The following is a 72,089-nucleotide window of genomic DNA, read 5'->3' on the forward strand; positions in this document are numbered from 1 at the left end:
GTGTTCCAACCCAACCTACCTTGTGCTGCCTTGTCAGACTCTTCACGCTTAGCAGCTAATGTGCTAAACAAACCTGTTTTTATTGATCCTCTGGAAATCTAATAGTGACTATAAAGATACGCCCGTTTTGTGGTTTAAATAAGGACTTAAACATTCTGTTTTTAGAATGCTTAATTGGATGTAGCTACGCCCTAGTACATTCTGTAAGACTGAGAGCCGGTGGAAAAAGGTGGGAACTTTAAACAATCAGTCAATTCACACGCGATGTTAGTTCAAAGTCCCATATAGTCCCTCTGTGCATCTACATCATTCATATCACTCAGTATGTGCATGCTTGTCAATAGATCTACTTATCCGCAGTGGCACATCCCATACAACTCCTCACTGCCCCTAACTGCTCAATCTGTGCTCTCTTCTTCACTTCGGTTGTTTCTCTGAACCCCTCTGTTTCCCTGTGTGTCCATCTCCCCCTCCTCCCACTTTTCCCCTCTCTCCCTCTTTTTATAATTGATCTCATCTTTTCCCCACTCAGAAAACCAGCTGGGTCTCATTCTGCTGTGTTGTTTTTAATGCCATGATATTTCTTTGTAAGCAAACTGTACTTCTGTTGTTATTGTTAGATGAACTGACCACTCTGTAAGTCTAAGGGTACATTCTACAGTACGGTGCAAAAGTCCACCATTTCATTTATTCATTTTGTCATCAAATCAGAAATTCTGTGCAATTTTATTTGTCCAACAAATATTGCAAGAAGCGTATTGTTAACTGAAAATGACAGAAGAGCCTCCACCACTACCTATAAAAACAAATCCTTCCAACCATCAAACATGTTATAGCTGTGTCCTCCCAACAAAAGTTGTTACCAAAAGTGGTGGAATCTTGGAACCTCCAAAAATGACTCTAACATTCAAGCTGCCTGGCAAATTTGTCATGCGCATTTAAGAGGGCAAAATTAAATATTTCTAATGAGGTTCCAAAACTGGAGTTCAAAAGGTGATTGCAAGATGCAGTGAAAATTGGATTCCTAACCATTCAAGAACTGCTAGACCACTGAAACTCTCACCATCACGAAGGCAGTAATTAAAGATTTCATCTTTGAGCTCAATTCTTGCTTCAGATCTGAATAAATTTGCTGATGTTTCTGTCCACCCCACTGTAAGAAGTCAGTGCATTGGGTCTGAAAAGATGTTCAGCTGTCAAAAAGACACTTCTGGGGAAACTAAATGAATAAAAGAGAATAAACGTTGTGCCTAGTGCACCAAAACGTTATACCTGAGATGTGGAGTATGGTTTATGGACCGATGAGTCTAGATTTGAGATTCTCGGCAAGTAAGAGAAGGCGGAAAGTACGCTGATGAAGCAATACAAAGCGAAATAACCATGTCAACAGCCATCAGTCAAACATGGTGGAGGATCAGCGCATGTTTGGGGTTGTATAACAACATCTGGAGTTGGTGTTTTTGTTTTGATTGAAGGCAACATGAATGTGGATAAATACAAACAAATCGTAACATATCATGCAATACCCTCTGGGCGATAATTTGAATGGGAGCAAATTCATTCTACAGCAAGATAATGACCCCAAGCACAATGCTAAGAAGATCAAGCTGGTGGCATTCTCAAAACAATGGACTGGCCACCTCAGAGTCCAAACCTCAACATCACTGAATGTGTTTGGGATTACTTGGATCATGAGAAGCAGAAAATGCAACCAGCTTCTAAAACTGAACTTTGGAGGTGTTTACAAGAAGAATGGAAAAATATGCTTGTAGATTTCTTTGAAAAAATCAAAGCAAGTCTCCCGAAAAGAATGGAAGCTGTAATAAAGGCAAAGGGTGGACACAGAATACTGTAAGATTTGACTTTTACACAGTGCTATATATTAGCTTGTAGGAGTACTAGTTACAAAACTATTTTTATTATTTGCCTTGTCATTCATTATCTGGCTTATGGTCCTTATTTACACAGTTCTGACTGTATTACATGACTTCATTTCCGGGATATGACCTGTTAATGAGTATGATCTTTTCATCACACCAAACGACATCTGCAGACTATTGTTAACAGTTCCCATGCCCAGCAGAATCTGATTGGTTGATTGAGTCATTAACTGAAGGAGAGTCTCCTCCCCCTCTGAGTACAGAGGAGACAGGACAGCAAAGCGATGGCCCCACGCTTCCCCAAGCTGAAGGACGAGGGCTGGTTCCTGGTGCTGGGAGAGGTGGAGAAGAGGGAGATGCTAGCCGTCAAGAGGTTGGGGTACGTGCGGAACCACAGCACCACCTCCATCGCCTTCTTCACCCCGGAGAAAACTGGCAGGTGAGGCCGGGGTTGGAGGCTTTAGGGATTGGGTTGGGTGTGGTTTATACCAGGTCTAAATGAGCCTGGAAGTCACAGTGCAATGAGTGAGTGTGGGTGTATGGTCTAGTAGGAAGTTTGCCTCCATGCTGCAACTGAAATTGATGACCCATCTCTGTGGTATTTGTGTTTTAGTGTCACTTAAACAATAAGCACTCATCAATTAATCTACTAAAAGATTTATTCCTCTGCAATATAGCTTATGAACTGGATTTCTGTCTTCCTTAATAGACCAATTTACTTGTCTGCATTTAGTTTTTGTAACATCTTGTATTTTAAATTTTCTTTGTTGTATAGCTAGGGTACAGTTGAAATTGTTGAATTGTTGAAATTGTACTTCCCTCTAGGGTCTTTCAGCGAACTTATCCCTGGTTATGGGTATGCACTTTGTTGTACGTCGCTCTGGATAAGAGCGTCTGCCAAATGCCAATAATGTAATGTAATGTAATGTACAGTGCATCGCATGCTAGCGCTGAATGTTTTTCACTGCACACTGTCCTCAATATGTAAGTAACTGCGAATGGAACCTCCCATCCAGGTGTATCTACACACTGTACCTGATGAGTGACAGCTACCTGGGCCTGGACCAGCAGTACGACATTCACCTGAACGTCACGCCACCCAGCGTCTCGGCCCAGGTGAACAGCGAGGTGTCGGAGAGTGTCAAAGGGAGCTGTTAGCTGGTGGTCGCGCTCAATTGGGTCCAACCAAGATGTGATGATGGGGATGATGTCACGTTGATGATGTCATAATGGGAGATCAGGCCTGCATTGCAATGACTTGATGTTTTGCCTTAGTACAGCTCCTGCCTGACCTCATGACCTTTAAGACACACACAAAGGTTTGGTGTGTGGAGGGTAGGGTTTGGAGCTTTCAACCACTTAGACAGGCAGTGGAGGTTTGTAGCACCCCAACCGTACGTTATTCACCTTCCAAAAAAAGTACACGACTTTTACTCTCAATGCCAGCTGAAGACACAGTTCCAGAAGCACTCCTCCAGCGCAATGGGGTCTTGCATGCCCACAATAGCGGCCAAAACTTAACAAAAGTTTGACTTTACTTGAATCGATCTCGTTCAGTCTTGACTGTGGAATGTAGGAATTTCAGTTGTGCAATGCTGATTGACTGATATGAAGATTCACTGTGAGGTTTGCATTGTTTTTGCTGGTCCTTATATTAAACCAGCATGTTTTTTGTTTTTTTGAACAGTTCCATAGTTCCATCTGTACACACTTTTAGCTTTGCATGCCTAATTCCATTCAATCATTAAATATTCGCATAAAAACATTTCATCCTGAAAATTTAAGTGCTGTGCAACTTTTCTTATTTATGTATTTTTTTCTGGTTTTCTCTCTGAATATAGGTGCATTTGAAGTATAAAGTGTCTTTTTGACAGGCCATAAAAAACGAACTATAAAACAGTGCTTGATTTGTTTCTGATAAATCTAATCTGTCATTCGGAGAGGAGCATGATTGTAAAATATTTTGGTTGGATTTGAAATATCTTTAAGCTGTGGTTTAAAGATCGTAATTCTGGTGCACATAGGATTGGAGTCACAGCCCCCGAGTCTGCGGGTTGTGGGGGAAATTTATAGAGTTGCCTCACTGAACATGAGAAACCTGGATGCAGTTATTTAACACAGGGTTAAGGAATGTGCTGCAGGTGTGGGTCATGCGTTCCCTCCATGTGCCAAACTATCACATCTGCTCTGAAAATTATTCACTGGTTCTGCAGAGTCCATATTGTTATTGACCCATAGTGCCTCAGAGTGGTGGCTTCCTTTAGAATAATTCTTAAAATGGCTCTCGGTGTTGTTGCACAAACAGCCGTAATTATGCGACACCCAAATGCAGAAAATGTTAGATTACATTGTGTGCCATCTGGTTCAAAATAATATTTTGCCCCCCCTCAACACCCACCCACCCACCCCATATATACTGCATATCTTTGAATGAAAATCTCAAAATGTAAAATGGAAAGTTAAGAGCATGTTTGTTTTGTACTGTAATTGCATTACAGTAATATTGCAATATTAAATATCATTATTGAAATAAAATTTACTTTGAAAGCACTACTTGTTTGTGGTTACTCCGATCTAACTGCGCCTGGGAATGCATAGTGTGAAAATTGTATGTTTGTATCTACCTTTACATTTTTATTAGGACCCCTGCACTCAATATCCCAATATCATTATTTACATGTGAGAAGAGATCAGGTTTAAGGGTGCTGAACCAAGTGCACTCATTACCACCGTGACTGACTGAAATCATATAAAGTTCTCCTGTTTCTGAACCAGCGTTCTCCGAATCAGTCTCTGATGTAGACAGGCATTTGAGGTCAAGTCGAGTTAAGCTGACTTTAGTTACCATGCAACGGGAGGAAGTTTCAGTCCTGAGATGGTCTTTTTCATTTTTATTTCTGCTGAGCTCAGAACATTTTTACAGCCACGCAGGGCTGTAATCTCTTCTCTCTCATCATGCTGCTTAAAGTCATTCAGTAATATTATTTTAGCAAAACTACTAAAACATTTATATGGTTTAGTATCCTGGAGTGTGGAAAGTCTTTTAGGTTTTCCACTTCAGTAAAGTGGCCCAGTCAGTGTTAATACACAGAAGAAAAGTGAACCATCCTTTTTATGTTCATTTGGAGATATTCTTACAACATTTAGCAAACAATATCTTTCTCATTAAACTGATGTATTTTGCCCTTTTAATATTCATATGCTTTTTTTAAGTTCTCATTGTGACAGTAAATTATTTTTCGATAAAGTGTCTATTCTTAATCATTGTAACATATATTGCTGTGCTCTAGTAATAAGGAATTTACTTGTTTAGTAAAAAGAAACATTTAATGCTTTTGTGCTTAAATTTATATATATATATATATAAATTTATATATATATATATATTATTCTCTATAATAATAATAATAATAATGTGTTTTAATTATTTGTTTAATATGTAGTAAAGATCCATTTGCACCACTATGCTGTATTAAAGGCCAATTTAATTTCAATGGGCTGTAAATAAAAAACCCTTTCCGGACATACTCAAAAAGTCAAGGTGGAAAGTCATGGGAACGCCACTAGATGTTGATGTTCTGGCATGCCGTTATTTTTGGATGGTGAGATATCGACGTGTTATGTGTTGATCCCCGGCATTTATGTTTTTATATATATATATACCTTGAGATAATTGTGTAGCTACTCCTCATTTCGAGGGAGGAAAAAAATCGTTAGTTCTGGGCCGTGTTTGCACAACAGTTTTGTACATTCACCATTTGTCTTGTTAATTGTCATTTTATGAAAGGAGAGTGCACATTTTATGTAATCTGCACACTCATTTATCCAGAAGCTGCCAGCAACATGTGGAGCGTTAGCACACTTGTGCAAATGTTTTTCACGTCGCCCACCTCCTGTACATTAATTAATTTCACATGCAATCTCCCGCTGGCTGGGGTGTTTTCTTATTGTTTACAAACGTGAATACGAGATGTTGTGGGTCTTCGGTTTTTTGTGACAGTAATAACGTATGTTTTATTACGGGTGTGACATTGCGCTCTTACTGTAATATAGGTGGGATGGCTGGAACTCCACGCTGGCCTTAATCTGTAAAATAGCATAACAATGGTCCTCATTAGAGAGCTGCACATCTGGCACAGCCTCGCTGCACCACACTGCCTTAGGCTGCGTAAACACAACTAAACAGCAGTGGTCTGAAGCATTTCCAAATGCACCACCTTTAATGGGAGAATTTGGGCCTTGCTTCGCCGAACAGGACATGTTCACTGGCCGTCCTGAGTTGTTCTTGGAGGTGGGGTGGTAGGTATGCCAGCACAAACTGAGATTACATGAATGCGTCGTAACAGCTGATTTTTCTTTCGCTCCGTTTCGCTCTGTTGTACATGCCTGTAGAGGTCGTCTCACCTGAACAGGGAGCCTTGAGCCTCAATTGCAATCATTGCTGCTTCATCATCAGAGTTGTGCTTGTAGCCTTAGTCTGTAACACAGAAATCAACATTTCGTTATAGCCTATACAAAGGTCAGAAGAGTCCTCTATTAATCTTTTTTTCTTTTTTTTATATGGCATTTTATTTTGAGTGTCAGTCATATTGGTTAAATAATAATGACATTGTTAAATACTTTGTCACACATAGCCAAATCTTTTCATAATTTATTCGCGCAATAAATGCTAAATAGTTAGATACGCTACATCAAAAAATCACTAGGCTACGGTAATGTTAGATTGTGCCAGGATTGAAGCTTGTACAACTGGCTTTGCCACTGGTGTTCACGCGCGTTTGAGGGGAACCCATTAACACAATTCTTTTCTCTTGTTAAATTAAAATAAATATATAGTTTTCAAAAGGCTTTGGTAGCCTACTGTAACGACGTATTCCACAGGACACGTCAAAAGTTGCGTTTTCTCACAATAACTAAGATACAACAAGAGCCGATTAATTATAAGATTACTTTGATTTATAACAATATAGTAGGCTTATTTGTTGCTTGTCCTTATAACGTCGGACTAAAGTGATAAATATGTGTAGCTTCTTTCTTATTTTCACGTTGTCATCAATCTTAATATTGCGCAATTAAAAGAAATGAAAACAGTGAAGTATCGCCAATTAGTCATTTAGACCATCAATAGCAACTATGGTTTCAGGTAGTTAATTGCGTGTCTTCTGTAATGGAAATAGCATTTTATTGCAGCGATATCTTAAGTCCTTCCTAGCGACTTCATGATCTGGAGTATTTTCAATTGTCGCTTTTCAGCAGACGCTGTTTAATTAGCAGCAAATTCGGGGTTTACTAAAAGGTTAAACCAGCGTCAACCGTTCCGTGCACGTTCTGCAGACGGGCTTATTTTGCGCTTTAAGGCTCTCTGCAGGTGGACTTTGTATTAAAGGGGCGGGGGGTGGAGGTGGCATCCGCGTCTCAAGCTTGACAGAGACTGGTACGGTGAGGGGGAAAAATAAAAATAGCGGTGTATCTTTTAACATACAACCGCGAGAATTAGGCCGTGTGTGTATGCATGTGTGTGTTATTACCCAAAGATGAAATTATTCATAGGCGCGTAAAAACACCAAAATATAGCTACATTTAGAAATACTGCCAGAATCGTATTTATCCTACCGGTTTCCGGTGGCCATGGAAATTTATTAATAACTCATAATTATCACGATTGTACCACCATCATATTGCAATGTAGCAACTCATCTTCATTACACATTACACAATTTAATTGGAGCCAATTTATTGACATTTTTTGGGCTGTAGTAGCAACACAGTTCTATTCTATAAAAATGAATTCAGTCAACCAGGTGATTAATTCAGTAAACAAAAGTACAATTTGTATTTTATTGTGTTTTAACGTGGTCTTTTGGTGTATTCGCTTCCATTGCTGGCTCTATATTCATTAAAATGTATTATATTAAATTGTTAATTATAGGAATTAAATAAGAACACGACGTAATTTAGGCTAGATGTAGACTTGTCTTTGTTTCTGTTATCGTTAAATCATTGCACCACGTGTATGTGTGTCTGTATGTGTGTGTATACTGTACAGTGTATATGCTATAGGCAATTAGGTCACTGTTTTATCTAAATTGTCTCTGTTCATGTTGTGGGAGATTTGCTCATTTATTTTACTTATTTACTTCAGAATGTAGCCTATATTTGTGCATTAAACTAGTCGCTCCAGTTTCAAAGTATTATTTATTATTTTTTTCATATATATATTTCGTCGCTTTGAATGAATACTATTTCTGAATCGAGCCATAACCTATAGGCTACATGGCCGTTTATTGAGAAGCGAACACACAGCTAAAATATAAATAGGCATAGCAACATAGTGGCTTGAAATGAGATTAAAGAAACTATTTCATCGTTGCACAAGCTACTAAAAATAGTAGCCGACAATTGCAATTGTAACCACACAAATCTTATTAGTACGATGTCGCCAGTGAATAACAAACAAGCAACCAATTTTCGCTATTGTGGCTTTGTTAAAATGCACGATTTAACAGTGAGTAGTGTATATGCTAACCAGAAGTGGGTTTTCGATCCATAATTTCCTACAAGTTGGGTTCTATCAAGGTCAGAGGTTAGCATTTCTAACAAATCCTGGTTTCACTTCAAGCGCCGATACGTTTATATTAAGAATGCCCAATAGGGATATCGACCTCAACCCTCATGGGCCAATAAGAGCAGGAGCGACGGGAAAAATAATGGAGGTGGGCTGTACTTGGAGAGAACGAGAGATTGAGAGTTTGTCGGAGAGGAGGGGTGAAAAGTAGTTTAGAATCTCGCATCCCTAAATTAGAGATGTGCTTTCAATAACGGTTCTTCTTGCCTTTTCTCTTAGAATCACGAAGAGTTTGAGAGATAAATAACCAGTAAGAGGTACGAATTCGGTCAAAAAAGGTTACATCTCCGCGGTACGCGTGAAAATGAAAGTTGGATTCTCTCTGCGTTCTGGGGTGAGTTTATTGAAGAACGTGCTTTCACGTCTATCTGGAAACATAGCCTATAACTGGGGCTGCTATTTTGTGTTAATTGTATTTAAAGGACGATTTTTTTTTTGAACAAAATGCATTGGCAATTCTGAATAATAGCCACGTATTTAGCCAGCGTATTTAGGCAATCATTTTTATTTTGCCATTCACGTTTTACAATATATTACGCATTCTTAACTCTTATAGCCTACTGTATGCATACTGTAAACTATTATCAAACCCCGTCGTCTGTTTCTCATAATATTGCCATTAGGCTAATGCATGCAGTGCTGATGATTCAGCCTAGCAGCGTTCTTGTGCCATGCGTTGGTTGGAATGTCATGTTATAGCTGTGTTATTCTTTAAATGGCCTATCTACGAGACAAATACACATGTATGCGCCACCGTTTTTTTTGTCTTTTCCCCAGTTGGACCTGTTATTTGTGGCTTCCAATACCGCGACGGAGGATTGCAGCGCTGGCCAGTGAACTTTAAAGATGTCGGGCCTAACTCGTGATATAAAATAAAAGCAGGAATATGGCAACACCATACAATTTCTTTGAGAATGAACGCAGGATATGAAGTTTCATCATTGTCAACCTCGGTCTGGAAGTCACATCGGACCTATTTTGAACCGTGCTGGATTTAGTTTTAAAAGTTAAACTGCGACTGTGCCTCGACGTGAACCGCAGGTACAGCTGGGAGACGCACATACATTTTGTGGGAGCTTCTTTCCACGCATGAGACATAATAGGACGCACGGCATCGTCAAAATGAGCTAATGCAGAAATTACGTTCAACTTTTTATGCTGGACCTCTGATTGCGTTTTAACAGAGGAAGGAACACATAATTGCCTAAAACAAAAATAAACCAACAATGAAAGAAAAATCTAAGAATGCCGCCCGGACTAGACGGGAAAAAGAAAATAGTGAATTCTACGAACTGGCAAAATTGTTGCCCTTGCCCTCGGCCATCACATCCCAGCTTGACAAAGCTTCCATCATACGATTGACAACTAGCTACTTGAAAATGAGAATTGTCTTTCCTGAAGGTAAGCTTGCATCTATGCTATCAAGTTACAGATATTGCACATAATGTCAGCTTCTAGCAACAGTCAAAACTAAATATTGGTATTTAAATACCACTACCGCTATATTTAAAATAATACAAAGCATCAATATACTCATTTATAATAATACAAATTTAGGCAATTATTATTATTTAAGAAGTATTTTAGCAATTATTTACCATTAAAAGTAAATAAATTAGCAATTGATGTGGTTATTGTTGTTATTATTATTGTTTATTGCTAATAATTATTATTATTATTAAGATTATTATTATAATATTATTTTTATTGTTATTATTATGAGCTATTGTTGTTGTTGTTGTTGTTGTTGTTAGTAGTAGGCTAGTAGTAGCCTAGTGGAAGCAGCAGCGGTACGTTTATGTTTCGGTATTCTGTATATGTTGATGGCATTTCTCTGTGAGAATGGTGTATTCACTGGCATATTGTGATAGGCCCAAACCACTTGGTCAATTGTTCATTAGGGAACAATTTAACTGCGCCATTTGAGCTGTGTGAGAAAACAAAATATATTCGGAAATTGCTACATCCCTCTGATATGCACAATTGATTTGGTTGACATTTTTCAGTTTTTCATCAACAAAAAATGTCCCTACGGCATTTTCCTGGTTAGATATATGGATGATATATGAAATTGCATTTCATATTTTCATTTTCAGCTTTCCAAGCAGGAAAGCAGGAAATTAATAAAGGATCATTTGCGTTGCCTATTTACGTTTATCTATCTTTTAAAAAGTAGCTGACATATTAGGCTTTATCTTCTTCGCACTTTGCTGCCATTTCACCATTGTTTTGATTAAGTAGGCGATTGCTGTTAGTACGTTGTTTTTCTCAGATAAAATTGTTTTAGTAAATGAGCCCCTCAAATCCTTTGTGAAGCATGTACGTACATACGGGAAAGGATTTGCACAGACACACGCTTTTATATCTGTGAATACACCGAAAGGAATGTAGCTATGTATGCAAGTAGTGCCTTTTCCGAGCCCGTCCAACCGTGATGCTCCGGGAAGACTATTAGCCGTCATTTGCCACCTTCTCTCCAGTCTCAATGGGCTACTTTTCTGCGTGACTGCAAGGGAGCCTCGCCAATTAGCGCGGCCCGTGTGCCACACTGTCCGATCAGTCGGAGCATATGGAGCTTCCTTGTAAACCATAGAGGAGGCTTGATGGAGGAAGAATAGATGCTCGGAGTAGGCGGTGAACGAAGAAAGACGGAGAGAGAGCGAGAAAAATCTAATACACAGGGGGTAACATGATAATTACAGGGAATGATTATTTGCCCAGTCAGCCAGGCATTCTTGTCGCTTTACACACACGCGCGCGCACACACAGACAGACTTATGTGTTTTTGTTTGTGCGCGTATAGGCCTATACTATATATACGCATATACATGAAAGGCATATATATTTAACATTTTTGGATTACATATGGCTTGGGGACCTACCTGCTCTAAAACAAGTTAATTATATATTTTTTACTTGTTTTATAATTTGTTTTAAGTGCAAGTGTGGGGGGGGGGGGGGGGATAAGTGCATCAGAACAAAGTAGTGGATTGAAAATAAATGATTGCATAATATAATTTCAGTTGGCTAAATACCCATGCACATAGGCCTATACTCGTATCTACTGCTTGTGTGAGGCAGTTTATGCGTTTTCCCACGTTTGCCTGTGCTGTGTTGTTTTCTTTGCAGATACCCCAGTGTGATCGAGTATTAAGTTCCATTGTTTATTTTCTCCTGCAGTAGTTGGTCTTCGTTTTGGGCCGCATCTCACCTCATTCCACGCCTTGGAGAGTTTTGACATACACTGACAATATGCCAGAATGGCAAACAAAACTTCGCATACATAGATAATTAGATATTAGCACACATTTTATCGTACGTATTTTATATTGTGTTATATTGCTATAGCCTACTGTTTTATCTAGAGAATAAATAGCCTTAGATTTGTCGGAACAGTGCCGAATACACGATAGGGTACTTCATTTTAGCTACAGAAACAAAAGATTGGGAAATGAAAAAAATCAGTTGACTTTAAAGAGGGTTATAGCAATTCTTTATAAATTGGTGTGTATGCCGTAAATCATGTCAGCTGGTAGAGGCGCCTATAGCTAAGCCCGGACAGTAGGCCTACTTTTTCGAACGCTGTCATTGGCCTACACGTAAGCTTCGTCTCTACACAGGTAAATCGGTACTCAGTAATTCAACATACCCTCAGTCACTGCAGAAAACATTGATGTGGTGAAATAAATAAATCATTGAAGATACCATCTTGTTCTGTGTGGAGATGGTCTCCGAATTCATGCTTTAAGAGTCCCATTAGAACGCTGTTTTCAGAGGCTTGCTATTGAGTACCGTGCGGTCTCTTCATTAAATCATTCCTGTTGTTTTAGCCTCCGTCCATTTAGCATGTCAGACACGCTGGGCGATTAAGGCCGAATGTCCAATGTTTTACAATGCGTATGGCAAATAAAATCTTATTTATATTTTTACTAAGAAATTTTGATTTGGGTAATTGTACCGTTTTTTTTTTTTTGATTGTCACGTTTTAAATGTATGATGCCCTGTATGGATCGCCTATTAAAATTTGAAGTCCCCCCTACTACTACCCCCTCCCCCCTCCCCCCCTCCCATCAGCTGTGTAATTCTAAATTACAATGCATAATTATATGCATGCATGAATTACAGGTAACTTTGTTTAAACAAAGATACCAACGACCACGCTTGAAAATATTGTACTTAGCCTACAATCAACATGTATATAGGACTATGTATATATAAATAAATAAATAAATAAACATGTAGACTGGATAATTTTTGGAATCGTTACTGTTCTGGTGTTATTGTGTTAGAACGACAAGATAATAGCAATAGTCTATTTACTGTACAGTTTATGGCAACCCATTGTTTATATTTCATGTATTTCATTTAGGCCTATACATTTACTCAAGTATGCATAGACCTATACATTTGCGAAGAAAAAACCCCCCCCCCCCCCCCCCCACATCTGTTTTAAACCTGTACTAACTATGGATCTTGTGAACGTGCTAACAATTTTGGGTAATTGGTTGATTTTAAATAACTGGGAACCTTTCCAGGTTTAATGTTAAAAGATGGGTGTCATTCTTCTATCCTGTAAGCAATTGAAAGATTCCTTCGGGGGATAAGAGAGAACGAATTACACTTTTTCTTTGTTCAACAACCTCTTTTGTTTGAAAGCCCACTTCGTTCGGTTTACACCTCATTCAAGCTCGAGGTGTATCTATAGATAGTTTTCCTAATCTTATAAGCTTCGAGGCAGTTGTAATTTTGTGATTATTTAAGAGGACTGATGTCGAGGCGTCCATTTCCCCCTGCGGTAGGTCAAGTGCGAAAACTCTGAACTCAGATAGAGCTCTCACACAGATTAACACGGAACAGACGGGCCGACCTGCCACCACGCTACGTAGCTTATACGACGTAATGGTCTGCGTCAATTAAACCATTTGACTGAGAAAATGCCTGTAGAATCATATTTGAATTGTCACTATACTCTTCGCTTTTAGATTTTAATCTGGAATAGACACAACGATTTTGTTTTTAAAATATCTTAACCTAATGAAGTGGTTTCAAGTAGACACGTGCAGATATATAGCAAAATCCGCCAAATCTTTGTTTGTTGTGGCCTATTGTTGTTGCCTTTTTCCTTCTGAGAAACAAAGAGACCAAATAAGATTGCGTCGTTCTGGATATAGTCTACGGGTTGGAAAAGGCAGATTTATAATATACCCCTTGAGGATTTTGTAAGGTAGCGTCCATTCATTTATTTAATGGGCCTGTGCTTTGTCATTACGGATCACATATAGGCCTACATATACATATCTGGGCTCTCATTTCAACAAACGGAAACGTGTTCATTGCAAGTCTGTTCTGTGAAGTCCTTCACTTTTTATTAGTAGGCCTATATTACTTCACGATGGCTGCCACGCTACATCTTCTGTTCTGAAGAGGCTGCCTATTTGAGTTCTGGTTAAGGAATAATTTGGTTGTTTCTGTTATGTAAACGTAAAGTGCATATTTGGTTAATATTAAAATGGGGAATTGGGTTGACTCTGATCTTTGCTCAGTGTATGTTTGTTTTCGTACGATTTGCATTTCAATTGGGATTGAACAGGCTTCCTGAGGAAAGCAACTCTTATTTGCTTTATCGAGTTTTGTTAGTTCCTTCGGGTGTGTTATATACAGAAACGATTTACATTTTCAATGTCTGACTAGCTTGTTTACTTTGATTTCAAGACATTTCATGAAGCTTTAAACCCCGTCCCAGCGTTTCGAGTCTATATTATTCTATTATTATTATTATTATTATTATTATTATTATTATTATTATTATGATTATTATTAGCCTATTATTATGATTATTATTAGCCTATTACTAGGCTATTATTACCGCTGGCTTAGTAATAGGCCTACTTTCGTTTATAAACTAAATGCATGGGACTATAAGCAATACGCATATACAACATACAATAATGTTTTTACAGTTGTGCAATAACATTTTTTTCACAAAAATTGTTTCTGTTTCCAGGTCTTGGAGAATCGTGGGGTCACGTGAGCCGAACCAGCTCACTGGATAATGTGGGTCGCGAGCTGGGTTCCCACTTACTTCAGGTGAATGCGAGGAGTGCATGCTCTTTTTGAAAAAAATATTAGTATTATTATTAGCCTAATGACATAAAATAAATATGGCTAATATAAGCAAAATATAAGCATTATATGTTTGTCATTCTAACTGGCCCACACTTTCTTTTACATGGTATACTTTACCAGGTTGTAATTTGTCATGTAATGTTCCCGTTTGAAATATATATATTTAAATTATTTTAGTCTTCTATTAATTCCTATTGCGGTTATTATAGTTATTTTAGGCTATTTATCGTCTTTTGGTTATTTTTAGTAGGTATTCAAGGTCACTATTACAAGTATTTGTTCTCGTAAATATTCGTTTTACAAAAATATTTCGTTCGTAATTATTCCTCTATTTTCATCGTCTATTGTGCTTTGCATTTAACAATGTCATTAGCTTTCAGCCCAGATTTCAGAAAATTGTACTACCTATGTGTTCTTGTAATTGCCTATGGTCCCTCGCTCAAACTTTCCGTCGCTGATGTGCTATATGGTACAGGATAATACAAACATAATAATTGTCTGTTATTTTAAGAAATAGTTCCATATTCGTACAAAGCCTGACGCAGTTGATTGATATCATGATATTAGCGCTTAGGCTACTGGACTGCAGCTGCGAACACACGTCGAAACTGTTAAGAGGCTCGTACTCTGTGGACCCGTGCGTTATTTTTGCATGTGTAAGCATTTCTGAAATTTGAGGTAGGCTGCGCCACGTAAAACGGATATGCAGGATTTGAATCCCCCTTGGATCAATGTGCAATACCTGTGGCTTTGAATGAGCCAGACAACATCGTGCGCTTCCGAATTTGCGGTCTCTGTAATACCCTTATGCTTTTGAATTAGACTTCTTATTAATAAAACGGTTGTATATATGTTCCCACCTCATTAAATACAGAACGTAAACATACAACACTTATTCTAATTGACAATATAATAATATGATGTATTTAAATGCATAGTATTTTAATAGGCTATATATACGTAGGCCTGCATTTAGTATATTTGTGTTATATTAAATACAAAACAGTGCCATCGTAGAACATATTTCACCACCCCCTTCCCAATACATATCCTCATGTTTTGATGATGTATACACATCGAAGTAAATGCTGATGTTTAACAGGCATAAATAAATGACAGCTAAATATTTCAGATGAACAGAGCTGTCACGTTTCAACACATTTCATTCATTTGTTATATGTTTTTGTTTGTTTTTCAGACATTAGACGGGTTTATTTTTGTGGTGGCTCCCGATGGAAAAATTATGTACATCTCAGAGACTGCCTCGGTTCATTTGGGTCTGTCACAGGTAGGACACGCGCCTCCGTAAGAGCTTTTCGATTCGAACCACCGATTTTCTGTACGTGCTTTTGTGCAATTTGACATGCAATTTTATATGACGTGTGTATGTGTGTGCGTGTGTGTGTTTTCTATGCCTAACAGAATGAACAGAGGCCACTGTACCTTGTGTACAATGGTTTTGCACAATATATTATCTGAGGCGAATGACAAATTTGTGTTTTAACAGGTAGAGCTTACTGGAAATAGCATTTATGAATACATTCATCCCGCCGACCATGACGAAATGACGGCGGTGCTTACAGCACACCAACCGTATCATTCTCACTTTGTGCAAGGTATGTAAATTGTAATCGTATGTAAGTGTATGATAATTTACAATATTCCCATAAAATACTTTTTTTGCGAAAAATTTGAAATTAATTTGCATTATTTCCCTCTTTTTAGAGTATGAAATGGAGAGGTCGTTTTTCTTGAGAATGAAATGTGTTCTGGCGAAAAGAAATGCCGGCTTGACTTGCGGTGGATACAAGGTAAATTAACCAATGGAAATAGCTCTTGTCTTTTTTATTTAATTGAAATGGTTTTAGTACCCTATATTATGAGTCAACTCGCTCAAAACGCAATATCCTGTATTTAACACACAATATGGACTGGACCAAATAGTATGATCGATAAATCTGCATAATATTTTTATCAGTGATATTATACTTCCATAAATAGCCTAATAAATACAAGTTAATATCAGACCCTGAGATCCTTTTATCATGAACACCAGTATTAATTTCTTTTTAAGTTTCCCTAATTAAGTACAAGCTCATATCAAAATGGCTCAGAGTTAGTGGCTGCGCATTTATGTAGGCTATGTGTTAATTAACTGATTTAAACTCCCCGCCACGTCACCCAGGTGATCCATTGCAGCGGCTACCTGAAGATCCGTCAATACAGCCTGGATATGTCCCCCTTTGACGGGTGTTACCAGAATGTGGGGCTGGTGGCTGTGGGTCACTCTCTGCCCCCAAGTGCCGTCACAGAGATTAAACTGCACAGTAACATGTTCATGTTCCGAGCCAGTCTGGATATGAAGCTCATCTTCTTGGATTCCAGGTAATTCTTAATTTCTTAATTTCTTAATTTCTTTGTATATGTATGTATGTATGTATGTATGTATTATTATTATTATTATTATTATTATTATTATTATTATTATTATTATTATTATTATTATTGTTGTTATTAAGTACAATATTAAATAAAAACATTGTATGATATTAAGATATAGATGACCCTCAGCATGGAAGTCATTGTTATGTATTACTTTGGCAGCAGATAAATGTAATACTGACAGCTGTATATTCCTGGAATGTACTAAAATTATTTTGTTATTTGTGGAAAATTAAGCCAGTTGTTTTGGTGTATGTGCAAATTAAATTAATGTCATGCTGTAGTCTTTGCTGTATGCAAATCATTTCATCATTTTCCTGCCTTGTTCTGTATTTCTGACTGTGTTTACACAGTTTCATAGACAATAGACAAATTTATTAATAACCAATCCATATGAGCAAAACAGTGATCAATTTCAGTTAGATGACAGTCACGTTACTTGAAGTAAAATGTTGAGACATGCTTGAATGTTTTTTGTGTGGCAAGATCTGACAGATCCAAAGGTTAATCAGGATCTGGCTAACCAGTCGGTAAAGATTGTAACTTATGGACTGTAAGTTAAATGTTATAACCAGTGAAGTTTTAGAACTGATTAGCCAGTTTGGCAATGTTCCTTCAAAATCTTTTTGGTAACCAAAAAAGAATGCATGAATGAAAGTTCAGCTTAGTATTTAAAATGGAAATTGACAAAAAAATTACTTTACTACAATTTACTGGCCAATGGTGTTTCAACAGCATATTTTTCTGTAATTATTGTACTGCATATGTAATTTGTATTCCAGTATGGGAAAATATTGTAATGTTTTGCTAATATGACTAGATTGGCCGGTTAATGACAGGTGGCAATTTTATGTTGGCGAGCAGCATTCAAAGGAAAACTGGAATTTTTCATTTGCATAATGTAGGAATTTGGTCCTTTGTGAAGTAAAACTTGTAGTCCGATATTCAGGTTAATGAATGAGGAAATGTATTCTTCCCTACACATAAAATTAACGTTCAAAGCATTTGACCAAAGATGGCAGAAAATCCAATATAGCAAAAGTTTAAGCAGAAAAAGTGTTCAACATGAGGAGATTCACATGATGGAAGTTGCAGGGATTTGTAGGCCCTTGCAGGGATTTTCTCCTATCAAGGATAAAGTCTGTAGAAAATTAAATAATACAAGTTATTTTAGCACCAGAATGAGTCCAGCTCAATTTGGCTGCATGGACTACATCAGAAACCTGTGGATTATTTTGTTTGTTGTGATTATCTGAAATGTATAAATATTTATTTTCCCAAAGTATGGAATTAACTGAAAAATAATTTTAAACAAAAAACAATTGGGTGCCGATGCGTGATGACATGTTTAAAAGAGCAAGGCAAACACTAGCAGACGCCCTCACCCAAGGCATCAAACAGCACAGATAACACAGTTTTCACATATTATCCACTGTACTGCCATATACATTGCTAAAGCCATTCCACTTATGTCCATTACATTAATTTACAGTAATATTTGCAAAGTGGAGCAATTTACACAGCGTCAATACATGCTGTCTATTTATCCATTTCTATAAGTGTGTGTTTCACTGTGGCGCTTCCGGTTAAGTAGGCCTGCTAAACTCAAGGGTGCATCGGCGATGGTCCCTCTGGAGTTTGAACCTAAAACCCTGTGGTTGACCACCGTTCTCGCTGCTTTGCTCCTGTCAGGGTGGCGGAGCTGACCGGGTACGAGCCCCAGGACCTGATCGAGAAGACCCTCTACCACCACGTCCACAGCTGTGACACCTTCCACCTGCGCTGCGCGCACCACTTGTGTGAGTTAGGTTTGTCCTGCCCTCTTATCCACGTTTTCAGATTTCAGTCAGGCACTCAATATGGCCGCCTATATTAGGGTCTGTCTCACAGTTTCTGGCACACTAAATGAATAAATAAACAAATGGATTGAGTGAAATAATTCATTATTTATTAAGAATTAATTAATTGCATTGATATGAAAATGATGTGGGAGTAGGTTGCTCAAAAATATAAAATATAAATGGGCATATGCAAATGAAGAGCGCAACTGTTGTTTTTACTTAATACTGGTTGTTTGCTTCATGTTTGTGGGTATATGTAAATTTTATTCAATGTTATTGGAACCAATTTAATATCCCCTACAACAGTCTGTTCAATGAGCGTTAGTAGAAGACATCATTTTTTTCAGCCATCGACATAAGGCTTTCATCAGGCTCAAAATATGGCTATAATTTTTTTTATGTCTTTATTGCACACCACTTTCAAATGTGATTGTGGCATTTAATTGAATCCAGAATGTATTTGATGATGTACTGTAGATGAGGTGAGGAATAGAATTGTTTCCCATTTGAAAAGTTTTAAATCTCACTTTTGTCTGACATTTTTTTGTTAGTTCTTGTATAGAATGCGTGAAGTATGGTTAAATACAGTACCGTGCAAAAGTCATAGGCGTAGACATGAACTAAAAAGTGTTTATTTCGAGTTAATAAAAATAAAAATGTGCTATAAAGAGGAGTGAACCGTTAAAATCTAAAGCAGTATTTATTTTGTCCAACCTTTGCCTTTAAAGCTACATACATTCTTTTTGGGACACTGCCCTGCAGTTTTAGGACAAAATCTGCTGGTCGGTTATTCCAAACATTGCAGACTTTGAAAACTGCAGACTTTAGCTGTCTCGCTTGCTTCTGGCTCTCCAGGTAATTCCAGATAGCCTCGATCAAGTTTTTTTTAATCTGAAAACTGATCTATTACTTATTTTGTTAATTTGTTTAACAAAATAAAAATTTTAACTTTTTTTTTGTTGCAATTATAGTAATCTACTGACAAACTGATGCAAAAAAACAAAAAACAAAAAGCATCTAAAACCAAATTTTATATATTTCAAATCTGGGCTTTTGCATAGTACTGTATATTGCGCATTTGATCTCTGTAAAGAAGATAAAAGGACACACAATGATTCTGAGATGGCGGATTGACCCAAGTCTCCACCGATGTGTAGTATTTTATTTGGGTGATACGTGGCAGCCATTTTGTGCCAGAATTCTCACCACATCAGCTGTGGGTGGAAGGATTAATCACGCACAGTGTGATTTATTAAGCACTTCAGTATGTTTTCAGAAAAAAAAAACATCTTCACCACGGCTGAGGTTTACAGTGATTCACCCCAAGAGGAGGAAAAACTGCTTTTTGCAGTTAACTGTATGATTATGGAAGTATATTAAATTGTAATTAGCAGTATTACACAACATAAATTAGTTTAATAATCTCAGCAGAGCAGTGCTTTTGTGAAGTCCCTAACTAAATTAATGTGCCTTTTTAAATTATTTAGTGGTACAATGAAAATTATTGCTCTCATCCAGATATACTGGGTGAATTTAATTATCAGTCTTACATAGTGCATAAAAAGTGGTCTGAGATGAACATAATGTAGACTGGTCAAAAAAATTATAAGGCCTTCTTAATCAGATTTCTTGCCATCAGGGTTTGGTTCTAAAGGTTAGAAATCAAACCGTGTTCCCAGCATGTCATTGGAGAATTAAAAGGAGGAAGAAATCGCTCAGGAAAATGTCAATCATTTGCTTTGCTTTCAATGGATATCTTATCACACACACACACATACACACGCACACACACACACACACACACACACACACACACACACAGTAAACCTTTCACAAAAGACATCCATCCATACACAAGCAGCTTTATGCACTCAAAAACATTGCAGCATGGACATTGCAACAACTGCAGCTCATTTTCCTGATGTCTAAACTTTGAAATCAAACACAGTACAAATGGTAGCAATGATACATCCATGTAAGCTCCTTTAGGAATGATTCACCATTACAAATGAGACACCTTTAGAAATGATTATGAAGGTAACCACAGTTCAAAGAATCCAGAATCCATTTTAGACTGAAAAACCTCTCTTCTCTCTCTCCCTCTCTCTCTCATTCTCTCTCTCTCTCTCTCTCTCTCTCAATATAAAAAAGAACAATAATAACAAAAACAGCAAAAATTACAACAATAATAACAATATTAAATGAGTAAATATGTATATGTTTATGTTTATCTCTCACTCCTTACAGTGTTAGTGAAGGGGCAGGTCACCACCAAATACTACAGGTTCCTGGCGAAGCAAGGAGGGTGGGTGTGGGTACAGAGCTACGCCACCATCGTGCACAACAGCCGGTCCTCACGACCCCACTGCATCGTCAGCGTCAACTACGTCCTCACGTGAGTCCCGTTTGCTTGGTAAATGCCTGCGTAGTGCAATGCCTGGCCTGTTTCTCCCAACCCTTTCCTGTGAAGAACACTCATTATGTGGTTCAGCTCTCTTACACAAAAGGTGTAGGGCGCACAATAAGTATCGCACTGTAAATGTAGAATACACACACGCACACACACATACTCGCAGTGAGCAATTTATTAGGTAGACCTGTACACCAGCTTGTTAATGAAAATATTTAATCAGCCAAACATGCAGCAGCAACTAAATGCATAAGAGCATGCAGACGTGGTCAAGAGGTTCAGCTGTTGTTCAGACTAAATTTCAGAATGGGGAAGAAATTTGATCTAAGTGACTTTGACCGTGGAATGATTGGTGGTGCCAGACAGGGTGATTTGAGCATGTCAGAAACTGCTGATCTTCTGTGATTTTCATGCACAGCAGTACATTCCAGCTGACTGGAAGGTCACAGTAACGCAGATAACCACACAACAGTGGTATGCAGAAGAGCATCTTTGAACACACAATGTGTCAAACCTCTAAGTGGATAGTGTACAGTAGCAGAAGCATAAGTCTAAAAAAATAAGTCTTATAATTACCTTAAAAAAGTGCTCACTGAGTGTATACACTGAGCGAGAGCGATAGAGAGCGTGAGAGAGATATCTGATGGCAGCACAGGCCTGCTTCTGTCTCAGGGTTAATTACCATCAGGGGCCCCACCAGGGGTCTTGGGTCTCATGAAAAGATCCCTCATTGGGCCCCACCACCCCAGGCCACCCCATCCCTGCACAATTACAGCACCATTTTTTGAGGGCCCCTGTCAGTCAGGGCCCTTGGAATAATCCCCCCCCCAACCCATATGGCGCCACTGATTACCCGCACTGGTGTCTCTGGGTCCGGGGCCTGATTGAGTATGAAGGCAGTCACAGGTGCAGCTGGAGTGGTCACATCTGCGTTGCAGTCCTCCCAGCTCTCGGGCCGTCCCCCGTCATGAGTAACGCAGGGCACGCTTTCTTCTTCTGCACTTTCAGCCGCCGCTTTCTGAACTTACTTCCTTTTGAAGTTCACTCATTTTGGTGGCAATTACAAACGCGATTGTGTATGCATGCCGTTGCTTGCTTTGTAGTTAAGTCATTAGGAAAGGTTAATTGAGGTGGCAGGTTTTTTTCCTACCTTATATTGCATTGATTTGCATAATGTAAGTTAAAGTGCCATTGTGGTTTAGATTTTCCATGTACAGTAAAGATAAGCTGGTAAAATAAATATTAATTTACTTAGTATAAAATATCCTGTTTCACACAAAACCTCAGTTGATATAAATGAGTTGTGTTAAACACTTTATGAAAAGTTCATTTTAAAATGTAATTAGTTCATACTATTTTTATTGATGAATCATTACATAGTGAAACAATATTAATTTATCTTGAAAACTGTCAAGTGTTATTTAAAGGTAAGCATTTAAATGTATCTGTTATACAGAGTTATATCTGTCTATACAGGCATCTACTGTGACCCTTTTCAATCAAAATGAGTGATTTACAGTATTATAATAATAATAATAATAATAATTATTATTATTATTATAATTATTATTTAGTGTTAGTGTTGTTTTGTTGTTGTTATTAACATTTGTAGTAGTGCTAATAATTATGAAAGTAAAGATTCCATAGTTTGTGTTTTTATGGTCAGAACTAGAATGTGTGGAACAGACCCGTTTTCTTTCTGTTGGGTCTGGGTGTCTCTACATATTGTTCTCAGTGAGGCAGTCACATGAGGCACGGGTCAGATTAGGATCAGTACCTCCCAGCAGACGTGTCTTTAACAACAGCCTATGCTGTACGCGTTAATTCCTGTGGCCCTTAAGAAAATAACGTTTATCCAGAAATTCCGGCCAGTCCTGAGCAGACCGCAAATGTTTTTATCAGCTGCAAGTCCCTGTTCCACTGGCTTATCTTTCCCCCAACCTCCCAATGTCAGCGGAGAACCTGTGAATGAAACTATATATTATTACATTTATCTGAAGCCATTCATACTGTTCACCCATATTTTACTTTCTCCAACCGAAACTTGATTATGCGAAATTTTTAATCCATTTTTGTGCACGTATACAAATATGTACTTATACATGAATAAAATATCAGAAAACGAAACACTTCCCTAATTAATAACCTCTTATGGATACTGCACTTTTGCTGTGAGTTGCACATTGTGTGGGATGTATTCTGGCAATATTGTTATGGGTTATGTACGATTCCAACAACACACCAAGAAGTGCTATAAAACACTTCATTAAACAGCCTACGTTCTCTGGGTGAAATTAGCCTGCGGCCATTTAAGCTGCACAGACTGGAAATCCAGCAGAACAACATGTCCCTATCATCCCACAAAAACCTTTTCACACAAAAATGTGTTTATGACCTTTAATTGAGTAATAAAGACGATGTGAAATGTGATGGCTGCCAGCCTTTTGGCCATTATCTTCTCTCATAATGGCTTGTTGAATTGTTTTATGGCCTGGTGTATCATTTATATTATCGTCTGAGAGGCATATGCATCTGTTATTTGCATATGAGTGACAGGCATCATAACCTCGGGATTCTGCCCACCCTACCTGAACACACGTGAGTGAGACAGTTAGACCAGGGTTCCTAACCTGGTTTCTGTGCAGGACTCATCAACATGAAAAGTTTATATTGCTTTTCAAGAAAAGTTCATGTTTTTTATATTTCAAAATTGCCTATTTTTGATCGTGTCTGGTTTATATATCCTTTGTAACATTTTGTTAAATATCTATGCTGTATTGGAGGGCCGCAGCTTACATGTCTGTTAATGTAATAAATGTGGTTGCTGGCGAAAGTTGTGTTGGACGAGGCTAATTCTTTTTAGTGAACTTCAGATGAAACTTTTTGGAGACCCCTCTGCTGGAATACCTGAGTGTCAGGGATTTTACTCTGTTTTACCCTGTTTTTAAGATTTCATTCCCAACAGTATTTCACCTCAAATACCCCCATCACAAGATGCTTAATATCTTGAACTTCATTTCTATGTTTGTATCACTTAAAATAAAACACTATCTGCTGGTGAATAAAAATAGCAGGGGCCTGCTCTTGTCAGAATGAATGGTTTGCTCTGTGCTACACATTATGGTATCAAGGTATTTATTAATTGCCATGTTGCAATGATTTCTAAACTTCACGCATTCCATAAGTGTCGCTTTGTAATATTGAAATATTGAAATGGTGTGCTCCAGGCTGTTGTTGTATTGCTCAACATCTAGCAGCCACCTGATAAAGTAGTTTGCTTTTCATATGGTTTATTTAAGAATGTGTGGAAGAAGAAGAAACAGTGGAGCCCTGTCTATAACTGTCGCACCACTTCACTCCTCACAAATATGTGATGAAAATCAAACATGAATTGGACTCGGAATAGATTGATATGTCTGGCTGGCATTATTATGGCCTTTATCACCATGGTTTCATGGAGCAGGAGTTCAGGTCTGTGTACACAGTCATTGTTGGACAGATATCTTACCAAGCTGTTGCATCATGCTTCCATTATTTCTGTCTTTATCTTCCAGATGCTTATCTGAGCTAACAACTGTGTGTAAAAACAGAATAAAAACACTTTCATGCACTAAAGAAAGTTATGTATTCAAAGTTTTTGTTTTTGTGTGTATTGTAGTATTGTAGGAGACAGGTATGTCTGGGCCTTTTTTTTTTTTTTTTTGGGTGCAGCTCAAAGCATCTGTATTTCTCTAAAATAGCCTTATCAGGGGTTCTCTATTTCAGAGTTGATTCATTGAGGGGGAAAGAAATCTATACTGCACTTTACTGGAAATCAATTCCTATCTAGCGGTTATGCTGCATTGGGGATTGCCTTGTGGGGTTTGACTTAGCCAGACATAGCCCTTAATCTCACTGTGTATTTGAACTGACTGCTTCCCCTCTGGTGTGTATTTATAAAAGCCTTGTACAATCCTCCGTCAGCAACAAACACTTCCAAACCAAACTCCTCAACAAGCAACGTGGCTCTTCGGTATTTGTAGGACTCATTGGCTACAAATAAGCAACTGGGTCGTAATTGCTATGCAAATGTTTATAGCTACTGTATTTACAGAGTAAAAACACTGATATACACAAGATCCATAACAAATTTGAATGTTTTTTATTTTTTTAAACTAACTGCTAAAGTAATCTACCATATGTAATTGCAGTAATAAGCTTGGTGCAAATGCTTTATTTGAGTCACATGAAATGATCTTAGCATGATCTTAGCATGAGCATAGTGTTGGTGTGTGATACTAATTTTAAGCTTTCTGTTCAAAGATTATGAGTAATTAGGGACAGTAAAGACTTATGGATGGCTTGCTTGATTGATAGACAATTTCTTTTGCTTGCTTAATTAATTGAAATGAAACTGTGACAATGTATTGTTAGAAAGTAGTAGTCAACTTGGCATTTCTTTGGTACTGGTTTTATACACTCAGTGAGCACTTTATTTGTTTTTATTAGACTTATTTTTTAGACTTCTTGGTCTTCTGCTGCTGTAGCCTATCCACTTAGAGGATTGACGGGTCGTGTGTTCACAGATGCTCTTCTGCATACCACTGATGTAATGTGTGGTTATTTGCGCTACTGTCACCTTCCTGTCAGCTATGACCAGTCTGACCATTCTCCTCTGACCTCTCTCATTACAATGTGTTTTTACCTGCAGAACTACTGCTCACTGGATACTTTTTGTTTTTCACACCATTCTCTGCAAACTCTAAAGACTGTGCGTGAAAATCATAGGAGATCAGCAGTTTCTGAGATACTCAAACCACTCTGTCTTGCACCAACAATTATTCCACGGCCAAAGTAACTTAGATCAAATTTCTTCCCCATTCTGACATTTCATCTGAGTACGTCTCTCTTTTATGCATTTAGTTGCTGCCACATGATTGGCTGATTAAATATTTGCATTAACAAGCAGGTGTACATGTCTACCTAATTAATTGCTCTTTGAGTGTGAATAGAATCAGTGGCCATGTTTTTATGTTTAGATGTTCAGAATGTTTAGATCATTCATATTTATGTGTAACCACCGGGACTGTAATAAGTATATGAAAAGACAATAAAGTCATAAAACAATGCTAAATTAGCTTTGCTGACTTACGCATCCGTGATATTGTTCAAGTCATTATAATGATCAAATATCCATGTTGTAATACCTGGTATATTGTAATTGTTGCTCTAATACCTGGCAGTGAAGAAACACCCTAGTAATGTCATCTAATGGCATGTTGGGCCACAACCAATTTGATGATATTTGCTATCACCCCAGGTTGAAATACGTCTCCAGGTGGATGTTTTTCCTTGATCATAATCCATGATCATCACCATGATCCTGGAGTATGCACTTCCTTTACATGATGATGTGTTTTCCCTGCTGACATTACTTCATGCTCATGAAACATCACTAAAGCTGTTCCCAAATATGCCCCAACAATCACCCCTCATTCAGTCACTGGGACCACCACCCTCAGCCATGATATTCCTAATTATGGGCATCCAGGCCATTGTAGAATGTATATCCATGACCCTAAGATCCTGGGATGCAATTTGCTTTTTTAAGAGATACAGCTGTTTAGCTCTGCTTTTATATATACAATGAGCTCCATAATGTTTGGGACAAGACATTTTCTTCTCTGTATTCCACTATTTTAGATTGAATGGTAAATGGTTTGCATTTATACAGCACCTTTATCCAGGATGGTCTCATCATGTACAAATTGCAGCAATTTTTAGACATCCCCTCCCCTATTTAAGGGCACCATAATGTTTGGGACAAATCGCTTTATACTTGTTTCTGATTAGACATTAGACATGTTCTGTTGCTTCCTTAGTGCAGGTATAAGAGAGCTTTTAGTTTCTAGTCTAGACTCTAGGCTTTTGATTGCCTTTGGAGACTGTTATTGGCATTTGTCAACATGAGGACCAGAGTTGTGCCAATGAAAGTCAAGGAAGACATTGTGAGGCTAAGAAAAAAAGTCAGAGACATTGGCCAAACCTTAGACTTGCCAAAATCAACTGTCTGAAACATCATTAAGAATAAAGAGAGCTCAGTAACCACAAAGGGCCTGGGAGGCCAAAGAAGACCTCTACAGTTGATGACTGAACTTCACAAACAGAACTACAGAGCAAGATGCAAACCACTAGTTTCCTGCAAAACAGGATCATCAGGTTTTAGTTTGCTAAGAAGTACCTAAAAGAGCTGTGAAACATGCTGTTGGGGGTGTTATTCTTTTGGCATGTATGGATGCCACAGATACTAGCTCACTTGTCTTTGTTTATGCTAACTGCAGTGACAGAATTAATTTTGAAGTCTACAGAAGCATATTATCTTGCTCAAGACAGTGGATCCAAACATACTCCTGTGGCACTGAAGGAGGCTTTCAAAGCCGAAAACTGGAAAATTCTTGACTGGCCCTGTCATTCACCCATTCTGAATCCAATTGAACATGCGTCTCAAATGCAGTAACTTGCCCCCAAAATCTTCATCAGAAAAGATGCTCAGCACCTGGTGATGTCTGTGGCTTGCATACTTTAATAACAGGACAAAGTACAACACATGGCTGCTTTCATTTACATTACATTAATACGTCCAAAACATTGTGGTGGCCAGAATTTCAGGGCTATGCAGAAAATGTGCTGCAATTTCAACGTGGTGAAACCAAAGTGTACAAAAATACCCTTAATAAAAACTGAGAGTGTGTCACATGTTAATTGATTACATATGTATATAATGAGACCTAAATTTAGAAATGCTTACTATTGCTACATAGTTAGTAAGCAGCCAGTAGTCACTGTTGGATAATGGTGTTTAAAGTTTTTTTTTTGAGATCTGGATGCTCAGCCATATGTTGGTAATTTTAGGGGGCCCTTAATTTGGATTTTGGGAACTGCTGCTTTAAATGGTGCTTCTCACTGTGGTGTGTGTTTTTGTGTGTGTGTGTGTGTGTGTGTGTGTGTGTGCATGTTTGCGTGTGTGGTGTGTGTGTGTTCTGAAGAGGGGGGTGAGGACTCAGTAGTACTGCTTGGAGAGGTTGGATAGAGGTGGTGTAGATTCAGGTGACTGATCCATGGTTGACCTGCTACAGGCCTTGGTTGCAGTGTGATGATGTTTGTACAGTAACTGAGATTTCAGCAAATTATTAACTCCCCCTGTGAGATAATGCAGTTCCCCATCCCCCCAGTTTTACTCTATCTCTCCATCTTTCTCTTTCTCTGTCTCACACACATTCTAGAGAAAAACAAGGAAATGCTTGCACTCTCTACGTTGATTATGTTTTATACATTTTATTATCAGTTAAATTTCTTTTGCTCTGACATTCATGCTAAATTTGAAACAAACAAATAAACACACATCAAGAAGCAAATGTTACGGTTTGTCAATTTCCCAAGAGTGGCCTGATGAAATAGTTCTTCTCAATTTACAAGAAAACTTGTCAAGAGTGTGCGAGTGACAGCTAGCTATCCTTTCAAAGCTAAAATGAGGTGCGAATTTAATGAAGCCCATTGCCTTGTCCCCATACACATTCCTTTAAGGGTGACTTGATAATATGCAAGGTTATCTTTTCTCTCTCCCTCTCCTCTTATTGGCTGAAATATGTTCTTTGTAAACACAGTGAAACCTCCTATGCTCGGTGGGTGGGTTTGTGGCAGTCAGGCCCGCTTTATGGGTGGTGTATAAGAGTGTAAGAAGGACCTAATATCTATTTATGTGTGGGTTATTGCTATACATTTTGGGCACCACTGGTCTAAATCTCTGTTACAGTGAATCTGTATGTGATCGAAAGCAGACCTGAGCTCTAAATGGTACAGAGTTAAACTGTACCATTTCTAAAATGGTACAAATTTTCATTTTCATTTTCATTTAAAAAAAGGAAAAGGGCCCTGTGCAAAAGTTTGGGAACCCTTTTGCATTATTCTTTGTCGCTTTTTGAAAAGATGATTACTAAGGCCCAGACCCAGGTGATTTACTTGTGTTGTGTGGCAGCTGGGGGCACAGGAAATTTTGTGCGAGTGGAAGGCAGAATGGATTCCACCAAATATCAAGAAATTATAGAGGCTAAAGGTCAGACCAGACATTGAGGTTGAAGAGAGGTTGGGTATTTCGGCAAGACAATGATCCAAAACATACCTCAAAATAGACCATGAAGTACCTCCAGGAACTACAGATGAAGGCTTTGGAATGGCCACCACAGTCCCTAGACTTGAATATTATTGAAAATATGTGGAGAGATTTCAAACATGCTGTACATGCAAGGACGCCGAAGAATAGAGGTGTTTTGCCAGGAATAATGGGGAAAAATTCCAAAAACGAGAATTGAAAGACTCTTAGCTGGCTACAAGCTGTTTACAAGCTGTTATAATTGCCTGAGGAGGAGTTACAAAGTACTAACTGACAGGGTTCCCAAAGTTTTTATTATTTGGAAACTGTAAACATTTTTAAACCAAAAGTAATCTTGCCTTAAAATGTGAAGAAATGTATCATATTTGACGTTGTACCATTTAGAGGTCAGGTTTCCTTCTGTTCACTTAGATATTAATGGTAAAATGATTTTTGTCTTTTTTCCACACTACTGTATATTATAAGCACAACAACACCTTTTGAGTGGACACCTGTACATGACTATATTTGTGTTTCTGTGAATGGTCCCATGGTGTTCTTTGTTTTGGAAGTGATATATTTCATATTCCATTGCTTACTGTTCTTTACTGTATGTCCACTATTTAAGATACAAATGGTTTATATTATTATTATTATAGTAAATGTTATGAAATATTATTCTGATCAATAGAATAACAGTACATTGTTTGTGTGTGTGTACAGGGACACTGAGTATAAGGGGCTGCAGTTATCCCTGGACCAGGTGACCTCCAGCAAGCCAACATTCCCCTACAGCAGCACTGTCACCAGCATCGCCGACAGCAGGAAGGGGAGTAAATCACGCGTGGCGCGCTCTAAAGCCAAGGCTCGCCTCTCCCCCTACCCACAGGTGAGCTCCTGTGGTGGGCCCTGCTTCTCCATTCTACACTGTTCAGAGGTATAACGTCCAAGGTTCAGAAAGTTTTAAGACCTGCCGTGTGTTTCTTCTGCCCATGAACTCAGCCAACTGATTTCACTCATTAGTTCTGCCTCCTGGCTGAAGAATTGTGCTAATGAGCAAATCCAGGTGATTGGAACAAAATCCCGGGGAAGAGTTTACTTTACTGAACCTGGATTTTACTTTTTTAACTCTGGTACTGTGGGCCTTTTTCTAGATCTTTGTTGGTTCTAGCATTGAGAAAGATAAAGGACTACACGCACCCAAAAGGGTTTGAGAATTTGTAGAAACACAAAGCTGAATTGTTAGAATTGTGAGGGGCAGGCTTTGGGGTCCTCTACAGAAGATGCGCTCTTGTTTTCTGAAGTCAAAAGCACACATGATGGGCTGAAAGGCTGCAGGGACGCTGTGGATGATTGGCCACAGTGTCAGTGTCACCCAGGCAAGACAGCTGGAATGGCCCCATCTCATACACACTAGCGATTCCTGTGTTCAGTTGAGCACCTGCAACAAACACAGTATGGTGTAAAACATTATCAGCAATGGTCAGAGATGGGCAAAGAGGGATATTGCTGCTTCTGATTTTTATACCAATTTTTGGCCTTCATTACTGAATTAGCCATTGAATGTTTATACCAACTGACATTTTAGCTACATTTATTGATAAGTGCATGATGGACTGTTATTGTGTGTACTCTAGTGATCTACTCTAATCTATAACTGAACCAGTGTTGGTGTACGAAGTCAAATAGCTCATTTAGCCAGGGTAATCAGTGGAAACAACGACATGCATACATACCGACCCTCTAGGACCAGAATTTCCCACCCTTGGTGATGCAGGTGATCCATGGCGGCCATTTTGCTCTGCTCACTGCACACGAGCAGTGAATGTAACCCCCCTCGCACTTGTTCCCACAGTACCCCGGCTTCCACGCCGAGCGCTCCGAGTCGGACCAGGACAGCCCGTGGGGCGGGAGCCCGCTGACGGACTCTGCCTCTCCACAGCTGCTGGACCACAGAGAGGGTGGGGAGGCGTCGTGTGCGTACCGGCAGTACCCGGACCCCGCCTCTCTGTGCTATGGCCTGCCCCTGTCCGAGGAGCGCCACGCGCACTCTCAGGCCTGCGACCGCGGCCGCTGCGACGCCGGCCGCTACTTCCTGGGCACACCCCAGCCCGGCCGCGACGGCTGGTGGGGAGCGGCCCGCGCCGTGCTCCCGGTGCCCAAATCCTCGCCCGAGAACGGAGAGGCCTACGAGGGGGGCATGCCTCACATCGCCTCCATCCACAGCTTACACGGTGAGTTCCAGAAACATTACATAACATCACATTATTGCCATTTGGCAGACACTCTTATCCAGAGGGACGTACTACAAAGTTCATAATCATAATCAGTTCCAAGTGCTAGGAATGACCACAGAAGAATTTAGCCGGGTAGATTAATCTGATGAGACAAACAAAAGTAGCGATAAAACCGTCTTAGCAAACGTAACGCTAGCCGTAATAAAACAAGTATACACAAGTGCAAGAATTACAATAAACAGCTTTCATTGCCAATTCGAGATTATGGGGAGGTAGGGAGGGGTTGGGAGAGGTGCAGCCTGAAGAGGTGAGTCTTCAGTCTGCGTATGAAGGTGGTCAGAGTCTGTCCACGGGAAGTTCATTCCACCACCGTGAGGCCTAAACACCATTTAGGCCCACCCATACTGAAAAAAACAAAAAATAAGTCCGTTTCCGTAGCCATTTTAGTCTTATATTTAAATCTAATACTTCAAATCTAATTTCTATTACTTTTTTGCTACAAACTACAAATATATTGCCAATGAGGTGTGACAGTTTGACAAATTTCAAGATTTGCCAATGGGGGAAAAAAATGTTCACTTGTCAAGCAAACAGTAACTTGAAACAAGCTAATATTTTTAATACTTAATAAGATTTTTAGTCTCATAACAAGACAGCCTTTTTTGCAGATTGTACACCCCCAGAACACAGAACATCTACAGCACCCCTCTTCTGATTGCTCCTACGTGAATTGATTAAAATATTGGGTAAAATATTTAACTAATTACTTAAAATACTAAACAAACACATATATAGGGGTTGACATAAGTTTGCATGCACAGCAAAAATATAAAAATGTGTGACACTTTTATGTTTTTTTTTCCGCTATGTATCTACCTTTTCGGCACGCTTTTCGTTGTGACATAAAATTGTCACGCATTTTTATCTTTTTTACCATGCCTGCTTGCCTAGCACTTATGTCAGCCCCCCAGTAATAAATTAAATAAATTAAATTAAATAAAATACATTTTTAATGTGTGATTTGAAGACTGTTTTGCTTGACTAATGCTAATATACCTGCTGTTACTAAAAGTCAATGCATTTAGATTGCATTGTGGAATCTGGTCAGTAGGTTTGAAGTCCCCAGTAAGCAGAGAGACGGTCTTATGCACAGATGCTTTGAATGCTCGCACTGTACGACCCCTGACCTCTCCCCCCTGACCCCCCGCAGTGAGAGGCCACTGGGACGAGGACAGCGTGGTGAGCTCTCCTGACGGCGGGTCGGCCAGCGACTCCGGCGACCGTTACCGGGGCGACCACTTCCGCGGGAGCCCCCAGGAGCCCAGCAAGATGGAGACGCTGATCCGGGCCACGCAGCAGATGATCAAGGAGGAGGAGAGCCTCCTGCAGCTGCGCAAGGGCCCTGCCGAGCCGTTGGGGCCTGCCAACGGCCTCTCCAAGGGCCCCGGCCCCTGCTTCGCTGCCGACTTCCCCCAGGGGGCGCTGCAGGGCGTGGTGTGCCGGGGGCCGGGCGTGGCCCTGGCCTGCGAGCACCTCCAGAACCGCGACGGCAAGATGATCAGTCCCCACGGCAACGAGCACGAGGGCAGCCCCGCCCCGCTCTCGCGCATCAGCAGCCCCGTCTCCGAGCGGCTGCCCAAGGCCAAGGACTACCTGCAGGGGGAGCTGTCCCCCCAACAGCCCCGGGGCACCCACTGCGCCCCCTCCCCCACCTTCTACTCTCCGCACCACCGGCAGTACCTGGACAAGCACGCGGCCTACTCGCTCACGGGCTACGCGCTGGAACACCTGTACGACGCGGAGAGCCTGAGGGGCTACTCGCTGGGCTGCCCCAGCACGCACTACGACGTGACCTCTCACCTCCGAATGCAGCCGGACCCGACCGGGGGGCACAAGGGGACGTCCGTCATCATCACCAACGGGAGCTGACGCTCGTGAGGCAAAGGGAAGCACGCAAACACGTCCCCCCGCCGCCCCTCCTCCACCACACGAAGGACACCAGAAACTAAACACAAAACACTGTTCTAGATTTGTTCCTTTTTTCTATGGTCTTTTTTCACATGCCCCTCGGCATCGTGGGTAATCAGGTCTTTGGTCCTGCACTAGAACGATTCAGGAAAACAGGAATGGAATAGAAGCGTGGCTTTGTCATTAGTCAGAGAGAGAGAGAGAGAGAGAGATAGAGAGAGAGAGGGAGAGAGGGAAAGGATATGTTTTAAAATGCACTTTCACAGCATTCTGGATGTCTTTCAGCGTGTCTCGTTAACCTTTAGCGATCTTTTTTTAAAAGCTGGGCCGAGTTATAGATAAACCCGCAGTCTGACTATTTTCTGCACCGTCGCACACGCACGCAGTGGGAGAGAACGAATTCAGGCCGGCACCGAGATCTGTTCCAACTGGAGCACAACAGCAGGAGATAAAAGAAGACTGGATTCGGTCAGCTCTGTTTTTTTTCTTTCTTTTTTTTCCGCTGTTTTTTTTTTTCACAGGGCAATAGAGAATATGCAATTTTATTGTATTCACAGTTTTAGACCTCTAAAAACAACACGGCAGAAGAGAAACAGGCGCAAGCTCTTTTTTTTGAAAATGTTGAGGAGAACAGGACTCTAACCCCGACCTGCTTTCCCCTGATTGGACTGTCACAGTGTGGCCGTGTCGCCATCTTTGGAGTACAGTGTTTCTGTTCACCAGGCTCATGCCTCTGTTTGAGAAATGTTCACGGTTTTCAGTTTGCTTCACGCAGTCAGTTGTAGCCTTAAGGGATGTAAGAATGTAGATACAATTTGTACTTTTTACCCCCCAGTTTCTCGACCCTTACATCTAAATGTTGGAGACTGTGTGGTTTGACTGCCTGTGGCTCCCTCACTGTATAAAGTGGCTATTCTCTAGATTTATTTATGATGTAAATACGCCTGGGAAAAAATGACTTTTGAGGTACAGGTGCAAAAATGTATTTATTATGTGAATGATAATGTTTTCTTTTGGTTTTGAAATATAGTTGCAATCAAACAAAGCCTCCTCTCACAAGCGTGTGTGTTTTTTGTGAAACGAGCAAACACCAAAGAAGCAAGAGAAAATATTTGACTTCTCTTTTAATCTTTCATATATTGATTTTTGGGAAAGATGATATTTCACCTGAACTGTGAGGTACTTGAGTAATACCTCTTTTTGTAGTACAATTTGTTCTTGGTCTCCCTACAGTTTATCACCTTCATATCAAGCTAACATAGATTCTTGTCAGTATCTATTTTTTACCACAATTTTCAAGGATCGCCATTCTGAATCGGAATCAGTTATTTTAACTAAGATAAATCCTTTTTTTTTTTAATATATATAAAATCACATTTCGAAAAGTATTCAATGCTGCATTAGACTGACACAAACAGTTTTTCATTGTTTATTCAGGCGCGCGCACACACACACACAACACACACACACACGCACGCACGCACACACACACACACACACACAACACACACACACGCATACACACATACAGTATATTTAATACGGTTGCTCATCAAATACAGGAACTAGTGAAAATCGATAAAAAACGGGATCTCCAATTAAGCGAGATGATTCCTGGAAGGAGGTCAATGAACAGAGGGTGATTTTCACTGCTGCTCTCCGCAGGCTGAGAGATGTTTACTGTTTGCTTAAGTGATTTCATTCGCTTGCCGGCATGAATTGCCTGATTCCTCCAATACCGCCATTACAAGAACGCTAATAACACTTTAATCTTTGCTCTTATTTTTCAACCAGCTTCTGTCTGCATAAATCCTGGTACATTTGCAAAATAAAATTTCAGCATAAACAAATTAACATTTTTCCGATGGTTTTCTAAATTATAAACATGGTTGCTATTAAAAAGCAATGTGCTATATTGATTAAAAAAACTTTTAAAATTAACACTGGGAAACTGTATTAAAAAAAATTCAAATAGGGTTTTATTTTTCATTTACTTTGACTTTCTACTTTTTGTTCTGGTTCTACAGACAGGTTTTATTAAAGAATCAGGAAGTTTTGCTCTCTGCAGTCCAAAATATCAATACTCTTATTTCCTATGTCAGATGAGTGTATGAGGAGGTCACAGAAGTGACCTTGATGATAAATATAAAGAAACATTAGAAAACACGGATGTATTAACCTGATTTGCAAAAGGTTTCCAATGGTGGAGCTAAGGCAAAGTTCCTTGCTCAAGAAAATGAAAGGATATCCCAAGATTTTATTGGCGAGTTCCTTGTTTATTTTTGGTTAAGACTGACGACGAAGTTGCATATGCCTTTTTGATCTGTCAAGCTCTACATTCCTGTTTAACAATCATCTATTTATTATCATCTATATATTTATAAGTGACTTAAGCACATAACAACTTAAAATATTTAATGTGGAAACAGAGTGTGTGTTCACCAAATACAACCACCCATCCAAATTTGCTTTAGAAAAATATTTTTTATACTGTTTATAATGCTAATTATTAAAAGTATGTATAAAAAACATAATTTATTGGTCCAGTTATTACTTAATTAACATTGAATGAATATGCATTACATTGATGTATAGTACCTTTTGGTAACAGCAGGTAAATTAAATTAAAATGGTAAAATGCTATGCAAACCACACATTAACAGGTATATTTGCGAATTTATTTTTACAGTTTAAAACCGTTCCATTTCTATTCTGTTAGTGTTCGCAAATACTATGCAAAAGGCAATTAAAGAACAACTGAAACATAAACATCAGAAAAGCTATTAGGAAGTGGATTAAGTGGTAGGCAAATAATATACGTGCGTAACCTTTTCCACATCCCTTTAAAAAAAATTACCTAATTCTCCATGGTTGCAATATGATTCTACTCTGGCAATATCTCAATCTGTATAGATTAATGTGTGTTATGAGCTAATGCCTTAAGATGCGGCTTCCCTCACGCTCACATGAAACTGTGAATAACCAGTAAAACATTGTAATGTGTTAGCTGTCGTGTTCAACTCCTATACTGAAAAAAGTGTATGAACAGGAGAAAATATTGCTAATATGTGATATTTATAGTGCAAAGAAATAGTATTGGCATGCATGTGAGAACACCATGCAATAGCAGTGAGAACGACAGGAAAAGAAGAGAATTGTAATGTGTGAGAAACAGATACTGTATATGAAGCTCTGTATGTACCTGTGCCTGTGGGTTTAACAGCGACTGCTGTATGTACCTGCAGCTTTAGCAGCAGGTATATACCTGTGGATTTAGCATGTACCTGCAGCTTTAGCAGCAGGTATATACCTGTGGATTTAGTATGTACCTGTAGCTTTAGCAGTGGTTATATACGTGTGGATTTAGCATGTACCTGTAGCTTTTGCAGTGGTTATGTACTGTACCTGTAGCTTTAGCAGCAGTTATATACCTGTAGGCACATGTACCTGTAGCTTTCACAGTTGTTATGTACCTGTAGCTTCAGCACTGGCTATGTACTGCACCTGTATCTTTAGCAGCATCTGCCCCTGTGCCTGTGTCGTAGCCAGGCTCCCAGCAGTTCTGTGGATTTCCTGCAATAATGTGGCTACAATGCGTCGACAGGTTTATAGACTGAGCACGTTTAGGGTCCATTCCAGACAGCATGGAATCCAGCACTGTGGCGTGGGATGTGAACCCGTCAGGTAATCAGGCATAGCGTAGCGTAGCGTAGAACGTACAACCAGCATCATGGTATCTTTTTCAACACATATTGTGCACTATTTTTTATTTTAAGGTTCAAAATCCGATTTTATATATTAATACAAGACAGGTACAACCATAATAGCAAAAGCAACCAAAGTCCTATATAATGTGTTAAGAAATGAAGAAGAGAGAAAAAGTGTTGACTGCACTGATAAAATGGATTCTACCCACTAGCTCACAAGTTTAATCTAATTACTAGTTGAAAATGATTGATATTGATTTATGTAATGTAATGAACTTTTAAAATGAGCATGAATGATTCTACACCTTCATGTGAAATTGATATTCTATTAATATTATTTAAATGTATATGTTTTATGCAACTGCATTATTATTGATGATTAATGAATGCTAACAAAATAATTTAACAATACATGAGGTCATTTATTGATGCAAAATTCCATATCCTGCCATTATCTGTCCAGTAGTAATTTATTCCGAGGCGCCCTAACACAGTTAAACAGCCAAAAGACACTTCATAGAGTTGCAAGTAAACAGAATGCAAAAAAGAAAGCATTGAAGGAAAAAATATCTAGAATATCTTGAGATAAACTATAAAATAAATATTATACTGTGAGGACATCAGTAATCTGTGTTCATACTGTCTTATATCTGAAAAGATAAATATTTCTAAATGTCGCACTTCTTTTCATTATTAGTAGAGCATGTTTCTTTGTTTAAAATGTGATGAAATTCACAGGGATTATTTTTAGATTTTTGGGGGGATTTGCTTTCTGATGCAGGCATGGAGAGAGACCTGGGCCAGAGCTGGAAACTTGGATCTGAATGCGGCAGTCCCAGACATGAGGAGTCAGACTGCGGTTCCACCCTGACATGTCTGGGTAAGGACTTGATTGATTTCGGGGCCGAAGACAGAGGCATTGCATATTCATAGCTCAATTAAAGAGCTGCCCAGGGACGCAGGGCTTTCTATAATTTGACCTGGCATCTGCTGCTGTGGCAAGTACCTGCATGTATGAGTATGTAAATACACACATGCACACTCGTACACACAGGCGTACAGATACATTACATCACTATTACAGGCAGTCACACACACATATGCACACACGCACACACACTCGCGCACACACACACTCACACATGCACGGACACACGCATGCACACACGCATACACACACACGCTCACACACACACATGCTCACACGCACACACACACACCCACGCACGCACTTGCTCACATACACACACACACATATATATATATATATATATATATATGCATTAAGCCTTACATTACAGTAATAGTTGATATGTAGTTTTTTCTCTCTTTTTTTTGAAAAAGGAATAAACAAATCTACTTTGTCTCTTAACAAGATGAATTTATTGTTCAGTTGAAACAGAAGTGATACACTTTCAACTTTTACGACGACAATGTGTATTGAACAGCTGGAAAAAAACTTTTATTTTGCTTTTTGCCAGATTTTCTCAGATTTTATTACGCTGCAACTTGGCCACTGTGATGGGTGTGTGCGCGGTTTGGCTGTTGCTTGTTAAAGAGATCTGATTGGCTTTGACAAGTTTCGCACTGTGCATTCCAGAGCACTGGATTCCAGTGGGTGCAGCTCCATCTTGCTCTTTTCTGACGGACAGACCCTTTGAGGAGATTTATTCCTGTTGAGAGAGAAATTTGTCTCGGGGGCTTGTGCCAGGAACAATGGCTGGAGACTTTTATTTTTTATTTTATATGGAGTTTTTGATGTGGGGTGTCGAACCCAGTCAAGCTCCTTTTCATGATTATGCACAGCACTGCAAGCAGTTACACTCATCCTTGTTTGGTGTTTGTTGTCAAACAACAAACACCAAACTGAGCACCTCGTGTTTGACATGGAGAACCATGTGTCCGCTCTATTTAATGTTTATCGTTGATTTTCCTTTTACAGTAGAACTCGGGAAAAGTGAAAAGTGGGACAAACAAGAAATGTCTTCCCAGTCTGTAGCTGGCTTGGTGGTACGCGCTCATGTGCCTATGTGGATGTTCTGATTGGATTAACCAGGAGATTGAGGTCAGGGCCGTTAAGATCTGCCTGGAAATGAAGTCTGTGCGAGGAGCTGCTCTCCCTCCCTCTCTCCCAGTGCTAAGAGTGGTTCTTACAAAGGGAACAGCAAACCGTGACGACATGCCAGAATGCAACCCCAGCTCTTGGTCTTGCAATCCCAGCCCCCCAATCCCCCTCCCAGTTCCCTTTTTATATCTTTTATTTACTTCCTGGATCAGGCCATTATGTTTAAACATCTCACAGAAGCATTTTTACGGCACTGCTGTCTCACCTCTGTGAGCGTTTCTGGTGTAATCATTAACAAGCCAGGCTTTTGATTATGTGTTCCCAAAGCCTCTGCCCCCAATTGAGGCTTCACTTTTTCCAGTTCATACCAACCACACTGTATGCCTGGGCTCTGATAACATACGTTTGTATTTATAGAACAGGAGACCCATACTCAAACTTAATATTGGCACCATGCACTGTTTTGGTTTGTTGCTGTTGCCATAGAAATAAACAACATTTGAACTTAAAACGTAATGATAAATTACTAGCATGTTCAAAGCATACAATCTGATTTTATTGTTGTCAAAATTAGTTTTTTGGAATGTATTTGCCCTATATAATTAATTAATTAAATTTAGAGCAAAAAAAATTATGCTAATTGGCTGGCAGTCGGTGTACAATCGCACCAAGGGCTACATGGCTCTAGCTATGTTGATCTATTTTACTAAATTAACATCTGTAATTTAGGTTACTAGTGATTTGATAACAAAATACAGGGCTATGCAGGGTAACATTTTTGTGCTTGCCACTGTCTTTGTATGTAAATGAAGCCCACCATACTAGAGTTAGCCAAGTGAACATAGTAGCAGCTAGTAAAGTTTTGAATATGTTTTTTATTTGGCTGCACACATCCTTTTACAAGTTATTCAATAAGTCAGTTAAAAATATATATTTGATTAGTTTAAAAAAAAAAAAAATATATATATATATATATATCTATATATAAGTGTGTCCAGTAAATGGCTACTTTAAAAAAAGAACAGGCACAAGAGTTTTGGTTCAACATATGTAAACATAGTGGAATGACCAACAGGACAGGTCTGATCCTTGTAATTACAAAGTGAAAAAAAAAAGCAAAGATTTCTTAAACCCCTTAAGTCTCAGTCCTCTGGTGAGGATTTTTTTGTATTAATTTATTTTTTCAGGGCACAATTTTCAATCACTATGGTAACAGGATATACCATTTGAAAGTGTTGAAACTCACGGTTCTATCTATATAAATGATTTTAAGATGTCATTGCTGTAGTGACAACAGTTCCTTATTTTGTAACGTGGGTGGTAAAACAAGTGTGGGCAGACCTCACCTTCTCTGCATTTGGAAAATTTGCTAACTCTGAGAAATGTTGATAGAATGTCCATTGTTTATTTAGAATTTCTCTTGAGGAATTATAATTGTTGTTATAATTCTGATGATATAATTGCAGTGAAAACACCATTGACAATGCAATAGAGGGCATTTTCAGTGCCATGACCCCATTTTGACAAAAACTTCAATCAATGGACCTCTATTAATATATTTGAATACAAGATGGTATTATTCAGATTATTGTACTTATTTTTTTATGATCTTACCGACCTGTTGCGGTCTGAGAATAGCTGCAAGGAAAGGGAGTTTGGGACGGAGAGGTAGGGTAGTAATGAAAATAGTAATATCGTTTTGTAAGCCAAATGCAGTATTTTACACTTCATAAGACCCATAATATTATTTAGTTTCCATGTCTCCTTTTCAAGACTCCAAACTGCCTTGACATAAAAAAAAAACAATAAAGAAAGCTAATTTTTGGTGATATTGTCCTAAAATTTGAAAGGGGATTTGTTCAGTGTTGTGACCACCAGTCACAGCTACAAGTATCCAGTCAAAAACAGAAAATCTTTTCAGTGAGAATTTTTTTTTAAACTTTCACTGTGTTTGAGCTTCTGCAACTTTGCTTTAGTAATAATTCTGACTCTTGGACAACAAACCCCAAAGGGTCACCTTTCAGAAGATGCCTGTAGTCAAAAGGGTTCAAGAATAGTAGCCATCTTATTTTGGGTATGTCATTTTAAGCTTGTCTCAAGAAAAGGGGTGATACTTAAGGGGTTAACACTATGTGACATCCAACAGTAAAGCAGCACAGTCTATTTAAAAGCCATGAAATGCATAAACTTGTCCAAGATGCTGGCAGCTGTCACAGTTGCAAGGGGAAGACACTATTAACATGAAAGAGAAAGAGAAAATATTTTTATTACAGACTAGTACATGCAGCACTAGACTTGCTTGATGACAGAGATGACATTGAACCTGCCCCTGTAATTTGTTTTCCCAGATAATTTGGTCGGTTATTTCAGTGTACAGAGAAAATATTTAGACAGCTCCAATAACCATGTCACTTTAATAAAAATGATTTAACTGAAATGGTCCAATTCTATGAATTCAGATAACTTGTACCAAGAACCTTGGAAAGGTTCATATACTGGTCATTCAGCCAATCCCATCTGGGGCTCAGTGGTTCTTCTTTCTTTATTATTTGTGTACTAAATAAATTTAAATCACTTGTAAAATGACAGGCAAGCTTCCAATTATCGTTATTGAATCAGTGCTTACTAAACTTAAAAAACAAACGTGTGCAAAAACACTTTTTCTTTATGTGAAAATTCTGAGATAACTTCATACCAATTACTATTTTTAAGCTGAAACAAATAATTGTGCTCAGCTGCGGTGAACAGCCTGAAGTTTACATTAATACAAGATGAAACTTGGTCTGCTAATGGCTAATTCAATGTCCAAATTGTCAGAGAACCATGACATATTATTGTGCTTCTGAACTTGCGATATATTTAGCCATCGTTGTGCTATTGCTTGATTTGTCTCAATACTTTCAGAAATCAGTCAATTTATTTGGCACAAACTCTTGATGGGCATTCTGAGTTTTCTAAGAGAGTCAATTCTTTTGGATTCTCTCATCTACAGTATATGAGCCATTCATTTGGCTCTTTGTTCAATCTTTCTTCCACTAATACCACAGAATTTGCAAAGAGATTCAAGCACTTAATTGATCAAATTGTACGTTCATATAAGTTATTATTCATGTGTCGGCTCTATATAATTTTCATGTAAATTAATCTTATAGCATTAACATTATGATAATAGGCTGGCAGTACGCCTGCAGGAATCACATTATGGTCTACTTGGCTCTGGCAATATAGGTTTCTTTTTACTGTAAATCATCTGCAGTGTATGTTACTAATAATTTGACAACAAAACACAGGACTGTACCGTGTAGCTTTTTTGTGCTTGTTACCTTGTTTGTCACCTTGTTTATTATGCAAATGAAGCTCGCCCTCGGTCAACGCAGGCTGCATATAATCTTGAATAGAGTGGGAAGAACACATAGCCTGTTTGACCGTTGAGGATACATTTTTAAATGAGAAGCTTAATGAAATATAAAATTACATTTGCCTATATTTCATAGCAAATCAATCTACTAACAACGTCAGTTTCATGGGCTTAAATTCTCTGCAGAATTTCCTTGAAGGGATGGAAAACACGCTCGTTGCCGAATGTCATCTTTATCTTTTAACTTGTTGCTTTTACTTCTGCTGCAGAGGATCGTAGCCCAGGGGATTCAAATGAATGGCTCTTTTGTTGAGGTGAATTAGCTCCCCTCATTCATTTAAAGGAGTCATCCCCAAAGAGCCACTGACTCCCGAACCACCCATCATAAGCGCAGATAGCATTCACAGCTGTCTCACGATAAGAAGCATATAATGCACTACTGTTCTTAGTGGATCTACTCCTTTGTGTTTAGATGAGGTCAGAGGATTCAGAAATGAATATTAAAGTCTGTGTCCATTGTTATTTCTGTGAGAAACCCTGAAAAGTACCGAACTGTTCCCGATGATGTATAACTGCTGTTTGTCCAAACAAGGCATCATTTGACAGGTGGCATACCTGCCATCCTAATAAGTGCATGCTGCAGGAACATACTGTATGTACATGTTCAACATGAGCACTTTGCTGGCAGTGTAGTACTGATAGGGTCCCTTCCAACCTAACTTCCTACCCATTGGTTGAGCTTCAGAGCTTCAACGTTTTTTTTTCTTTCTTTAATTTTGTGTCTTTTCTGTGTCTAATCATTAAACATAGCCTGCCTCCAATTCAGAATAAATGTCCCCTATCAAATGAAAAAAACTACTCCTTCTGCAGTCTGTGTATATCACCTTTAATTGAAATATTTCTTGGGAAAACTCGAGAATCACATGCAGATCGACTGTTGTTAAATTATGGACTTAATTAGCTATGGTAATGCTTTTTAAATCTCCTTTTTTGTATGCAAATATCTATCATACAGTAGTACCAACACAAATTAGTCCAAAGCCTGTCTCCTGGATACCTAAATAGACATGTTGAGAAACATCACTTTGGTTCCTGTAAATCGAAGAACAGTAATTAAAATTCAACAGATTGAAATGGTGAGATTGAAACGATCTCCCAGAATAATGGGCTTTAGCAGGTAAAATGTCTAAATATTGACTGCTCTTAATTCACACTGGATGACAGAGAATATGCATTTGCTTGAAAGGACAATTCTTGCTGATGTAATTTGACATATTAAACCTGTGACATTGTTGTGATTCATTTATTGATTTTTTATCTGGCAGTGATGACCGGATAACATAGAACAACCCTCAGGCTCCTTCCGTTGTGACTCTTTCTGTGCTCTCCACTCTCACAATTCTGATCAACCTCGACCGCATGTAAAACCACGCTTTTACTTTGAAGGACATTTTCGTCTTCATCAAATAAAAACAAAATGTACTTTATTTAGCAATTTTCACATGCAGTTGTCGCAGCATGCTTTACATAAAGCCCTCTTCCTAAAAAAAGAGCTCTTAGCGTGCTTTTAGCCGCAAATTCACTCAATTCATTCGATTCTCACAGACGAGGCCACAGACTCAAGACAATTCACTTTGTTTTGCCACAGTCTATAACATCAGTAAGCTTGTGCTATTGTACTCTTGCTATCTTTGTGTGTTACCTCACACATAACAACATAACTGCACTGCACTGCACAATATTATTTGGTCTGTTTATGGGCAAAGAAAATGTATTTATAGAAGCACATCAATGCCTTCATGCTCCCAATCTCTCTTGTATTTTTCTGTCTCTATGCAATCTCAACATTTATACATATAAAAGAAAAAATATATAAGTCTGTATATGCTTATACAATATACTACACACACTCTCTCTCTCTACCTCAGCTGATTTTCATTCTGTCCCGCCCCCCCCCCCCGCCCCCTCCACACTCCCCACAAGAAAAGCGCAAATTCAGATTGTGGCTAATCCTCAGTTGTTTACTGCCGGCTTTAAAAAGTGCCAAGTGCAGAAACCAGAGCCCCTCATTGTGCCAGCCCCAGGGCTGGCCTAACAGGTGAATGGTGGAAGGGTGTGTGTCCGCTGTCGCCCCGAGGGATGTGCCTATAGATGGAGCGGTGCGGTTTGGGGGTGCTTACGAGCCTTTCTCTCGCGTCCTGCCTTGCACATTAACACGAGCCCCTGGGGTTCTCCTGTTCTGGCATTCTGCTGAAACTGCCCACCTCCAGCGCCTTACTCTCCCTTGCCCTGGAGGGAGGCCACAGGCACGTGGGGTGCTGGAGGACTCGGGCGCGGCCCTCAACTATAGATCCTGACGGATTTAACACGTCCCAAAACATCCCTTGTTTTTCTGATCGAAGGGTGCAACTGGGATCCCACACTCACTCCTCCCCACCACCCATTTTGTGAAAACAACAACGTTTCTAGGTACAGCTCAGAGTTAACACTCCATGCATACACATGCACATACACACATTTGAAGACTGAAGACCCACAGGTAAACATAACAACAAGGGGCTCAGTTCTTTGATGTTGGGGATGTCTTAGACCTTGTGACAACCACATGAATGTTTTCACACTTCATCGTCTCGCACATTGTATTGTGTGTATAAAATACACACACACGCACAAGCACGCAGGCACACACACATTCAGACAGGCCCACATATGTTGCCTTTAGTTAGTTATTTTCCAGTTAGAGCATTTTGTTTGTAGCTGCATTTTGGGTAGAAGAACAAATAAATAAATAAAGTTTAAAAGTCTTGGAATTTCCCAGCAGAATTTAATGTTGTTATTTGATTTGGGCCAGCAGGGATTTCCTGCTGGTTTGAACCACAAACATTCTCAGAATTGGGGTAGAAGCTAAATTTATTCAATCAGGGCGGTGATCAGATGAATCAGATGCTGGAGAGTCTGGCTGGAGCTTCAGCTTCCAGACACTACATCAGCCACCACCAAAGTGAGTGGGTCTGCTTCATTAGCTCAGCAGAAGCGTGTACACTGGAGGACTTCACAAAATGTCTCTCATCATTTACGCAAACTAAAGTTATACTTGTACGGTGCTAGCCTTTTCATTGGATGATGCCAAACCCGTACTCTTCAATCTCCCAGTGCTGAATGTATTTTTCTCCGGAAATTGTATTTCTGTGGGTTTTTAATAATCTTTTTCATATAAGTATAGTTTATTTCCCCAAATTCTTCACCCAGTGTGAAAAGTCAATAATACTAAGAAAATTATGTGTAATTTCTGACAGGTAGATATAGCAATACTGATGGTTCATCTCTCTTTTCTGATTAAAGCAGAAATATTTCACATGCTTGTGTGTTTGTTGACAACTTTTTCAAACTTCTTTTTACACAGCCTTGTCTTGCTCTGTGTACACTTTGGTCTCTGTTGATATGCTTCCATTCCACTTTGGTGCTGAGATGTGTTGGTCTTCATTGCTCAAGCAAGCTTTAGGTATTTGTTTTGGAGATTATCCTGATTGTTTTCCAGATTTAATATTCCTTTTCTGCAAAAGGTATGCATATACACTCACTTAGCAGTTTATTAGGAACATATTCAACATGCATTCATGCAAAAAAGTAAATCCATTATTTATTTAAAGCCAAATGCCTCTTGGATATGGAAAACATGAAACATCAAATTCAATTTTTTTGCTGTGCTGATACTGAACAAAATGGAAGGGTTGAAAGGTCACAGTTCAAAGGAACATGAGGAAACAGAGTGGGCTTACATTCAATACAATATGATATACTTGGTAATTCTCACAACTGATCCACACAGGAAATGGAACATATATGGCCACTCATTAGGGTTAAAGGTCATATTTCCAGGCCAGGCTGTGGGGTGGGATGCCAGAGCTGCTCCCATGTCACAATGAATCATCGGACTAAAAGTCAACTCCTGTTGCTTCCAACTTTTGTCTTACTCCTGTCACCTCACTTACTGATTCAATTGTCAAAATACGTGATCGTTTTTATCTTGCTGTTTATTTTCAGAGATTTTATTTCCTTATTATTCTTTTTAATCAAGAACTAATCTGAAGAAAAAATACAGTGTCCGCCAGTGTCTGGTGAAATCATGCTGCAGCTTTCTTTTAATTTATTTTAATTTCCAGATCTCCAAAGACTCTCCGATGGGCTTTTAGGTTGTCGAATTTATCCAGGAACCTCTCGGTCAGAAACACACTTTCAATGAACACTCTTTGTCATGCTCGAGTTACCTCGCTGAAGTTTGAGTCCCTATTGAATGTTTATGGGGTCACGCTCAACGAGTAAACCTGGCGCTCCCTGCCCCCCCAACGCCGCTGACGGCCGCCGTCTTCGGCCACTTGTGCGAGCCGCGGTCTCTGCTCACGCATATCTCTGCGCGGTGGGCGCGAGTTCTAAAGCCCTTTTACGGTCTCATTAATCCCTCTGTTCCCAATTTCACGCACGGTTTATAAACAGCTTGAGCCTGGGTGTTATTTTCACAACCCTTTCTCCGCTAATACCAGATCCTGTAACCAAATTCCCTTCCTCACTCCCCCTCAGGAAGAGATTCTCTTTTTCATTTCTTTTTTTAAGGCAGTCATCATCGTCTCTGAGACCTTTGCTTAAAGTTTATCATAACATTAGAAGGAGACACTCGGTCAGTTTGGAAAAGGCGCTGACATGGTTCGGTATGTTTACAATCGTGCAGACATGCAGAACAGGATTATGCAAATGGACACAGATGTCCATGACAAGAGATCACAAGACACCATCTAACCAACCTCCTACTAACAAATACACATGGGAGTCATGGAAAATCTTACTTGTACCAACAAATGTATTCGCCTTTGTCATCTATTGATTCTAATATATTATGTTGTCTGATATAGGAATGAAAGTCAAAGCTTGTTCGATTCATACTATTAAGAGATCCACCAGGAGCAATGTTTTACCCCACATTCTCCAGTAGACACAGACAGGCATTCAGTTGTTTTTATTACTTAGCTTAAAAATAGCATTAATGCATAACTTTCAGGACTTCAGCAAAGAGAGAAGGTTCAGCTTCCAGTGAAGCACATAAGGTTCGGGAATAAGAAAATGAATTTGAGCACAAACAGGCTGTCAGTCAGGAAGGTTCAGGAGGTTTTGAGAGAGGTTTAAAACGATATATACATCCAGTGACGGCACATTGAACTAGAAATGTCCGCCTACAACGGCAGACCTCTGTTTACCAGTTCGGATCATGGAGCGCCCGTTACCATTGAGATTGCGTGGTTGGCATCATCGTGTGGACACAGCTTGTAATTAATGCTTTGGAAATTGCATAATCAAAACAGGCATTAAATTAAGTGCATCCACCAAGGTGAAAAGGACATGGCGTGGGCGTCTGGTAGCAAGGAGCCAGAGAAGAAAATACCTCACGCTCCTCTTTGACACGACTACAATCAAAATGCAACAACAACAACAACAAATTGGATGCTTTGAAAGGGAGAGAGAAAAAAAAGTCATTAATCTGGACAAACCATTCCAAAGCTAATTAAACTTCATACAACCGGGGGCTGCTCTCATATAGTCTCTCGCATATGGCACTGGTGCTGCGGTCTGAGATTATCTGAAGTAGTCTTCAGCTTTGTTTAATTGTGGCAGTATACTTTTTCACAACACCATAATTAGGGATAAGAAGTGTCTGCACATTGTCACTGATGCACAATTACCGGGATAATATATTTCCCCAAACTCATCCTCGCTGGAAAATCAGAGGAATTATTGTTGGTAAAAAATGTTTATTTCCGTCTGAAATAAATGATGGAAGTGAAGCAGGGCCTCACTGGTCTAGGGAGGAACTCCATGTACTGAATGCATTCTTCTGAGTGGGGATATAGCCATTACATGATAATTATTTGTGTTTTATCACAGCTAATATCACATTATGTCCATAATATCCATAGCTATATCCTTATCCGTAATAATCCTGTTAAATCACTTTCTATCCTGGGCTGGTAGAGGCAGCTCTGAGGGGCGGGGGGGAAGGGCAGTTGGTGAGGGTGGTGACACAAGGTGGTTTTGTGGTGTAGAAAATGGCCGCTCCTGCCCCCCATTGGTGAATGCTCCTCGGAGAGCCAGGGAAATGGATGTGTGTTATTCCTGTTCCTTACTGGGTTATGGTCCTGTTGAAGGGTCCTTTTTTGGGGATTCTAAGAGTGGTACCTTGAATAACCCATGTTGTCTCATACAAACTTAGAGATTGAGGATACGCAAGGCTCATCAATATCGGTTTTAACCAGGATTTTCACCCTGTTTATTTATTTATTTTTAAATTGATGTTTCTTCATCTTTGAAATGTTTTTGAATGAAAATATATTGTGAATTTGATTCTCTGGACTATTTTCGTTATTGGTAAATGAGGGTATGCAACTCTAAGACTGGGTTTCTGGTGATTGGTCCGTGTGTGTATATGAGGCTGCTGGGAATGTTGAGAGAGTGAGGGGAAGTTTGCGCATGTTGTATGTGCATTTGGAAAGAGAGCATGGTCACAGAGAAAAGACAGTTGTACAAGGTAGTTCATGTAATTTTCTTCAGTGCAATAAAGGAAGCAAATGCTTAAGGACTCGTTTTTGCAACAGAAACCAGCAAAGAAAAGTTGTTAAATTGGATGTTACTCTGAGGTAGCGAACTAGCTATAATTAGCAGCTTCGGCCCTGAAATCAAAAAGGAATAGTGGTTCAGTTTTTCTGTGTCTCCCAACTATGGTTCTGAGACAGAAGCAGGAAAAAGTAACACTGTGAAAAGAATACCAATTTTAGACTGTTTCATGTCGTCTGTTGAGGTCCCCCCATGCTTGCTTTGTCACCACACATAAAATAAGGAACCGATTTTGCTAAAATAGTGGTAATGTAAAATAATACAAATAGAACTGTTCATTGTCAAAAATAATTGAATGGAAATAAACACACTCTGGCTGTACAGTTTAAGGGATTAGGATTCCTTAGTACTTTGTATTAGAATTACAATTACAATGTTGAGCCTATTGCTTGTATATGTCACGAATGTATATGTGCGAACGTCATTAAATGTGCAGTTGAAATAGCAGGCGCAATGTATCCAATCTTCTGGAATGGACACTATCATTGTCCCATTCACAAAGCCTACAGTAAAAAGAAAGGGCAATACTTAAAATGACAAATTTATGCTGGAAATGATTATAACCCGATTTCCACCTGTTTTTTTTTTGTCACATTTAAAAAAATGAAAAATTCCCAGATTTCTTTACTAAAAAATTAAATTATGAGCCTTACAAATACTGCATGTGTTTGTGGGTATGTTATGTGCATGTGCTTTTTTAAGTACATGTGTGTTTGTGTGTGTTTGTGTATGTGTGGGATCTACTGTAGGTGTGTATATTATTGTTTGCATACGTGTGTGTGTGTGTGTGTGTGTCTCACTGTGTGTGCATGTGTGGGATTTTGTGCATGTACTGTATATGTGTATATTATTGTGTGTATATGTGTGTGGCAACGGTAAGGGGAGCTTGGCTGGCTGCATAGTTTTGGCACCATCTGTTGTGGCGGGGCCCACCAGTCCGATGAGGCTAAGAGGTGCGTGTTTAAGGAGATAATGGCACACAAAGACAGGGGCCATCCCTCTGTGAGCTCCCTGTGTTCACAGCAAAGCTCCTTACTCTCCCCGTGCCTCTCTCACCACCAAACACACGCTCCCCACAATGCACTGCCATGGAACATTGACCGTACCTGTGGGTCGTGCCCCTCTCTCATTCTACTGCCAAAGAAACCGCCTCCTTGCTCATCTGTTACTTTAAATTACCAATTGTCTTTTTGTCTGGTGGATTTGAGATTAATTTGTGTGTACCATTTGGGATAGTTTATTCATATTTTGAGAGAGACACTCTCTGTGTCTCTCACACACTCTGTCCACTTGAAGAACCACTTGGATTAATTTTATAGTTTTTATTTTTATTATTATTTAAAATTATTTAAAATGAGGCAGTTGACAGTGGAGGCTTTTTTATTATTTCAAAGAAAACCACTACACTCAAAAAGAGTTGACATGTAAAAGCCATAGACACCTATTCAGGAGCTGGTTGATTTATTTTGCACTCAAAAGACCAGCTTTTAATCAAATTATATTCTTTAAGTAAACTTTATGAAGACTTTAACACCAATGCAATACTTTACGCTATTGATTTTTACTCCTGTTTTCTTCATGCTTGCCATGCATGTGATGTGTTCCTTTATATCAGCTCTAACTGCATAAATGTTAGTTCACTGTGGAAACTGGCACCTTCTGATAGATATCTGGCCAATCAAGAATGTGAGTTCTGTTTGAGAAATGTGTGTGTGTGTGTGTGTGTGTGTGTATGTATGTGTAGTAGAGGGGTTTCATTTCTGTCTTTTCACACACCAGTGTTCCTCTGAGTGTTTTATGGCCAGGACAAACCACTGGCTTCGATAGGACAGTTTACAAATTTACAGTCATAACTTACACTCCTGTGGACACTGCTCTCTCTTAAAACTCTTCTTGGATGTTTTTTATTTGCCTTGAGTTTGTTTTTTTCTGTCATAGGGTGAATTACCATGCTGTTTATATTAGACATATTGGCCACATTTATACAGCTGGGGCTTAACATCTACAGCTTGTACAGTTTGGGATAAGTATAGGAGCTTTGCCCCAGGGTATGGAACAGGACCCTAAGCACAAAATGGAGCTGGTACCAATGGGTGCCAACTGTGCACTTCTGATATGTGTGCACTATTGCCTTGAGATACCTGACTGGGAATGGGTTACCATGCAAATGGCCCTAAAAGGTTTTTTTAAACTGCTTCAGAGAACTAATCTAATGGTCCACTGCCCAGGCACAGTATAAAGGTGTAGGGGGGTTGGGAAGGTGGGGGTGGGGACGGGGACAGGGGGTTAGGCCTAGGGCACCTGTGGAATGTTAACCACACGCAATGTAGCCTAATGAAATTCACTGAACTCAGGCAGTTTGTTTGCCTTTCACCGCTCCATTCCACATAATTTTTCAGAGACTTGGAAAGAACACTAACTACACAGGCTTACAAATGGATAATAAATGATCAGTCTTTTAAAAAGCTATTAAAAACACTTGCATTGTGTCTCATGTGTTGTCTCTTGAAACAATGTGGTATAACAAGCATGCCTTTTCAAGATGTAGTACATTATTGTAACATCTGCTTCTTCAGAAAAAGCATTTCTTTATTTAGAAAATGCACTTTTGTTTGCTCAAAGTGTGTAATTCTTTCAAAATGTTGTAGTTTGTCAGCAGTGCAAGCGTGAACAGAGTCTGAATCTTTAAAAAGGCAAACGGGCTCACTGCAAGTCAATTAATGGTCTTAGCTGAGGTATTCCAGATGTGGAACCATCTGTTTGTCTTGTGACTTAGGGAGAGAGCTGGGGGAGAGGGGAAGGGATAGAGGAGCGGACCTTGCTTTGAGAAATTGGAGGAACTAGAGGAGGAGCTTCTTGGAAAGAGGGGAGGAGTTAGATAGGGGAGATGGGAGGTGCCAATCGTGGGTGAGGTGAGCACCTATCAACCTATCACATGGTATCAAATGAGCCTCAAATCACTGATATGCAGTAGATACTGTGGGAATTGTTTCCCCTGAATATTTTTTTCATTGAGCTCAACCAGAAGATTTGTCAGGAGAAACAATTCTTGTAGTATCTACAGTGTACCTGGCTGCAGCATTATGGTTTTAGGCTCATTTGATACCGTGGACCCTTGATGACTGAAAGCCATTTAGCCAAATAAATGTGTTCCATCAGCATAATTTACAGCTGAATCTAGTCCCACCCCTCAATTCCCATAGAGATCTATTCAAATGTGAAGACTTTTAGTATCGCTTGTAGGACAACCTGAAAATGAGGTATCCAGATGACGTTGATGGGTCACAGAAATCAGGAAGTCATGGCATGCAAAGGATATGCAACCAAATATAAAACATGACTCTTTTATTTAACATTATGTTCATTTGTCTCAAACATTGAAATGGGGGACTACATATAAAAAGTGCTGTAATTACTAAATGGTGAAACCAAAATGTATTAAAAAAATACCCTTTAATAAAAGCTGTGAGTCTGCGCTTTAACCATGTATGAATTATTTGATTACAAACAGAGAGAATAAATATCACATTAGAAAAAGCAGAAAAAGACAAGGTGACCCCAAACCTTTGAAAGGTAGTGTACATACTCACACTGAAAGATATATTGTATTTATGGTAGTGTTTTCACCCCGGGTCAAAAAGCCTTTTACAATTAATATCTAAGTGAACAGAGGCAAACCTGACCCCTAAATGGTACAATGTTAAACATTTCTACACATTTTAAAGCAAGATTACTTTTTATTGAAATGTTAAACAGTTTCAAAAAAAGGAAAAATGTCCTGTACAAAGGTTTGGGTGCCCTGTCAGTCAGTACTTTGTAACTCTTCCAGTTTGTAACCGCTTGTAAACGCTTCCTGTTGCCAGCTAAGAGTCTTTAAATTCTTGCTTTTGAAATTTTTTTCTATTCTTCCTGGCAGAACACCTCTAGATCAGAAATATTCTTTGACCTCCTTGCATGTACGGCATGTTTGAGATCTCTCCACTTTCAGTAATATTCAAGTCTGGAGACTGTGATGGCCATTCCAAAACCTTCATATGTCTTTCCTGGAGGTACTTCATGGTTTTTTTTTAGGTATGCTTTGGATCATTGTCTTACTGGTATACCCAACCTCTCTTCAACTTTAATGTCTGGACTGACCTTTGAACATTGAACTGTGCCCCCTGGTGCCACACAACCCCAAAGCATAATGGATCCACCTCCATGCTACACTGTTGGCAAGGTGTTGTTCTTAACAAAGGCTTTACCCTTTTTTGGTGGTGGCCAAAAAGTTAAATTTTGGTTTTGTCAGTCCAAAGGCTTCAGGCTAATGTTTTTTTTTGCATACTTCAGACACTTTGTGTTGAGGTCATTCTTGCAGCTCTTTTGCAACACTTGTGATGTGCGGGTTGTTCTGAGTATTTCTCACCATTCTATCTGAATGCCATGACTTCAAACTGTTCCATTTATCTTCCATTTTCTAATAATGTTTGTGATGGTGGAAACACTCCTTCTTGGTGGAAGTGAACCATCTTCATTCTGAAATCCTTGGACAACTGTTTATAGGAACCCATGGTTGTTAACACCAGACAGAATAGCCACTATAGTTGGATACTTTAGAAGGGGGGCGACAATGGCGACAATGGCCACCCTGGGTGTGTTGAAGTGTTCTTGAGCAAGACACCTAACCCCTAAATGCTTCTGACGAGCTGGTTGGTACCTTGCATGGCAGCCAATCGCCGTTGGTGTGTGAGTGTGTATGAATGGGTGAATGAGAAGCATCAATTGTACAGCGCTTTGGATAAAGGCGCTATATAAATTCCAACCATTTACCATTTACCAGAAGGCATGGAGTTGCTTGGAATTATACTCTCCTGACTCATTGAAGCCCTAACGAGTAAATCACCTGGGTCTGGGCCTTAGTAATCATCTTTTTAAAAAGTAACAAAGAATATCCCAAAAGGGTTCCCAAGGTTTGCACAGGGCCCTTTTCTTTTTTATATATATATCATTTATAAACAGTAAATAAATGAAAATAAAAAGCAATCTTGCTTTAAATTTTGCAGAAAGGTTTTAGAGTTCAGGTCTGCTTTGGATTACATACAGATTCATTGTAACAGACATTTAAACCAGGGGTGCCCACATTTTTGGGCCTCACTGTATGTATGCAAACACATGCTTAAAACATACTTTCACACATGAACATACATGTACACTAACACTTGCATGATATACCATCCATCCATTATCTTAACCCGCTTATCCTGAACAGGGTCGCCGGGGGGCTGGAGCCTATCCCAGCATACATTGGGCAAAAGACAGGAATACACCCTGGACAGGTCGCCAGTCCATCGCAAGGCACACACACTATTCACTCACACACTCATACCTATGGGCAATTTAGACTCTCCAATCAGCCTATCCTGCATGTCTTTGGACTGTGGGAGGAAACCGGAGTACCCAGAGGAAACCAACGTGAACACAGGGAGAACATGGAAACTCCGCACAGAGAGGCCCCAGCCAATCAGGATTCAAACCCAGGACCTCCTTGCTGTGAGGCGGCAGTGCTACCCACTGCACCATCCATGTCCAAAACTCAGTCTCTGTTCCAAAACCTGAGGAGAGAAGCTTTACTACTTTAACAGGTGCAGTAGAACAGCCTGACCACCTCAGAAATGTTAAAGTATTTAATGGGTTACAGCACAACTCTAGAATACCGTATTTTAATTAGAGTGTGAACATATTCGATATTTTTCATAATACAGTACTTGATTCCTCCTTGTTAAAGCAAGGCAACATATACTTCTGAATATAAACATACTGTATATCCAAAATAGAGGGAATGCTCTCTGAACTGGTTGTAGTTTTATTCACTGCACTGCTCAGCCTGCCTACCCTGGAGCTGCTAGTCCTTCTCTGTACTTCAGATTTGAATGCTGAAGGTCCAGCTTCTATGCTGCTGCACTTACATATACAAACACATGCAGTCTCTCATTCGCACACACATGCACAGCTTCACATTCACACATAGAAAATGGTGGCATACTCTCACATACCAATTAACTCAGTCTTACCGTGGCATACAATCACATGCATGTATATACAATGAGAACACATTCTCACATATACCGTTTCATACAGTACACACTCACAAATGGCTGTGCACAGCACACAGTGACAAAGTGGTCCGCTCCTTGCCTCCGACCCCACCCACATAAACACACAAACATACACACACGTGCACACACATACAGACACACACACCTTGGTCGTAGATTTATGGGTGGGCTAACAGCAGGAGTCCCCACCTGCACAAACAATGTTCCCCCTCGCTGTTTATTATGCTAAGAAGACTGACTGGGGAGCACTGGTTGCAGTCAGCAGTGCAGGCAACACTAGATTGGCCTTTGGACAACATGGGGCACTCTCTAAAACACCTCACAGTGGTCCCCCAAAAAGTCACACCACTCCACTTGGATTCAGTTTCTCTGTGAAAACCTGTCTGGGTTTTCTGTTCCCTTTCAGGCCCTCAAGCTGAGGTTTAAAAACACCAGTATTTTCTTTAGCTGATTTGAATAGAATGGGAAGAAACGTGATCATGGCTTGAAAGGCACAAAGTTATGTCTGTGTGTTTATTTACAAAAACTGCCCCTTCCCTTTCCCCGTTATCATGTCTACTTTTATAGACAAATATCATCCCCCAAAGACAGTAGGTTGTAGGAATTATGTTCGCTAAATACATGGGGAAGGTTCACAGAGGTTGGCTACAATGTAGAGTGGATGCTGTTTCACTCAACACATAGAGAGTCTGATGGGAAATCCACCCAACATAGAAAACACACTCTAAAGCCTGAGAATCCCCCATTAGATTTTCCATGGCATTTTTAGATTATGCACTCCATGCCAATACATCTTTCTATACTGTCTCTTATCATTGAGAAGCAATGGCAGATGTTGCTGCTAAATGTCTCCTATTGATGATGTCATTAAGTTTGAAAATGAATGACCCAACAGCTGTTTTAATTTGTAAATGGATAGAAGCCTGTGCATTAAGCTCTTTTTTCCCGTTTCAATTCAGCAACTTCTCATCTGTTTTAAAATATGATGCCGGTTTTGTCACATTTTTTGAAAAATACGATTCAAAGATTTCCTGAACATGCACAATGGTTTTCTGTGATAACAGTTCTGGAACTTTCTTTAATGCGTATCGCGATATATTGGTGGGAGAGAAAGGTTACATGCGTACAGCGCAACCACTTGGGAAAATGTCACATATTTTACAATAATATTTCTTTGTCTTCATCCTTAAAAAAAAAAAAAAAAAATGTGGAGGCAATATATACCCTCGAGGCCCCCGGCTGAAAATGGTCGAAACATCTGGACTGGGCGAGGTTATTTCCCGAGGTGTCTGTATGTCTGTATTGGCGGTGATGAATTTGATAGGGTGGGCTAGCATTTGCCACTTAAGCCCCGGTACGGTGGAGCGCGAGCCCTTTGCACGGACAGGGGTTACTGCGAGAATGGAAATGTGAAGGAATTTGCGACGGAATTCTCCAGCCGCTCTAGATTGCGGGCGTACACTCAGTCTGGGCCTTCGCGGATTTAAAATGTGACTTCTGGAGTGGCAGGTTTTCCTGGTGTCCCCGGAGGTGTTAAAAAGGCCACTGGCAGGAATCGGACCTCCCCCGTCCCCTCGCACCCGAGTCCAGACAGGAGGTCTGCATACCTGAAAGAGTTGCAGGCCAAGTGTCAACCCCTAACATGTGCTCTCTCTCTCTCTCTCTCTCTCTCTCTCTCTCCCACTTCAGTTGGCTTTTCTATGAATATTTACATTAGTGTTGCTAAGGCATATGGTGAAATAATAACAAGTAACAGAACAAATCAAATAACTAAAACACGATCTCTTTCTGTCCCTCTCTCTTTCAGAGACACACGTCTGTTAAACTCTGATAAAAAATGTATCTATCTCCCCATACACCATTAATCCATACCCTCTCTCTTTCTCTCTCTGTCTCTGTCTTTCTCTCTCTCTCTTTCTCTCTCTCTCTCACACGCACACACACACACACCAGTAAACTGCACCACTGTGGGACCATGTTATGTTTTGATTCGTGCTGTGAACTCTATAATGATTTAATGTACAGAACATCAGAGAAACAACATTTCAAACACTTATAATGCCCAGCCCAAGGCCAATTCATTTTAAAAGTCTGGTTCATACCATATAAATACCTGTAACCTCTCTTTAAGCCCTAGATTCTAGGACTTGAAATATGAGTTTATTACACTCAGAAGAGTGGTGCAATTTCCCATCAAGAACTCATCCATTCAGTCGATGAGAGAGGTCAGAATGTCATTGTGAATTAAATATTAAAATAAAATATGAATGTAGGAATATCCGGGGTAGTGGCAATGGAAATGTTTTACTGATTTGTACAAGTAGGCTAACATATAAACAATTTATTCAGAGATGTGATTCAGAATTGTAATTTCAATTTGAAATCAGCCCATTAACCACATTTAAGTCCAGCAGCAATAGTGATTTCACATTGATTCATGAAATTATGGTACTGATATATTGTAGTAGAGCATACAGTATAGGAGCAGGTTGTGTGTTTAAAAAAAAGCTTACATTTATGATATACAACATATAAAATGAAGGCTGCTTCAGCTATAATGATAAAAAACTGTGTTTACCAGTGTTTATACATTTGAACACCCTTGGAATGATAGTGTTGCACCGGCAAATGTGATGCACGGTGACCAGTGACATTCACAAATCACTCATTTTGGTATTGTTATACAGAGTGTGATAGATATTATTTGGATATATTTTTTTTTCTGATTTTCTTCACTGTTTTCAATTATATTTCATGTTTTATAAAAAGTACATGTTGATTGAATGATTAATAAAAAAATACTCATTACATACAACAATCTGGTTCAAAACCAGATCACCAAATTTTTGAATATTGTGGATTACATATTGACCCAAATATTTTTTTTACTATTTATTTTAAATTTACATGTATAGTGTATTTTTCCACAGTTATGCTGGCTAACTCTATAGTTAGCCAGCTATGTGGTCAAATGATTGTAATGAGGTGTCTCTATCCCTCCTCCTGTCTGCATCAGATACTATTGACTCACCAGTCCTGGCTTCAGAGTGACAGTCTTGACAACTCCTCAGACATCCCGATTAAGTCATCACGGTACCCCCGCCCAACCACCCCCACCCCACCCCCCCGATTTAGACCCCAGCTGCTCTGCCACTCTACTAGGGTTACCTGAGTACTCCACAGTTGCATGACCACATGTACAGTACACATGTAAACACATAAAAAAAGAAAATGGTCATTTTCTCATACAAATGAATGTATAGACCGAGAGACATAATGGAGTGTGTTTGTTTGTGTGTGTGTATGCCATGTGAGTCTGTCTGTCTGTCTATCTGTCTATGGGTGGTTGGTGAAAGTGTCCTCAGATGCTAACACTGATCACCACACCACTCTGCCACTAGGGTTACCTGAGTACTCCACAGTTGCATGAACACATGCACAGTACACATGTAAACACATACATAAAATGGCCACTTTTGTGTGCAAATTAATGTTTACAGAGAGAGACAAGTAAATGCGTGTGTGTGTACATTTTTGTGTGTGTGCATATGTGTGTGTGTGTGTGTGTGTGCATATGTGCATATGTGTGTGTGCGCGGATGTGTGTGTGTGCATATGTATGTGTGTGTGTGCGCGTGTGTATGTGTGTGTGTGTATGTATCTGTGGTGTGTGTGTATGTGTGTGTCAGTGAGTGTATGTGTGTGTGTGTATCTGTGGTGTGTGTGTGTGTGTGTGTCAGTGAGTGTATGTGTGTGTGTCAGTGAGTGTGTGTGTGTGTGTGTGTGTGTGTCAGTGAGTGTATGTGTGTGTGTGCCGTCTGTCTGTCTATGGGTGGTAGGGGAAAGTGTCCTCAGGTGCTAACAGTGATCACCACATTGTTTGCTGTGTTTGCTCAGAGATTCAGTCTTGCCTTACTCTGCCCCCACCCCCCCACCTCCCTGCCCTGGCTCACCCCCCTCCCCCGCTCCTCCCCAGTCCCCTATTATAGCCTTCATTACAGGCGTTCGATCGGCAGACACTGCCCACAGAATGGGCCCTTCTCCTCCCTTCCCCTCTCAGACTCCTGCTCTAGTTGGATTTTCTCTTGTTGCAGTGAGGGATTTGAATGATTTTACTGTTGGCCTCATTCCGAGATGGCACGTCCATAGTAGCAGTGACTGCCAGAGGCTTTAAATTTGGCCTGGGCCGTGATTTGTCTGGTGGATACCACTGTGGCAAGTTCTCATGAATACAAACTAAATATCATTAAACAGAAAGCTGTCACTGTAAATGCTATCTTAATGCAGCTTTTCTTCAGTGATATTTATATGCTTATCTTATCAGGGAGATTTCTCTGCTGTCTGAGATTACTGAGAACTTTGTTTTCATTGGGCAGGAGAGTGAGTATGAGAGAAATTGCATGATGGCTTTCATTGTGGCTCAGTGGGTAAAGGTGTTCAGCCTGGTTACATGACTGGGCTTTGCCCTTTATCTACGCATTCAGTCATTAACGACCTATGAGTCAGTTGCAAAGTGATACAGTTGGCTTTGAGCCATCAGCTGTTGAGTGGCTTGAAGTTGACCAGTGTTCCACAGTTCCACTACAGGAACTACAGGCAACCAGTTGAATCAGTGAGAAATAAGCCTTTCCTACAGTATTGGCTAGAAAATCTCTCGAAGTGTCACTAGCTCACATGCTAGTGTGCTGAATGAATGCACTGATGTCAAGCTGTGTTTGGTTTTGGAGGCATAATGGTTCCTATGCTTTTCAGGTCTAACTAAGGGTTTCAATGAAGCTATGACATGGATGTGTAGTTTTCAGTTTGACAGCGACATGTGTTCTTGTTCTTTCACCATTTTATGAGTGCCATTTTATGCATATAAAAGTGATGTGTGCGCATTTTTGCACGGAAGAAAGTCTTCATGTTTATCTATTGTTACTACTGTTACTGTTGTTTTTTATCCAACATATATAACACTGTAATTACACAGTAGTAGCTATGTTATAGTAGCAACAACAATTTTAAACTGCGACATTGCCGGGAAAGAAGAGATTTGCAGTTATTAAATGTAAAATAAGGCCAAGCTGCATGAAGACATTGCGTCTGCATAAGGATTTTTGCTTCAATCGAATGCAGTAAGTATTTGAATGAGATGACAGATGCTAAAAATATGAGCCCAGTGTCTCGGGTTTAATCATCAGCCTCATTAATGCCTGTTATTTACGCTCCTCTCCTCTCTGGGGGTAATACATATCGAATGACCGTGCGGTGTGACGGTCGTTAATTGTTGCCAAAATAACAGCTGTGCACTTCTTTCCGCCGCCCTGTCCGCTACACGAAGCGTCTGAAGTCGAGGGTCTGGACTCCCCCGAATGACAATAAAACTGTCACTGACGTTTTATCATCATCGGTTTCCTGTGAAAAGATTTTGGCAAGTCCTAAATTCAACAAACCAAGACAGTCAGGCTGGTCTCTCTCTCTCTCTCTCTCTCTCTCTCTCTCTCTCTCTCTCTTTCTCTCTCTCTCTCTGTCTCTCTTTCTCTCATTCTCTCTCAAGTTCAAGTTCAGTGTTTTAGTGGCATGACATACAACGAGACAAAATTATTAATAATAATAAAAATGACAAATAAAAAAAATATATTAGTATGAATAATGTAATGTAATATTTATAACAATAATGTAATGAATAGATCTGGTTATACAGCTTTCTTCCTCCCCAAGGAGAATTAGAAGCTTGAAAATAATTGAGAACATTTTGTCAAACTAATTTTGGATTATTTATTCATTTCTCTCTCTTCTTCTCACTCCCTCTCTCCCCCTCTCTCATCCACCAATGAATGATATTTTGTGTCTCATGAAACAGTACAAACCCACCCAATCTAATCTCATGATCTCTCTGTAATCACGCCGCCTGTTCTGGTGGTACTGTATGTCGCTTTGAACTGCGGCAAAATAGAAGAAAGAGGGTGGGACAAACGGACGTATGACATTACAGAACCCGTTGAGTCCTGCCATAGGTCACCGGGCAGAAGCGGCTGCCAGGATCAACACCAGTGCGTCGAGACCAGGGTGGCGAGGAGGAATCTGAGCTGGCGCGGTGAATACTGGTTACTGTTGCCGTCGGCGTGGGTGGCAGGGCCTCTCCCGGCTAATTCTGATAAGCTCTATGTCCTCTCTGCTCCTTTATTCATTATCAAAGACATGTCTGCACGCAGAAATCCACCTCTGCTTTACAGAGCTGGGTTTAACCTTTCATTGCAGGGACGTTACTCTAGTCTCATCAGTTCAACCCCCCCTCCCCGGTTCCTCACTCAAAGCAAAACGCAGTTTGGGAGCCATTCCATTAATAACCCATCATGCATCTGTGCCTCCTCAGAGCTGCGTAACTGTCATCTGGAACAGTGGTTAAGCACCTTCTGTTGTTGTGGAGTGCCAGAAACTATGAAAATGAAAGTGATATGAGATCTGTTTGGGCCAGTATCAGCTCAGCTTTCCAATAGAAGCCAACCACATATAAGAATTAGAAAATATCAGTTGTTATTGGGCAATATACACTGGCAGCTTAAAATATCAGTTATAATGTCACACCTAATGTTAAAAAAAATAGGGAATTCTATTTTATCCTTGACGTAAGGCACCACAGCATAGTTACAAATAATGATGCCAAAGTTGATTTAAAAAACAAATGATTATAAAGTAAATACACAATTATTTAATTGGCAAGATGATAATTTGTTGGACATACGGAAAGGAGGGGGTGTATACTCCCTCAATGCAACTGCAGTTAAAAAATCATATTGTATCTCTGTAAATCATCCCTTTCTGCTCAATCTCCCTCTCCCCCCACTCCACAACTATCATTCCTTATGTCTCTAACACCGTCCCCCCCGCCTCACACACACACACACCCATATACACACAAACACACACACACACCCATATACACAGACACACACATGCACACAGACACAGACACACAGTTCAGACGATTCCGTTTGGATAAAGGTACACCAGCGGAATAAAACACAGGCAATAACCCAATAATGCTGGTCTGAACAGTAGCAGCCCCCTGCATCACTCTCCCAGGATGGCCAGGCCGTATCTGGGAGCCGTGTTTACACCGTGCTCCCCGTGATGACCTCCGACAGCAGCAGCAAACACAGAGACAGGGTCAGACAGATAGGGCCAGCAGACACAATAAGGCCAGTCAAACACTAACTGTCCTTCTGACCCCCAACCCCTTTTCACTCACCCCAGCCGGATGAGCCAATGACCAGGCCGGGCAAGCCGACACAATGACCGCTGACCAATAGCACGGAAATAACCTAGAAAACAGAGCTAGAGAAGGACTGTAAAGAGGAGAGACACTGTGGAAGCTTTACACTTTTATCTTCACAGAATACATATTTGTCAGTGAATGTGTCACCTGTGTTGCTTTGTGAGTTTAAGCCTGCTGGTTGTTGTAAACAAAAACCAAATCATTACCCATTGTGACCCCGGTGCAAATTGCGTAAAATATGCATTGAAAGTTGATTTTTTTCATGTTTATGTTCTAACAGCAACATTCAATACATACTTAATTTAGAGATTAAGTCATCACATTCACACTGCTTTTTTCAACTCGATAAACTGACATTTTTCTATCAAAAAAGATATACTTATATATATATATATATGTATAAACATCATACTGTATATAAACATAATTGGTGCATACTGTGATGTTGCTATGGACACTATTGAGGTGGGAGTATACACAACAGAGCAGAAATACATATTCTAATTTATAGGCTTTCAATCTGGCAACCCTTGCCCTCCTGAAAATCAAATTGCCTAACATTTATTAATTGGACCAACAATTAGTAATAATGAATTTGTGTATGATATGATTACTAATGCTTTATTATGCATTCATAAGGCAATCCTATTTATTATGCATGGCCAAATGGTAAATGTATAAAGTTGCTTTTTGTGTCACACTTTACAATAAGGTTCCACGAATTGGCATGAACTAATGTAATTGTTAACCAACTACTACTGAGAAGTTAATCTGTACACTTCTGTTAATGTATTTGTACATCATTCATTCATAATAATAACTACATTAGTTATTGCCAATTCATATTGGAATGAAAAAGTCAGTTAATGTACTGTATTTGTTAATGGTTAAGTTCATTCTATGGTTTGAAAATGTGTATAAATGGACAAATACTTTAGTAATACATTAACTAATGAAAAGTTCATTTCATGCTTAATGCAGTATTTCTCCATCATTCATTAATGGTAACAACTACATTAGTTAATGCCAATTTACGAACGTTATTGTAAAGTGGGACCAAATGTGTCGTTCCAGGAATAAAGATGGAAACAGGAGTCTGTGCAGACATGATGATTCGGCACGTACACTTGACTGGGTTATTGAGAGTGTGCTGAAAACCAAAATGAAATTTCATCTGTTTCTTAAATGTAATTCTCTGCTCTCTGTCTCCAGGAGTGCACTGTACACCTGCTGTATATGCATCTCCCAAAACGTGAGCGCCCGGACAAGCCTCCTGGGTAATCCACTTCCTGCTCGTCCCCCGAATTAGCAGCTTTGCCATTGGACTGTGACAGGCGGTGTCACCTGCAGGGCGACCGCGGGGGTCAGGGGTTGGAGAAAAGGCGGGAAATCGCAGATGTAGCCCGGTGAACCTTCCGCAAAGGAGCCACTCTGACAGCCGCTGCGGAAGAGCGAAGCTGGCGGATTAGCGGAGCGCGTCTGTGTGCGGCTCGGAGGGAGGGGGACAGGAAAAGGAGCACTGCAGCGGGGGGGCTTACCGCGTGCGGCGTTGCAGAGGGAGGGGTGGGGCGTGGCCCCGCCGCGGATCACGGGCAGCCGTGTTTGATGGATTTGAGTCGGGGCTCTGCGACAGGCGAGGTCCTGGTGGAGAACCCGTTACTGGGGCATGTTTTACATCATTACAGACACTCTGTCTCCAGCTCTGATTTCGCTCCTGGGGAGAGGCGTGACCCCCGTCAGTGTGCGGGGGCAGCGGGAACAGCGGGGGAGTTCGGAGTGGGGTGGGGGGTGGGGGGCACTGCGGGTGTTACAAGCTGTGAATTATGGACCCGCTCATGGACCACACAAACCTGACTAGTGCGCAGTAAATCCAGCTGTATTACCTGTGCTGATAAGAGACAGGGGAGGGAGTGGGAGTTGGTGTCTGTGCGAGGGGGGGTGTCACCATTTGTTTAATGCGCTGTGATTGTAGGGTGTAATAAGATGATGGGGGAGGGTGGGGGCTGCAGGATGGCTTGCTGGTTTCTTGTGACCCCCTGGTCCGCTACGTCTTTATTTCATGGCTGACAGAGCGCATGCCAACGTGTGGCCCGGCATTCCTTGCTCCTGGTGATTTATGACCTACAGCTGCTCGGTCAGTCTCTCTCTCTCTCTCTCTCTCTCTCTCTCTCACTCACCAGCTGGACCTCAAACGTGGCCTCCTGAAAATCTACCTCCGGGTCTGGAGAGAGGGGGAGATGGGGTAAAAGAGAGAGAGAGAGAAGGAAAGAGAGGGAGTGAGAGAAAAGAGGACACTTGTCGAGAAAGTCATCTGAATTCAGCGGCCCTGCTCCCCATTGATCTGGGCGCGGCGACTGAAAGCAAAATGTTTGGATTATTTCATAAGCCAATTAGCTGCGAGAGAGCCTATTCTGCAGCAGCTATTGACCCAGCCTGCACAGAAAGTGCTTATTGTCTCCAGGCTCAATAAAGGATCAATAGCGGGCGAGTGATTGGATTAGCCCAGCAATCAATGCTTTGTGCTAATATATTAACAAGATAATTAGCGTGTTCTACCAGAAGGAAGCCAAGTGGCCATCGTTACATAAGTGTGTGTTCACAACCCTTTAAGTTGAAAAAAGGAGCATTTTATGGTATTTTGTTATTATTAGTTTATGTTTCTCTGTATGTCACTTGAATTGTTATATATAAGCTTTGCTGCCAGGCATCTTCGTGTCATATTTTGTCACCTTTAGTTACCCTTCTTGTGAATAATTGTGAATAAATAACAATTCATAATTTGGAATTCTCATTAATAATTTTGGATTTGAACCAGGACCTAGCTACTGGACAACTTCTGCTCCATACTGTCAATCTCAAAACATAAACTTTTACATAAAACTAGAATAATGCTTGGCAACAACCATGCAACTGACAACAAGTTTATACGGTAAGTTCCTGCTTGTGATCACATATATATATATGTAAGGGGAAGTGAATTGAAAGTGAGTAGGAGTGAAATTGAAGCAAAGAGATATAGTGGGAGAAAATAGATCTGCAGGAACATATCACATTAGAAAACCCTACACGCACACACACACTCACTCTGTAGTTAGAGCACAGTGTGTATGCACAGCATGAACTGAATTATATGTGACTGCATTTTAAGCATATATACTTAAAAACTGAAAGATTAAGTTACTATGTGAGACAAATGTTTACAGCCCAAGGTTTTTGAGATAAAAACATAACACAATACACAGCATACGCAGCAGTATATTTTGTGAGGTCAATTTTTTGGTATTTTCCACCCAGCTGATTTTGAAAGCATGGTAAAAATTAAGAAGATCCGATCATGTAAAGCTAAGTATTCTCAAACACTGTCACGTTTTAGGCTTTCTACGCTCTTGTTAGCCGTTAAAGGGACATTATTCCTTTGAAGAGCATCAGCCTTTGTCTGTGAGAGAAGACTGGCTTAGCTACGCTGCTTGGTATTCAGCCTGGCTTTGTGGAGTTGGCTGCCATATGTGAGAGAGAAACAGCAATGTAAGTACTTAAGTAAAGTTTATATTTGCCCAGGAATTTTGTGAGCTTTGCTTTACTTAGTGGAAAAACAATAACTAGACAGACGGGGATGCTACCATTTTAAGCACTTATGCAAAGTTCATATTAGCAATGGAAATTCTAACCTTGGCATGAATGTTTAAACAGCCACACATAAAACTCACAGCAAAAGGACCTGTTTTTCCCCCTTGAAAGAGAGATCTGTGTTTGGACATTTTGAAACGTATTTACTACAATGCAGGGAGAAATTATCCAAACCATAACTGTCCATTTTTGTTTCGTCTTTTTGTTTGTCTGCTTGTTCAATTTTACAAGTAAACAAGGTCTCTTCTTAGGGTTAATTTGACAAAGTGTTTTAAATAACAAATCTCATGCGATTGTGTGATGTCCCTGTGGTAGAACATTGAATAGGATAACGTAGGTTTGATACACATTCTATATTTCATAAGCATTTGATCTGTTACATCTGTGAGATTAATCTTCCAAGTGTGTGTGTGTCGGAGTGTGTTTGTGTATTTTGTATTTAAAACAAAAATCGAAACAGGAGTGGACATCACATTTCTTTAAATTTTCATGCTGTTTAAGTGACCCAGGGAAAAGTTGTTAAAATGTGTGTGGGTGTTACCTGCACTTAAATGCTTGGACTCAACACTGGAAAAGAAATTCACAAACACCTGCTCTCTAATTTGTTACAAGCAAATGAACCAAAAAGGCTGTACCCAATTACATTTTCTATTGAGATGTCACCTAAAAAAAGACTGCTTTTTAATGGCCATATTAGTGTGTGCAGATTTTCCTTCCATTTTAACCTGGGTGGTCATGACTAAGTTTGTCTTCATGCCTAAGATTCCTGTGTACAGTCAGTTGCCCTAGATACAGTGCCCTAGATACATGTCTTAATAATGATGCAATGGCAGTGGTAGGGGGTTTTCCACTCCCTGCAAAAAAGTGTTCCCAATTTTCTCTCATCTCGTTCTCATTTTACGGCTCCGTACACCAGTCGATAACTGCACCCGCCTGCCCCCAAACCAGGAACTGAACCCTTGCTGGTGCCCCTTGTCCTGTCCTGACCCCCAACCCCTCAATTCCCTGCCTGGAATCTGCAGGACTGGCACATTGACAGAAAAACCAAGGAATGGACAGACAGGCAGATGGAAGGACAGACAGAAATAAATGTGCCAGTGGACAGACACACAGGCTGAGAGACAGACAGACAAACAAACAACCAGTATGGACAGCTGACAATGACGGGACAGGTTTGACTGTCCCTTCATGCTTTTGGATCAAGCACAATCCTTATCTTTCTCGTTAGTCAAATATTTGAAATATTTGAGTTGTCTGTTGTAGTAAAATACTGCAGAATTAATTATTCCTCTTTCTCACTAAATCACTATAACATGTAAAGGCTTCTGTGGAAAGATTACAGAAAGATTATCAATGAAGCAAATGTAAGCAATTTTAAAAAAGCCAGCCAGAAGCTGGAAACGATATGCTAATCATTTGGCGTGACAGTTAGCCACTGCCCGTCAGTTGAGTAGGCTGAACCAACATGTATCCAGTGTTTATTTGTTTGTTTGAAGACGGGCGGCGCAGCTCTGTTAAACAGCATATGAAGAAAAGCCTTCCACATGGCTCATGCAAAAGCCTCCATCTGCAGACTTCACGGGCCCAGTGAATGCTGGGAAGGCCTCCAGAACAACAAATGATTGTCTGAATGTTTATTGAAGGATTTATTTATCAACATTGAAAAAATATATATCAGTTATATGCTTTATGAATTAAAAATGGATAACTGTTTACCTCCCATTTTTCTTTTTTGCCTTTTTGTTCCTCCGTAAAGCGTTATACGCTAATAAAATGGATTTGAATCAAGTTGAATGATACTGTATAAAAATTGGATTAATTAATTACATGGAATACTTGTGTTTTTTCAGCAATTATATAATAAATCTCAGTTATACTTATTGGTATACTTGCATAGTTGCAAAAGGCCATATTAAATGGTTGGAGTTTCATTGAATTAAAAATTGAATAGCATTTACTTGGGGCTGTGCCACCAAGTTGTTTTTCCATCCCATTAAACAGGGGTGAGGGGCTGGACTTCTGTGCATAAACCCCCTGGTCTTATGTCACTCTTTAAGAGTATTCATTTATTTTCTGTGTTTTGTTTTTGTGCAATTGCATTTCAATCACTGTGCAATTTCACACTGCTGTGCCTACCGAGTCCAGGTAAACTTCAGTGTGCCTTTGTATCTCAGTGTGGATTTACCTCAGGATGACGCTTTTAAATTGTGGATTTTAAAACCCATCCCAGAAGACGGTCTTACGACGAGAAGCTCGGTGAATCGGTAATTACCACCGCGCAGCAGCGGAGGGGGGTGGGGGTGGGCCCTCTGCGTCAGATTGTTCAAATTCTCTGAGACGTATTCCTTTCACAGCGATATTTTCTAATTCCCTTCTATTATGTTCCCCCAACATTAATGAGATAAAAAGATCACATTGCCAGCCATTGATGTTCGTCCCAAATGAATGCATGTTTCTATGTACAGAGCCATCTGCTGATCTGAGACATAGCGTTTAATACAGAATCATGACCATGGCTGCACCCTCAGATGGGATCTATCTATTCATTGGATTTAACCAGGCGTGAGATGGGCCTGGAATACCAAACACGGACACTCCGGGTCCTCTTCCCCCCCCCCCCACCGCCCGCCCTCACGCGATGGTCCCCCTCTCCCCGCCCTGCCTGGAGGGAGCTCCGCGACTTCATGTTGCCAGGGGCGACGCGGCCCAAGGTCGCGGGGCCGAGTGGGAGGTGAGGCAGAGACAAAGGGACATCTGAGGGGACATCTGGAAGAGTGACCTCACATAATTAGTTATTAATCCTCCTCTGGGGAAGGTGGGGGGGGGGAGAATACGTTTAGACTCTTACCGCTGTGCTGGATGGAGGAGAGAGGGAGAGAGGGTGAGCGCTTACGAGGAGGGAGAGAGAGAGGGAGAGAGAGAGAGTGGAGAAGTGCAGCTCCTCGGACTTCTGCTGCAGGTCAAACTGAGGGGAGAGAAAGAAAAAGAAACAGAGAGAGTGAAGGGTTCTCTTCAATCTTTAATCTTCAACATCAAATGATTTGAACAATTAGTCATGGCTGTATCATAGCTATTTCACAATTAAAAGCTGTACACATACTCTTATTTTGTCATATACTTTTAGACGTGGTCAAATACATTTTCATATCAAGCCATGCATATTGAGAGAGGGGGAAGAATGGGGAGAGAGAAAGGGAGAGAGAGACGAGTCAACCCTCCTGGAGACTAAGCTGATTAGCTTGGCATGTGTTTGCTGTTGAGCTGAGAAGGTGGAGGTGACAGTGGTGGGGGTTGCGGGGGGAGAGGGGGGTTGAGTTGGGTTTTGGGGGTGGGGGGGGGGGGTCTATGCTACATGGCCCCCTGGTTCTGGTGGGCTCAGCTGTTGCAGTTTCTGGGTTTGATCCCTAACAATTCTGGGGTAAAGAGAACGGGTGGGCGAATGGGGGGTCGGTGTTCAATGCTGTTTTGAACATCAGGAGGAGGGAGGAGGGGGGTGGCTGAGCAGTTGATGACTCTCTCCCCACCGGAAATCCCTCAGGCGACAGATGGGGGGCATGGGCGAGCCACATGCTCCGTGCCAGCTCGGTGTACAGGTGTCAATATTTACAAGGCACGCTTGGTGGGTGGGTGTGGATGTGTGTGCCCATGGGGAGGGGTCCTGGGGTGTGGGTATTTCAGGGAGCCTGGTTCTGGTACTAGGTGTGAACTCAGGGTGCTGGAACATTCTGGAATGCCTGGTTCTGGTACTAGGTGTGAGATCAGGGTGCTGGAACATTCTGGAAGGCCTGGTTCTGGTACTAGGTGTGAACTCAGGGTGCTGGAATATTCTGGAAGGCCTGCTTCTGGAACTAGGTGTGAACTCAGGGTGCTGGAACATTCTGGAAGGCCTGGTTCTGGTACTAGGTGTGAGATCAGGATGCTGGGACATTCTGGAAGGCCAGGTTCTGGAACTAGGTGTGAGATCAGGGTGCTGGAACATTTTGGAAGGCCTAGGTGTGAGCTCAGGGATAGGATGAACAGAGAGTGCTGTGGAACGAAGCGGAACCACACTGGACCGTCCCCCTTCCTGTTCCCATTATTGACAGCTGGGCCAGCTCTTCCTCCAGTGCTTCCTAAATCTTCTGTTTGAGATTCAGGGGGAGTTTAGAGAGGATGAGTACCACAAAAACCTGTCCGCATATTTCATTGTGTCACTTTCAGTAACATCTTGTATCAATACTTTGCATGGATGGATTTCATGCAAATATGGGCACCATATAATACATGATTAGATTTCTATATATATATATATATATATATATATATATATATATATATATATATATATATAATAACAAACCAAGTTCAAAGCTAACCATTAACTAACCATTAATATTGGAATTGTGTGTCTTTCAGTTCCATGTGTATTCTATCAATTTTTCTATCATTCTTTTTTCTGAATTAAAAAAATATTTATATTAGTTGTGTATGGCTTCAGTAAACTAAGACGAATGGGATCCCCATACCACTTCATACCTCACGTAATCAAACAGTGATAGGCATCTGGTACGTCATTCTTCAAGCACATACTACTGCTTCTGTTTAGATGAATGTTTTCAGGCAAACAAATCCTCTGCCAATAAAGACGTGCAGTATATTTTCTGCGGGAGAAAAAGAGCGCAAGAGAGAAAGAGCAAGCCCTTGCCCATACTCTGAAGTACCATGTTTACTGAAATAGGGTCTAATTACCATGAAGAAAACAGCCATAGGCGATTGTGAACAATGCAGGAACTGTGCGAGAGGGAGGGAGCGGGTGGAAATAAGCACTCTCAGCTGTGCTCACAGTGTTAGCATGTTTACTCGGTCGCTTTACACCCTGTTCTGTGCCAGAGCTGTGTTTTCAGCTCCCCTCATTCTTTCTCTGTCTGTCTGACTGTTATCTGTCAGAGGTGAGATATTTACCTTGAAGATAGGTGTGAAATTTCAGCCTAACTTGTTGGTAAACACAAGACTTGTACTTATCAGAGTGGGAGAATTTACGACGAGGTGAACTAATGAACTGCTGTTTTCTTTAAGTGAGTATGTGTGTGTGTGTGTGTGTGTGTGTGTGTGTGAGTGAGAGAGTGAGGGGGGGGGATTAGAAGTAAATACATAATACTTGATCTGAGACTTTTTTTCAACTTTATTTCATCACACCACATACTGAACATATATGTTTTATCCTGCAGCACATATCCCAGTCCATCAGGCAATATTCCAACATCTCCTATACATCTCCTAACATCCCCATATACAGATTCGGTAAATATAATAATTTTGTTTACAATAAAATACTTAACTGAATCAGAGGACAACCATCAGTCTCACACCCATGTAAAATCTTAAATTTAAAATTGTATCCATTCACACTACTAGATTAACAACCATCTTCAAAGGATTCACATCTACAAGTGGTTCTTGGCCCACTTCTCTAACCACCACGCCACAGAGATCCATGAGTTTATATTTCACATGAGAGAGGTCAGAAGAGAAGGGCCAGACTGGTCGAAGCTGACAGGAAGGTGACAGTCATGCAAATAACCATGCATTACAATAGAGGTATGCAGAAGAGCATCTCTGAACACACAATGCATCAAACCTCTGAGTGGATGGGCTACAGCACCAGAAGACTTAAGTCTAAT

At 40.1% G+C, this 72,089-nt stretch overlaps 2 protein-coding genes across 4 annotated transcripts in view; both read left to right on the top strand.

Annotated features, from left to right (window-relative positions):
• Positions 1-4,364, top strand: part of ascc3 (activating signal cointegrator 1 complex subunit 3) — a 244,015-nt gene extending 239,651 nt beyond the window's left edge. For both annotated transcript variants that reach the window (XM_061237731.1, XM_061237739.1), the window contains exons 41-42: positions 2,144-2,319; positions 2,897-4,364. In XM_061237731.1, the coding sequence (XP_061093715.1) occupies positions 2,144-2,319; positions 2,897-3,038 (318 nt within the window). In that variant the 3' untranslated portion in view covers positions 3,039-4,364. The remainder of the gene's footprint in view (positions 1-2,143; positions 2,320-2,896) is intronic.
• Positions 4,365-9,537: 5,173 nt separating this feature from the next.
• On the top strand, positions 9,538-34,702 carry sim1a (SIM bHLH transcription factor 1a). Of its 2 annotated transcripts, none has more exons than XM_061258337.1 (11): positions 9,538-9,906; positions 14,510-14,592; positions 15,830-15,919; positions 16,139-16,247; positions 16,357-16,442; positions 16,817-17,016; positions 18,766-18,872; positions 21,162-21,309; positions 30,176-30,341; positions 31,308-31,690; positions 32,904-34,702. In XM_061258337.1, the coding sequence occupies exons 1-11, from the start codon at positions 9,732-9,734 to the stop codon at positions 33,616-33,618; spliced, it is 2,262 nt and encodes a 753-aa protein (XP_061114321.1). In that variant the 5' UTR covers positions 9,538-9,731; the 3' UTR covers positions 33,619-34,702. The 2 variants fall into 2 exon arrangements, with proteins under 2 accessions (XP_061114321.1, XP_061114330.1); XM_061258346.1 differs by having other exon boundaries at positions 31,308-31,686; positions 32,900-34,702.
• Positions 34,703-72,089: the final 37,387 nt, after the last annotated feature.

The sequence above is a fragment of the Conger conger genome, chromosome 1 (assembly GCF_963514075.1).
Source record: "Conger conger chromosome 1, fConCon1.1, whole genome shotgun sequence".
In the NCBI taxonomy this organism is placed as follows: domain Eukaryota; kingdom Metazoa; phylum Chordata; class Actinopteri; order Anguilliformes; family Congridae; genus Conger; species Conger conger.

Bases quoted from the DNA above. Each gene is read 5' to 3' on its own strand.
- sim1a (XM_061258337.1), top strand. From the start codon at position 9,732: ATGAAAGAAAAATCTAAGAATGCCGCCCGGACTAGACGGGAAAAAGAA. The intron at 16,443-16,816 runs GTAAATTAACCA...CACGTCACCCAG, and splicing joins TGACTTGCGGTGGATACAAG to GTGATCCATTGCAGCGGCTA. The intron at 31,691-32,903 runs GTTCCAGAAACA...CCCCGCAGTGAG, and splicing joins ATCCACAGCTTACACGGTGA to AGGCCACTGGGACGAGGACA.